This window comes from Marmota monax, unplaced genomic scaffold (genome assembly GCF_021218885.2).
Source record: "Marmota monax isolate L192 unplaced genomic scaffold, Marmota_monax_Labrador192_F-V1.1 WCK01_AAM20220418_F8-fsc00035, whole genome shotgun sequence".
NCBI lineage: Eukaryota > Metazoa > Chordata > Mammalia > Rodentia > Sciuridae > Marmota > Marmota monax.
Window position 1 is genome coordinate 15,304,618 of NW_026691961.1, and position 65,810 is coordinate 15,370,427.

Consider the following 65,810-nt stretch of genomic DNA (forward strand, 5'->3'; position numbering starts at 1 on the left):
CAGTCTGCTCCAGCACACACTGCACTCTTCCAGAAGGTCCAAGGGAATCCCGCCTGACTGCGAAACCTGAAAACATACAGCATCTTCATGCACAGGGAGATGAAAAGCCCCTGCCACGTTGGTTCCCTCTGTTGGGGGAGCCTTCTTACCCACCTGGTGCTCCCTGATGCAGGCCGTAGGTCACTCTCTTGAGTCACAGGGAGGGGCAGTAAGCGAGACAAATGACATTCCTACATTTTTTGCTTGTTGGCATGCTGGGAGTTGCACCCCAGTCACGCGCTTGGCCACTGAGCTCCATGGCTGCCCTTCTTATGTCTATTCTGAGACAGGGTCTTGCTAAATTAAATCGCTGAGGCTGGCCTCGAACTTGAGATCCTTCTCCCTCAGCCTCCCGGGTGCCTGGGATCACAGGCCTGCGCCACCCTGCGCCTTTAGGAAATCGATATTTTAGAGCGAAGCTTAAAGCCTTCTAATCTGCACAGCGCTGGTTTGCGCGGCCGCGGCTGTTGGACCGGGGTGGGCCAGCGGCGCTGGGGACGCTGCGCAGCGGCCCGGGCCTGGCGCCGAGCCCGCGGGGGCCCGGGAAGCGGCGTTCTGGCCGGCGAGCCAGGGCGCCCGGCAGCCCACTTCCAGTTCCCGCCGCGACTCTTCCACCCCGCCCACCTCGCCCGGCCGCCTCTGATTGGCGGAGCCGCCGCCCGCTCGCGCTGCCATTGGCCAGGAGTCAGGCGTGGGCGGGCACAGGAGATGCCCCCCGCCAGCCGCCGCGTCCGGGTCATTCCGCTCGGCGGTTGCGGTCGCAGAGGGGCTGAGCCGGAGGTCCGCGGGGACGCTGCGCCGCTCTAGGTACGTGGCGCCCGAGCGAGAGGCCCGCGCGGGTGGCGGTTGGCGCGGCAGCGGCTTCCCGGGCCCCGCGGAGGTACCAGTCGCGAGACCGGAGCAACGGGCGGTGGCGGCGGGGCCGCTGGGGCAGAAAGGTGTCCGCGGGGGCCCGGCGGGTCCGCACCGCCTGCGAGCCGGACGCGGGGACGCGGGCAGTGGGCAGGAGCGCGGGGCCCGTCCGAGTGCTTTGCGAGTCATCCGCGCATCCCGGCCACCTCGGGCTCGTGTGGTCGCCGCTGGCCGCGCCGGGCCCTCCCGCTGTCGGTACGTGGTTACGGGGTGCGTGGAGGCCGGAGGTGACCGGAGCACCTGGAGCACAGGCCGAGGGGCCGCTGCCGAGCTCCGCCGCCGGGACGCGGGGACGCGGCGAGCCCTGGCGCGCACGTGCGTTTTTGTGGATCACGGAGCGACCCGACTCGGTTCCCGGCGGCCCGGCCAGTCCTGGGAGGCGAGCCCAAGAATGGGTCTGCCCCAGGCCCACGACGGCGCTCCGTCTTCCTTCAGAAAACTCCCAGGCGGCCCAGTGGTGCCGACGTGGAGGGCGCGCCTTCTCACTCCGTAAGACGACACGAGTTGTGGTTTCACTCCCTGCAGGTGTGTGTGTGATCCCAGGTGCTCCGGAGGCGGAGGCAGGAGGATCCCACTGCAGGGCAGCCTCGACAGTAGGGCGAGGCCCCGAGCCATGTAGCACCTCTGTCTCGGAATCTTAAAAATGAACAAAAAGTCTGGGTATGTGGCTCCATGGTGGAAAAAAAAATTTTTTGGTATTGTTAATATCAAGAAAAAGACGATTTTATTAAATGATTTATATACAAATTGTCCTAGCAATTTAATGGACTTATTCTAAATCAGAACTTAATGTGTTAACTCCAAACTTTCGATTATGTTGATATTTCAACAAAATGGACAATTGGTGCATTCAAATAGGTTGGAGCTGGGCATGGCATGATGGCTCACTCCTGTAATTCCAGCGATTTTGGAGGCTGAGGCAGGATTCAAGTTCCCGGGCAGTCTAGGCAACGTGGCAAAAACCTGTCTCAAAAACAGTTTAAAAAACAGGGCAGGCTAGGCGCGATGACTCACCTATAATCCCAAGGGCTCAGGAGACTGAGGCAGGAGGATGGCCGAGTTAAAAGCCAGCCTCAGCAATTTAGTGAGACCCAGTCTCAAAAAAGTTAAAAAGGGCTGGTCATGTACCTCAGTGGTTAAGCACTCCTGAGTTCAATTCCTGGTTGAAAAAAAAGGGTGGGAGTGGGGAGCCTGCAGGCTGGAGATGTGTATTCTGGGGTAAAATGCCCTTGGGTTCAATCCCCAGTGCCCAAGTAAATAACTTGGAAATCATAATCTATAGAGTTTTTATACATAAGCTTATGATTATTATAGCATAATGTAACTATTATATATTATGTAATCTTATGCCATTGTTAAGTTTTTATAAGTGTTCAACATCTGGGACAATGAGACAAAATTGGCTAAGACTATGCTCATGATTTTTGCACATCTACTTGTAGCTGGTAAATGACCTACAACATAAATGTTTGCAAAACCGGTGGTGAAAATATAAAGATAAGTATAAATAACAGGAAAGCTATTGTGAATGAAAGACTAATTAAACTGATCAGCTTTTGTGAAGTATGCCTTTCATCTTAGCTTGTTTATTCCTCAGATCCTTTTAGAAGTGTTGTATCCAAAGTTAATCAAATTAATCTACTTAACCCCGAGTCTCATTTGCAGATAATATTCAGATATAATCCTAAGATTGACTTTTGCCTCAGTGAAATTCATGAGCAGTGCTTAGCTGCAAATGATGTGTGTACTTTAAATTTTTTTTCTTTAAATGTTTTTTAGTTGATGTACCTTTCTTATTATTTTTTAAAATTTATATGTGGTGCTGAGATCGAACTCAGTGCCTCACACATGCCAGGCAAGTGCTCTGCAACTGAGCCACAACCCCAGCCCCTTGTACTTTAAATTCAAGATTGTCCTGCTAGAGTCTTGGTGTAATCTTGAAATTTTTGCTCGGCTTACCTTATTGACACTCTGCTTCATCTCAACCTTCAATTCTACTATATTTTCTTATTAATATTATGAAGTTTGGCATGGAACTATCATGTGATCTTTTTGTCTTTCTGCATGTATTGTAGTTTGTTTCTCTCTTTTTTGGGGGTAGAGGGAGGCAGTGCTGGGGATCAAACCTGGGGCCTTGCATGTGTTAGGCAAGTGCTTTGTCACGAAGTTACATATCCAGCCCTTCAGATGTATATCATTTGATGTAATAAACTTTTAATATAATGGATAGTTAAAATAAAAGAACTTTCTAACTTTAAGTGTGTATTAGATTAGTTCTCACAAGGTTGAATAATATAAAATATTAAGATCCAAATTCTTCAATCTCATTCCCTCTCTCTTCCTCCGTGTGTGTGTGTGTGTGTGTGTGTGTGTGTACTAGGTATTGAACCCAGGGTGCTCTACGTCCCCATCCCCCATTTACTTTTGAAACGGGGTGTCACAACATTGCTCAGCCGGTCTTGAACTTTCAATCACCCTGCCTTAGCCTCTTGAGGCTTTGGGATTACAGGTATGCTGTACTGCATGTTTCAGCCTTGGTTGGACAGATTGTCATCAGGTGATATCTAGAGAGAATGAATTCTTAAGAGTGAGGGGAGATAATTAGAGATAACTTTGATTTTTGAATTTCTGATCAAGCATTTATACTAAATTTAACCATTAATTATATACAGGCACTTTTTTAAGTGTGGCAATTTCTATTAATATATTTATGAGGCTCTACTGTGTATGGTGCTGTTGATGTGAAAAATCTTTTTTTTTTTTTTGAATTTTAATATTTTATTTTTTAGTTTTCGGCGGACACAGCATCTTTGTTTGTATGTGGTGCTGAGGATTGAACCCTGGCCGCATGCATGCCAGGCTTGAGCCACATCCCCAGCCCATGAAAAATCTTATGTGATAAAAATGACAAGTTGCTAAGGCCTGTTCTGGTATTCTTTATTAAGGAGAGGCCCTGGGTTCAATCACCAGTACTCGGGTGGGGTGGGAGGAAGGAAAAAATAAATAACTCTAGGTGGTTTTCTACAGGTTCATTTTTATAAGTAAATATTTATTAAACATCATTTTAATACTTTGTGAGCCTAGTGCTATAGTATACACCTGTAATCCCAGATACTCCTGTATCTGGGATTACAAATTTAGGTCAGCCTCAGCAACTTGGCAAGATTCTGTCTTAAAGCACCTGGGATATAGCTCAGTGGTAAAGCACCCCTGGGTTCAATCCCTAGAATCCACCCCACCCCCAAAATCATTGTGAAATGTTTTTCACTGAGGATATAAAGACACATCTCTGCCCTGAAAGCTTGCGAATAAAAATGCATTTGTAACAGGAAATTTAGATAAGGAAGTAGTCCTCTTGGGGAAGACATTTTTGAAGGGTCTTAAACTTGACCATTAAAGGAGTGTAGCATAGGGGGACGTGTTAATATGTGACAGTTCTGATCAGTTTAGAAGAAAAGGAAGATTTGGTCAGTTCTAGGAAAAATGAAATATTATGTAAGAAATAAAATGCAATCATGATATTGTCTGGTTTTATAAAAAATAATTTACCGTAATAAGTATGGATGCATCTGAAAGTGTGATGAGCTGTAACAGGCATGTGGAGTATAGAAAAGAACTAAATCATCAATTTGTCATTGGATTAGTTCCATAGTTTTGGTGGTAGTTTGGTTATCAGACTCCCACACAAATACTCAAATCTGCAAATGCTCAAGTCCTTTAAATAAACATGGTGAAGTATTTGCATATAACTTACACACATCTTCCTGTATGCTTTAAATCACCTCTAGATGTCTTATCTAATACTATATAAGTGCTATGTAAATAGTTGTTATACTAAGGGACTGTGGCAGAAGAAGGACTGCTTACATTCTGCACATGTGCAATTATTTTCCATCCATGATTGGTTGAAACTATGGATATAGAACCTACAGATATGGAGAACTGGCTGTATTTAGAAGTAGGTAAATTTTTAACTCAAGAAATTTGAATGTGAACATATTTAAATCAGATTTAAAAAATAAGTTGTTAAAATTAATTGAAAGTGATTGCCATTAGGCATTAAGGTTATGCTAGCAAACAAATGCTTTGTTTATTTTTTAGTAGCTGGGTTGAACCCAGTGGCACTGAGCCACATCCCCATCCTTTTTTTGTATTTTATTTGGAGACAGGCTCTCACTGAGTTGCTTAGGTCCTCACTAAGTTGCTGAAGCTGGCCTTGAACTTGCAATCCTCTAGCCTCAGACTCCTGAGATGCTGGGATTACAGACATGTGTGACCATGCCCAGCTTACAAATGCTTCATTTTGTTATGAGCATTTTATACTAATTAATTTAATACTATTACATTGATAAAATTTAGCAGAAAAGGAACAATTCTGCTAGTGCTCAGGTGACACCAATGCTACAATTCTATGGACCACACATAGTGTAGAAAGAAATAGCCTGTGCTCATGAGAATAGGAGTAGGTCATACTCATGAATGTCCCCTGGCACAAGTTGACCCCTAAAAGGAGCTTTGTCATTTTGTTGACTCCCTATTAATGCAGGTCCTGTATCTTAACAATACCTTATGTGGTTAGATTAGTTGGTTTTTTTTTTTTTTTTTTTTAGCTTTTACTTTTAAAAATTAGGAAAAAGGTAGATTATTGCCAGGTGTGGTTAATTTATGGAATTTTCCATTTAAACTTACTGGACCAGGGACAAGAAAGGGACTGTTGTATAGATCCATCTCTCTTGTTAGCATTATATAAAAATTCTAAACAAAATATTAGCAAATCAAAGACATTATGATCAAGTGAGGTTTATACCAGAAATTAACTAGAATTAATATTTTAATATATTAATCAGTATAATACAAATTAGTGAAGAAGTGAAATCTATGGATCCATCTCAGTAGATATGGAAAAGCATCTGATAAAATTGAACCTGCATTTATGATAAATTCTTAGCTAGAAATAGAAGGATAATTCATTAATACAAACCATCTAGAGAAAGACAAGCAAAAAGTGTAGCAGAACAATGAAAACCATATATCTTGTCTATGGTTGGCAATGAGAGAGGGATAATCATATCAGATTGGAGGTTCTAATGCAATATGACAAGAAAAAAATGAATGGGAGGATTGGCAAGAAAACGTCATGGTTTTCGACATATATAATTCATTTGTTTAATAAGTGAATTTAATGTATTTGTTGAAGATGTGATTAATACAAAAAGCCCTGATTACATTTGATCACATTACATGTATATAAAGTTTTAAAGTTAAACAGCAGTGAAAGAAAAAGAACTCAGTGAGGCATGTTAAACTAAAAGTAAAACGAGTCGAAGCCAGGCACTATAGCACACGCTTCTAAACTCAGTAACTCCGGAAACCAAAGTAGGAGGGTCACAAGTTTAAGGCCGGCCTCAGCAACTTAGTGTGATCTTATCTCAAAATAAAAATTATGAAGAGATGTGGCTCAGTGGCAAAGTGCCCCTGGGTTTAATTCCTAGTACTGTATTTTAAGAAAAGTACACTAGAAGACATGAATGCAGTTATCAATAATGTCAAATATAAATGAATTAAACAATCCAGTCAAATAGAAGAAATTGTCATACTGGAGGAAAAAATGGCATCCAACTATATACTGTCTAAAGGAAACCCATTTTAGATTCAGAGTTACAAAAATTGTAAGTAAAGTGACAAAGATGTGTTATCAGCGACCATTAGAAAGCTAGAAAGGCTGTACTAATATTAAAGTAGATTTTAAAAAGTATTTCTAGTGACATAAAGAGGGACCTTTTATAATAAGAATGTTCTTCAGGAAAGTGTCATGATAATGTATGCACCTAATAAGAGCACCACAATATATATAAAGCAGCTGTTGGTGGAATTTAAGGGAGAAATACACAATTTAACATTTTTGTAGTGGAATGGAAATCTAAATCTATCAGCAAGAAAAGAGAAGAATTGAACAACACTGAACCAACTAGAATCAAGTGACATCTTTTGAGCACTCAACGCCTTTAACAGTAAAATACACATTCTTTTCAAGAATACACAGAATTTTCTCCATTATAGCCATGCTAGGCCATGAAACCAAGAAATTTGAAAAGAATACAGTGAAAAAAATAAAGTGCATTATTTGACCACAATGGAATGGATTTATAAAATAGTGCCAAAAGGAATTTGAGAAATTGACAAATGTGTAGAAATTTACAGACTTAAATCCCTAGGGGAATTAGAGAATACTATGAGATGAATGAGGATGAAGACACAAAAGACTCAGGGGTGCAATGTGACAATCCTTAGGAAATTTACAGTGACAAATGCCTACATTACAAAAGAAGAAAAATCTCAAATTAAGACCTATTTTTAACCTATAATTCAGAAATAGGAGAGAAAACATCCTTGACTCAGCAGCACAAAGAAAAAAAATCAAAGATTAGAACAAAACAATAAAATAGAAAATAGGAAAAATAAAGGAAACTTAAAGCTGTGTTTGAGAAAGATCAACAAAATAAACCTTTAGCTATACTGATCAAGAAATCATTAGGGAGAGTAGATTTAAATTACTAAAATGAAAAAATGAGAAGACGTTGCTACTGATTTTCTAGTTCTTAGAATTGTTGACAAAGGAATAATACAAGGGGCTGGGGTTGTGGCTCAGGTAGAGCGTTCGCCTAGCACGGACAAGGCCCTGGGTTCGATCCTCAGCACCACATAAAAATAAATTAATTAATTAAAGATATTGTATCCACTTTTTGAAGGGCAAGAAACTGGCAAAAAAGAAACAATCGAGGAATGAGAAAAACCTTGGCAACTTTTTTTTTTTTTTTTTTTTTTGAACTTTTCAATATTTATTTTTTAGTATTTGGCGGACACAACATCTTTGTTTGTATGTGGTGCTGAGGATCGAACCCGGGCCGCACGCATGCCAGGCGAGCGCGCTACCGCTTGAGCCACATCCCAGCCCCCCTTGGCAACTTTTGACAGCTTGTTCCAAATAAAAAAATAAAATAACTCTTTATCAAGTCCACTTTACCAAAACAGCAGCATTGTTATTACTCCCAGGAACTGTATTGTATCCTAGTGACTACCTGATATTACCCCCACAATTAAAGTTGAAGGAATTCTGAACAGTTTATAAAAAAAAAAAAAAAAAGATATTGTATCCAACTACAACTAAAAAATAAATATATATAAAAAAGGAATAATACGAAATGATGCAGTTATATGCCAGGCCATTAGATTAGTGAAACAGACAAATCCTAAAAATACACAAGCTACCCAAACTGACTGCAAAAGAACATGTGAGCCAGGCATGATGGCATTGCTTGTAGTTCCAGCTATTTGAGGCTGAGGTAGGAGTATCACAAGTTTTGAGGCCAGCCTGGGCAACACAGTCATGCCCTGTCTTAAAAATGACTGTGGATATGGCTCAGTGGTAGAGCATGCTGGGTTTAATCCCCAGTAAACTACCCCCAGACACACAAGGATGATAAAGAAAATATGAATTGAGCAGGCCTATAGAAAGTGATGAGATTGGATTAAGACACAAAAGCCCAAATCAGTTAGGCTTAATTGATGAGTGCTACCATAAATTTAGAGATTCTGGTTCTTCACAAATTCAAAAGAGTAGGTATGGAACTACCATATAACCTGGTTATCCCACTCTTGGTATCTTAGATAAAGAACTAAAATCTGCATTTTATAGTGATACATGTATGGATACCAATATTTTTAGCAGCACAATTCAATAGCCAGGTTATGGAACCAGCCTGTGTGCTTCTCAACCAACAAATGGATAAAGTAAATATGATACACACAAGCGGAAGTTTTACTCAGCCTTAAAGAAGAGTGAAATTATCATTTGCTGATACATGGGTAGAACTGGAGAATATCATGCTAAATAATAAACCAGACTCAGGAAGTCAGGGTGAATGTTTTTTTCTCATTTGCAGAAGCTCAAGAGAGAAAATCAGGAATAAACAAAAAGTGGGTATCATGAAAAATAGCAGAGAAGACCAACAGAGTAATGGAAGGGGGGAATCACGAGGGAAGGAGGAGGAAGGGCATGGGGAAGTACTGGGGAATGCAATCTAGCAAATGATGCTGTGTTCACGTACAGATGTCACACACAGACACACACACGCACATGTATGTATAACATGTACTGGTTAATAATAACAGGGAGATCAGTGGAGTAAGCGGATCAGGGAGAGGGAGTCGGGGGGTGGGTAAAGGGAAGGTACAGGGAAAGCAGATTGAGCCAATTATGTGCATGAATGAATATGACATGAATCCCACTCTTATGTATAATCATAATGCATGAAAATAAGTATTTAAAAATTAAGGACTACTTGCCATCCCATCAAGTTTATCCCAAGAATGCAAGGTTAGTTTCACATTCAAGAATCTCCTAATGTAATGAACCATGAAGCCACAAAACATTTTTTAAATACCAGATCTTGTATGTCTTCATGATGATAAACACTCAAAAGTAAGAAAGGTAAGTTGTAGGTCAAGAAAATCAGTGTACAAAAATCTATCATTATTGCATATATTAGTAGCATTCTACTTATAGTAATCCAACAATGATTTTGTTTTTATTTCTGGTTGTCAATGGATCCTTATTTATATGTGGTGCTGAGAATCGAACCCAGTGTTGAGCTGGCTTTGAACTCTCCATCCTCCTGCTTCAGCCTCCTGAGCTGCTGTGATTACAGGTGCACGCCACTGCCCTCAGCTAAAATTTTTAAAAAATGAATGACACACCATGTTTAAGATCAGCAGACTAGAGAGTATTAAGATAACTATATTCCCTTATGTGCTGAACATTAACTCCTTATCAGATACGTGGTTTTGAATATTTTTTCCCATTTCATAGCTTGTCACATCACTCTGTTGGTTGTTTGCTTTGTTGAAGCATTTTGATTGATGTCATGCCTTTGTCTATTTGTGGTTTTGTTGCCTGTGTTTGGGATCGTATAAAAAAATCATTGCTCAGACTAATGCCATGGAGTCCTCCTCCACTTTTTTCTAGTAGTTTTACAGCTTGAGGTCTTAACATTTAAGGTTTCTTGTTTTTTTCCTCCCCATCCCTCTCTGTACTGGATTGACATCAGAGGCTCTTTACCACTGAGCTATGGTTGCTCCTTTCTGGGTTTTTTTTTTTTTTTAATTTTTTAATATTTATTTTTTAGTTTTCGGCGGACACAACATCTTTGTTTGTATGTGGTGCTGAGGATCGAACCCTGGCCGCACGCATGGCAGGCAAGCGCTCTACAGCTTGAGCCACATCCCCAGCCCCTCCTTTCTGGTTTTTGAGATAAGGTCTCCATGACTTTCCCACGCCAACCTTGAACTTGTGATTCTCCTGCTTTCGCCTCACAAGTAGCAGGGATTACAGGGATGTGCCATCACACTTGACAGTTGATGTATGTGTATGGTAAACTGATAAATTGATGTATGTGTGTGGTATGAGAAGATAGCATAATTCTGTTTGTGGATTGTCTATTTTTACCAATGCTTAGTGAAGAGATTGCACTTTGTCCATTGTGTGTTATTGCCTACTTGTCAAATTTGTTGTTTACTGTCCATGTGTGGATTTATTTGGGGGTTTTCTATTCCATTTCATTGGTCTGTTTGTCTGTTCTTTACTGCAGTGCCATACTGTTGATTACTATGGCTTTGTTGTATGTTTTGGAATTAGTGTGATGCCTTTGGCTTTGTTTTTGTTTAGGATGCCTTTGAGTATTTAGGATTTTTAAAAAGACTTCTGTGAAAAAATGTCATTGGAAGTTTTGAAAGGCCGCATTGATTCAGGAGATCACTTTGGACAATAATTTTAACATTTATTATTCCAAAAATTTATAAGGAACTGAAAAAACTCAGTTGAGAGAACAGAAAACCCAAATAACCTGAATAAAAAATGACTAAGGGACTTGAATAGACATCTTTTCAAAGAAGACATATAAATAACAGTAGGTCTATGAAAAGCCCTCAACATCACTAGTCATGAGGGTAAGAAAGGAAAATCACAATGGGATATCACCCATACCTTTTATTTTGGGTATTATCAAAATGATAAAGGATGAACTTGGGCAGGGTATTTACAACATGGAACCCTGAACAGCACTGATAGGACTGTAAATTGGTTTAGCCATCATAGAAAGAAATACGAAATTTCCTCAAAAAAATCAAAAGTAGAACTACTACTATATTAACCCTATAATTCCACTAATTGCTATACATCCAAAGGATGTGAAATCCTGATGTGAAAAAGAAATAACTATACTTTTGTGTTCATTGCAGCATAACAATAGACAAGATGTGGAATCAGCGTAAGTGTCCATCAGTAGATGAGTGGATAAAGGAAGCCTGAGCCAGCAGTGGTGGTGCATGCTGTACTTCAGCTACTCAGGAGGCTGGGGCAGGAAGGTCACAAGTTTGAGGCCAGTGCTGGCAATCTATTTAGACCCTGTTTCAGAAAATAAAAAGGGCTGGAAATACAGCTCTGTGGTAGAGAACCATTAGGTTCAGTGCTAAGTTACTAGTAAGAAAATAGAGAAAGAAAGAAAATTTGGGGGATGTGTTAGTGTATATATTTATTACACAGAACATATCAACATAAATTTAATGCAATATAAATATACATATGAATACATATACCACTGTCTTAAAAAAACAGAAGGAAATCTTATTATTTGTGACAACATGGATGAGCCAATAGGACCTTGTGTTAAGTGAAATACGCTATATGTATACAAATACTGTACGATCTAGCTTACATATGGACTCTAAAAATGTTTAACTCAAAAGCAAAGAGAAGGTTAAGAGGGGTTGTGGGAGAGGACAAAGTGGATGATGTGGGTGAGAAGATATATCATTAAACTTAGGAGGAATAAGTTCAAAGGCTAGGTACAGTGCCAAGCATCTGTAGTCCCAGTGTCTCTTTGGAGGCTAAGGCAGGAATTTACTTAGTTTGAGACTAGTCTGGGAAACAGCTCGACACTGTCTCAAAGAGAGAGAATGGGAATTTCAAGATCTATTTTATAACACGATGTTACAAGTTAAAAACAATGCATTCTTGGGTCAAAAAATAAACAAAGGCAATTAATGATAAAATTCACAAATAGCGAAATTTTTTTGTATGTGTTTGTGTATGTGTGTATTTGTGTATGTGTATATGTTGCTGGGGACCGAACCCAGGGCCTTGTGCACACAAGGCAAACACTCTACCAACTGAGCTATATCCCCAGCCCACAAATAGCAAAATGTTAATTGAAATAAAAATATAATACTCCTAAATTGTTTTACAAATTTAACATAGTTCTTTGTTCTTTATCTTCCAATGTTACTGAGGATTGAATCCTGGGACTCAAACATGCTAAGCAAACTCTCTATAACTGAGCCACATCCTCAACCCTTTTTATTTTCTTTTTGAGAAATTGCTGAGTTTGGCCTTTAATATTGCATCTGCCTACTCACCCTCCCAAGTAGCTGGGATTGCAGATGCGCACCTGACCTCAGTACAATTCTTACCAAAATCTTACCTGTCTGTGGGCCCAGTGGTGTATGCCCGTAATCCCAGCAGCTCGGGAGGCTGAGACAGGAGAATTGGAAGTTCAAAGCCAGCCTCAGCAGTGGCAAGGTACAAAGCAACTCAGTGAGACCCTGTCTCTAAATACAAAATAGAGTTTGGGAATATGGCTCAGTGGTTGAATGCCCATAAGTTCAATCCCCAGTACCTCCACTCTAAAAAATCCTACCTATCTTTGCAGAAAATGATAATCTGGTCCCAATTTTTTTATGGGAACATAAAACAATTCTAAAAAGAATAAAACGTTAAGAGAACACACAGAGATCTTGAATTCAAAACTTAGCACACAGCTGCAGAAACCAAGACTGTCCAGTAAGTATAAGGACAATCCAGAAACAAACTTGCACATTTATGGACAATTTGTTTTTGTGCAAGAGTATCCAAACAGTTCAATTGGGGAAGGAATGCCCTTTCCAAATTGTGCTGAAACAACTTGCTGTTCACATTGCAAAAGAATGAATGTGGACCACTACCTCACACCATATACAAAAATTAACCCAAAATGCATAACAGATCTATACATAAGAGCTAAAAGTATAGGCTGGGCGTGGTGGCACCTGCATGTAGTCCGAGCAGCTCGGGAAGCTGAGACAGGAGGAACAAGAGTTCAAAGCCAGCCTCAGCAATGGTGAGGCGCTAAGCAACTCAGTTAGACCCTGTCTCTAAATAAAATATAAAATAGGGCTGGGGATGTGGCTCAGTGGTTGAATGCCCCTGAGTTCAATTCTGGTTCCAAAAATAAAAAGTAGAAGGTATAAAAAAAATGGGCAAATTATCACGATCTTGGATTAAACAGTGATTTTTTTTTAGATATGACACCAAAAAAAGTACAACCAACATGAAAAAAGATGAACTTGTATCAAAGTTTAGAAGTTTAGCCTGTGCTGCTGGTGGGAGGTGGTGGAACTCTTAGGAGGCGGGGTTTAGGGGAAGGAATTTAGGTCATTTGGATGTGCCCTTGAAAAGGACATTGGGACCTTAGCCTGTTCCTGTCTGTGTCTTTGCTTCCTGGATGCCATGAGGTGAGCACTTTGCTCCACCAAAGTTCCCCCTGCCATCATGTTCTGCCTTGGTACCAGCCCAAAACAATGGCACCAAACAGCCATGAAACTGTGAGCCAAAATAAAACCTTTCCTCCTTTTAAGTTGTTTATATGAGGTATTGGGCCACAAAGACAGAAAGCTAATAACATCAGTAGCCATCAGAGAAATGCGGATCATAATGACATCGAGGCCCCACACCGATTGCACTAGGATGGCTATATGAGAAAGATAAATCTTGGTGAAGAAATGTTAAAACTGGAACTTTCAATCACTCCTAGGATAAATGCAGATTGATCGAAATGCTTGGAAAAAGGGGAGGGGCATGGGGGCAGGAATGATGGTGGAGTGAGATGAGCTTATTACTCTAGGTGCGTGTATGACTGCACATGCGGTGCGGTTCTACACTGTGTACAACCAGAGGAATGAAAAGTTGTGCTCCATTTGTGTACGTCTGCTCTCATGTATAACTAACTAGAACAAATTTAAAAATGCTTTGAAAAACATTCTGGCTATTCTCAAAAGGCTAAATATTGAGGCACCATACTAGGTGAATGGGTTAATAAGTTGTCTCAGGATTGGGTTTGCTGTAAAAGCCTGTTGGGCTGGGTCTCACATTGATTCCCTGTCTCTTGCCACTTAATAACCTGCAGCACCTTGGGATTCCAACAGCTACAAGGACTCTTGACCTTGTATCATAACTGTGAGCCAAAATAAACCTGATTATAGTTTGTGCAGTCTGTGGTATTTTGTTATTATCAGCAGAAAATGTAACAAAGAGAATATATAAATTATGAAGTATAATAACATTAAAATCTTTGAACCAAAAATGTAGAATACTACCAATCACTTGAATTTGCCTTCTTGTTCTCCATACCATGCTTCCTATACCTCTTTGCCATATTGCATTGATTTTTTTTATAAAGAGTAATTTTATTATAAATGTCACACATAACATTGTTTAATTGTATTTATGAGTTGAATATAGTTTTCTAATAATTTTTTTTCATAAATATTTCCAAAATTTATCCATGTGGTTTTATATAGTAATAATTGATTCATTTTCATGGCATTGTACTGATCCATTGGATTAATATACCAAAGTTTGTTTATCTGATTGTATCTAAAGTTTGTTTGCATAATGTGCAGTTTTTGTTGTTGTTGTTGTTATTGTTATTGCTGCTGTTGAACTGTTTTTTGTTGTTGTTGTTTTGTTTTGATTTTTGCCCCTTATAGTAATGGGGATTGAACCTAGGGGCATTCTGCCCCTGAGCTGTCCCCCCATCCCTTTTTATTTTTTGAGACAGGGTCTTGCTAAGTTGCCCAGGCTGACCTCCAACACATGATTCTCCTGCCTCAGCTTCCTGAGTTGCTGGGATTACAGGTGAGCAACACCACACACAACTGAACATTTTTGTGTTAAGGTACATAAGTATAAGCTTTTGTTGTGTGGGTTTGTTGGGCATCAATAAGGTATACAATGCTCAACTTTTTAAGATAGCCAAATTGTTTTCTGAATTAGTTTTTTTCCAGTTCACACCGTAAAAAAACAATGTGTAAGAATTACCACTGATCCATACCCTCTTGAGCTTCAGTACTAACCATATTGGGTTTTACCAGTTAATCTATTTGGATATAGAATTATATCGGTCTTAATTTGCCTTTCCCTAGTTCATGGCATGTCTCATTTATTTTTTGTCTATATGTTTGTATTTCTATAAAACTTCCTGCTATGTCTTGTTCATTTTATCTTGAGTTGTCTTATCTCATTTATTATTTGATTGGTTAGCAAACAGATTAACCCAGTCCTAGCACATGCTAGAAAAGCTCTGGACTGCATCCCCAGCCCTTTTTATTTTATTTTGAGACAGGGTCTTACTGAGTTGCCAAGTCTGGCCTCAAACTTTTGATCCTCCTGTTTCAGCCTACTATGTTGCTGGGATTACAGGCACGCACCACCACACCACCTCACCCCACCCCAGGACTCACACATTAGGCAAGTACTTTACCACTGAGCAACCCCCCACTCCCAGCTCTCTCATTTATTTTTAAACAATACTTAATGAACAGGAATTACAGGTATCTCTGTGCATTTTTGGTTTCTCTTTGCTCTTCCTAACTTCAGTATTGTCAAATTTATTCTCTCTCTCTCTTCCTCTCAATGCTTGTTTTTCTTACCACATGATGACCTGTGAAGTATTCAGGCTTGCTGTTGGTACAGAAGCACTTACTGATCTGGTTTATCTGAGGTTATGTTGCTATATATCATGGCTGTGCAATGACAAAAATATATATTAATGCAGAATGTCTGCTAACTTATAGTTAGGCCAAAGTTCACAAACAACGTGAAATAACTAATCATTAATGTGTTTATACTTGATAGTTGATCAAATTTAGGGCATTGAGGAGAGAGGTAAGTCACTTGGAAAATTTTGTGCATGAGATTGCTTACAGAAGATAAGCAAAACTGCCAGTAAAAGCATAGGGAATGTAAATATTGGTAACTGTTGCATAACATTTAGTAAAATTCAGCTTATTTCTGGAAGAATAAAAATCAACTAGTTGGTCTAATTTTGCGCATCACCAGAATTTCTGATTCTTTTCAGCCAGCTTAAATCCTTTGCTGTCACATAAGCCACATTTTCGGAGATCTTTGGAATCAGGATACTCTTCATGTGGTACTTGGTGTAAAAGATAAATTTCCTATAATTTTTCTTCAAGTTTAAGAGGTTTGTCTTAATCATCTAAGAATTCATTTTAGCATGTAGAAAGAGGAAGGGATCTAGTTTCATTTTTCCCCTTAGGTGTGTAATTGTTTTGCTGTATTCTGTTTGTTTTTGTTTTGATATTGGGAATTGAATCCAGGGATGCTTTAGCCCTGAGCTACATCCCAGCCCTTCTTTGAGACAGTATCTCACTAAATAGCTGAGGACCTTGCTAAATTAATGTAGTCCAGAAGACGCCTACCACAATCATAACAAGTTTCTCTCCTTGTAAGCAAGATTGTTAAACCAAAAACAAAACAAAGAATATCAACAGGATTTTTGCAGAGAACTCATTGTGGATTGAAGCTTCCTCTTTTTTGTAAAAGCTTTCCCTTTCTATTTTCCTTGGTAGAAATTTGTGAAACCTCTGTCCAATGTAAGAATATGGAACAAAGAGTCGCTGTTATGTAACCAACCCCTAAGTATAAATGTCAAAGAATTTCCATACTCTGGGTCCATAGATTTTTTTGGCAGCAGCCCCATTGGAACACTGCAGCATAATTAAGCCTGCTTCTTGAAAGTTCCTTGGGTATCCAGCTGCTGGGTTTCTGTTCTCTCTCCAGGTAAACTGGGCTGACTAGGCTGCACGAAATAACCACACAAGAGACACAGATACCTTTTTCTTTGGGGTCACTATGACGGCTCCTCTGACCTTAAGGGTCCACAGAAAGAGAGAGCAAGAGCACACACTGACCCCTTTTATTGAGGAGAAGCTATTTAAATGAGGCAAGGGGTCAGATTTCAGGGGGCTGAGTCTATCTTCATGATGTCCACTGTCAGCAGTTGACTGACACCTGGGTAGGCCACACCCAAGGGCAGAGTAAGAGAAGGGGACACACACAAGGCACTTCCATGGAAGATTCTATCCTAAACAGGGCAAGGGGTTATATTACAGACGAACAGGTGAGCCTAGCTTCACCCATGGGGCTGTAGCAAGACACACCCATGCACCCTCGAACCCAAGAAGGGTGGGGAAAGCTCTACCACATTTCTGTGACTGAGCGCCTAAGCACCCAGCCGGGGAGTATGACTCAGTCACATGTAAGGTTGGTCTCCCACATCCAGCCCTATCTGTCCTGCATCAGAATGACTGAGGCTGGCTGCAAATTTGTGGTCCTCCCACTTTAGCCTTCTGAGTTGCTGGGATTACAGATGTGTGCCACTGATTCAGCTTCACCATTCATTTAAAATTTTAAAAACATAAAGTAATATTAATTAATTTTGTTTTATCTGCTGAATATTAATATTACCCATCCTTTTACCTTTTAACGTTTTTATCAGTTTGCTTTTTTAGCTGTCTTTTGTAAACAATACGAATACTTTAACCTCATGTTTTTTAGTAGAATTTAACCCATTTACATTTATTAGAAATGACAAAATCTTCATCTCTGATTTTTATGCCTTCTGAGTTTTATTCACTGTTATTTTTTTGTTTTACTTTTTTCAATTGTTTTTGTTAATTTCTCTATTACTTAATACAATAGTGCCATTTATGTGTTTATTCATTCATTTATTTGTTTATAAAGGCATAGACAACAATTTATTTAAGAAAGTAGGTCTATATTCAAGGGAGAATGAGGGAAGTCCCAGGATATGCCTTTAGGGTAAAGCAAGGAGTAGATATTCAAGAGAGAATGTTTGCTCTCTCCAAAGGGGGAGAGAGCAACTCTGTGGTGTGTGGCCTCAGTGTTATAGAGATAGTTGTTGGGGTCGCTGTGACGACCCCAACACTAGAGGTGGATGCAGGGTGGAGCTACACAATATCATGCCAGTTTTCCCTGGACTTGAGCTTTGTCCTGTGTTACAAGGGTGTGGGTAAGGGCATGTGGATCAGGGGGTGGGCAATTGTTCCCAGGTACTTTTGCATCTCAGTGGTTCATGGGTTTTTCCTTTGAGACTCAGTATCTTTTTCTTTATTCTCAAATTCCTATCCCATTCGTACCTCTCAGACATTTATCCCTTTATCTTAAGGATTGTTGAGGGGTGAAGATTTATTTACTATGGGAACTTGAGACTGGCATGGGACAATGACCCTGCTTAGTGTAAAATGTTTCATTTTGACTTATCTAAAGGAGGTAGACATTGCTCTCAGCTGTGTGGATGGATTGTAATTCTTGGGTTGCCATCCACTTAATGTAGAATTTGTAATCTGGAAGATATAAACCCTGTCTCTAAGTAAGAATAAAAAGGGTTGTAGCTCAGTGATAGAGTGCCTGTGGGTTCAATCCCCAATGTGAGGCAGGGGGAGATTTCCTAAAAGCATTCTTTGAGAGCATTTCGCTAATGATTGGGGTCAAGAGTGAAACAGTATCATCTGACTGTATCCTTATCTGAAGTAAAGAAAGCTACCTTTTCCTTACTTTCAACCTTATCCTTTTTTTGCATCTTTGTTCATTTAATTTAGAATTTTCTGCCCCAGATTTTACCTTACTTTTATATTACATACACATTCAAGAATAGCTTTGGATATATTTAATTCTGCTGTAGAGCCAAGTCTACAATTATTTTGATATGTGTTTTAAGTCGCTTCAGAGCAAACTATCAGATTTTCTTTTTCTTAAATGTTGTACATAATAAGAAAGTACACAAATTCTCATTGTGTTTGATAATTTTCACAAACTGAACACATTCATAAAACCTGCACCTATATCAACAAACAAATTTTCCCAAATTTTCACTTTGATTTTTTTTTTTTTTTTTTTTTAACACAGCACGGTAATTGTTCTTGATCTTTGTTAAGATGAAATTGGGCAGTGCACACTGGTCTAACTTATTTAAACTCTAGGCTTTTGCAACTCATACTATTGTATATAACGAAAGAGCAGTTATTGTTGATTATACTTCACTGTGCAACTATCCTATACATCAGTGTTCCAGTGTGCTACTGATTGGCATGTGGATTCTTTCTATTAATGGGGTGTTATAATGTTGCCAAAGAAAACTCATACTTGTTTTTTGGACTGTAAATAAATATTGAAATCATTTTTTTGTTTTCATTGACAGGTGAAAATGTAATTAATTAAATCTGTAGAGATAGTCTTTTAACACTATTTTAATATTGTAAATAAACTTAGTGGAGAAATGCATTTGAATATGATATCTTAAATTCTAGGATATGAAAGATGGCAAGTCCAGATAGAAGTGAACGGAAAATATTAAAAGCCAAAAAAACAATGCCTACAAGTTGCCGGAAGCAAGTAGAGATCTTGAATAAGTCTAAGAATGTTGAAGCTCTGAGAACAGCAGAAATTGAGAGTAATGTTCCGAGTGGTAGTCAGAATTTAAGTACTGGGGTTTTAACTAGCAAGTGTAAACATTCTGAAAATGTTGATTCCTCACTCAATTCTAACAAAAATTCAGTGTTCTCACAGAAAAGTATAGTGGTTCCTAAGAATTTAGTAAAACCAGTAGAAGAAATTGTTGATTCAAAAACAAGACTGGAACATAATGATGAACAAGTTGTGTGTCATTACCAAAAGCCAAGAAGAACATTAGATTCTCCCAGCAGATTGTTTATACAAAGGGCAGAAGATTCCCAGAACACTTCTGAAACTCATCTTGAATACCAGACAAAAGTAGAAGGATCTTTTTTTGAACTGGAAGAGAATTATAATCTAAAACCTATTTGCTGCCCGCCCGACGTATTGAGTGATGTAGTTCAAAATACCTTGAATGATAAGAGAATCGATAAGATGGTTTCCAATTTAGAAGCAAACTCCAATTCAGAGTCACTTTATAAGAGGCAAAATGACATCTTAAGTCCAAACTCACATTTTCTGCCTGTTGAGAAAACATCTTGCATGGTAAATTTAGTTAATTCCTCCAGCTGTATTGCTGACATTTTGAAAACAGAAGAATCCAGTAGAACCTGTCATTCCAGCATTTCATATTGTGAAAGTACAGACTCAAAGTGGCAGTCATTACTCGACACTGATGGTAATAACAGTAAGTGTATATTTTTGCCTCTTTTATAGAAATTAATTTTTCTTTGGGGATTTTAAAACCTCAAATATACAAATAGGTGAGTTTGTATAGACTATATTTAAAGAAAAAGTGAATGATGACTATAATTATTTCAGAGTAACTTGTTTATGAACTCTTTTTTGGTGGGGAGGAGGAAGAGTATTGTGAAAAGAGACTATTTCAACAAATCTAGCTTTGCTGTTGCTAATTGGCTTTATTTCCAGTTCTTGAATTAGGCAGCAGTCAGGACCAAAAATGTTTCAAGAAGCTCTTTCCCACTACACAACAGGTTGTATTTATAGCCAAAGAAAAGGCAGCAACATACAGAAAAGGAAGTGAGGTACAAGAGTCAGCCTGATCTGATTGGTTATAGCTCATTTCCAGTTTTGATCAGGTGGCCACTTCTGCTTTCCAGACAGGTACTTTTTACATGAGTAGGTTGCAGAGTATTCAACACATCAAGTTAGGTTGTAATTCACTGCACATCCAAAAATGTTCAGGCCATCTTTTAACTACACAAGTGGCTTTAGACCAAAGTTGATTCATTTTAACTGTATATAAAGGAAGTTATTTTTGCTGGGTATGTTCTGCTGGGCGAGTTGGCTCAAGCCTGTAATCCCAGCGGTTTGGGAGACTGAGACAGGAGGATTGCAAGTTCAAAGCCAGCCTCAGCAATAGCGAGGCACTAAGCAACTCAATGAGATACTGTTTCTAAACAACATATAAAATAGGGCTGGGGATATGGCTCAGTGGTCAAGTGCCCGTGAGTTCAATCCCTGGTACCAAAAAAAAAAGGAAGTTACTCCTGACAAGGCAGGAATCACTTTCCTGTGAGAGCAAACAATCTGAAAACGTGGCTTATGGCAGTTGTTTGGTTCATTTCAATCATGTCTCTTGTTATTTTGAAGTTTTGTTTATTAGAAAGAGTGGATTTTCAAAATTGTTGATGAACTCATTTCCTTCCATGGACTTGGCCTGTGAATTACATGGTAGGTAAAAGATGATAGATAATGTTATATACACACATACATATATATGCTTGTATCTGTGTGTGGAGAGAGGAGAGAAACACCAAATAGTTAACAAATGAAGTCCTAGGTTGTAAAACTATTCAAACAGCAAAAGTAAACTTGAATATTTATGTTGGTTATTGAAATATAAGAAAATACTTATAGAATTTCGAGATTTTTTTTCTAGTCTCAGAGTAATAATTTAAAGGATGAATTTAAAATTGTTTAAAAATGATAGGTTCGCCTGTTAAAAAATATATAGCATTAAGTAATTGTAAAAGTAATGTAGGATCATTGAATTAGCTAAGCAAAGGATTAAATGATGTAGTTTGACTGGTTTTTGTTGGTATATGTGTATTACATAAGTCTGGAGTGGGAGTGTATCTGAGATCAGAACCATACTTTATCAAAATAGTCTTTTTTTTTTTTAAACAAGTTTGTGGGAACATTTTTATGCATCAAATTTTCTTAAAAATTTTGTTACATTTTAGTTTTTCCATTTGCTTAGAGTGTCCCCAAATTAGGGATTCCCATTTTCTTCTCAAGAAAGAATATTTTTATTTCTAATCTTTCCATCTCCCCAAGGCCATAATCAAAAGAAGAGGACGCTTTCAGAAAACAAAGAAAATGTTAAACGCATGAAAACTTCAGAGCCAATTAATGAAAACATTTGTGTAGCTCTGGAAAAGCAAACAGCACTACTGGAACAGGTAAAATATTGGGGTTTAAATATTTGCCTCAAAAACATTTTTTGATTAGTTAAAAAAAACATTAAATAAACACATTTTTAAAAATATTCAATGTTAACTAACTTCTCTCCACAGTGACATGGTACAGATGATTTTCACTTGATGCAAAGCTGGTGCATGAAAATCAAATGAGCAGACAGATAAATTATGTCCCTTACCAAAATATTTCTAGGTTCTTGAAAGTGGGGGAATTGTGTAGATAGTCTAGTTGTAGGAAAAAATTCTTTTTTAGTCAACCTTACAGTCAGATATGTGTGAGTCTGACATTGAACAATCTTGAACTCTGCGAAACAACGGGAGCTTTTCTGCTGGTTATGGGTTCCTTGGTGGCAGGTGGCTGTTTGTAGACTTCATCATGATTGTTCAGTTGAGATCAGACTGTCCAGAGTCCATTGCAGAGTTCTTCTGAATTCAGGTTCACTTACTGAGACTTCCACAGCAACGTGGATGTGCTGCTCTCATTTCTGCCCCACTCATCTCATTGTTTTGTGGCCTCCACACGTCTTCTCAGCTCTGAAATGAGGTTCATTGAGCTCCGATTCTGTGGCTGTAATGAGATCCTGTTTTGATGATCTGGCTTTGCTTTTTCACTATCACTGGCATCTTATCACTATCAGAAAGTATGTGGTAGAGCAGATGTTTCAGCCATAGTGAGCCAGAATTTTCCACACCACGTGATCGGTGTGTTTCGGGGGGGGGGGGGAATATATATTATATATTTTATCTCAATAAGCACTACTGCATTCTAAAACGGACCATCACAATTATATCGCTATATGTCCTAGGACCATGTATTACCTATTAAAGGAAAACTTTTTTAAAAGATTGATGCAGATCCAGCTTCAAAGGTAAGTTAGCAGTTTTCCTCTTTCTATCTCCTATTTTCTTCCAAGAAGATCAAAGTAGACACTAATTTTAAAAAGTATGCAATAGCTGGGCAAGGTGGTCCACTCCTAAAATCCCAGCTATTGGGAGTCTGATGCAGGAGGATCACAAGTTTGAGGCCAATGTAGACAACTTAGCAAGACCATGGATATACCTTAGTATCAAAGCACTTCTGGGCTCAAGCACCAGGAACACCAAAAGAAAAAAAAAGGTGATTGTTCTTTTGCTGGCAGAGAAGGGCAATCAAACCTAAGGACCATGTTATCAGGAAGAAGACTGGGGCTTCCCAGTGATGGGTGGCTGCATTCAGAAACAGTGGGAATGGACAAAATGTATCCTAGACTTTGGACATTTTAATTTCACTGGCATAGAGTTGTCAGTACCCTTGTCTACTTCACAAAACGGTTCTTCTCAGTGAGTTGAAGGCATCTGGTTTCTTTACATTCTCCAGAGAAAACTTGGATTTAGCAGTCCTCTTTTCCTAGGTCAAAACAGCTAGCTTTCCCCTCGTGTTATTCCTGTCCAGACATTTCTCTCTCTAAACCTGTCTCTATGTTTATCTTGTTTGAATCTCATAGATATAAAGCCTTCCCATCCTGACATTCTTTTTCCCTGTTGAGAGTCCTAGAGCTGTTGTCTCCTGAGATCTAGGAAGGATCTGGACCTAGCTGACTCTGTTAGGTTAGAGACTTGGAAGGTTTTTCCTCCAGAGTCTAACTGCACTCTTTAAAAAAGTGAGGGCAGATTGTAAATTTACATTTTCTACAAACTTGTGGCCAATGTGGTTGCCACTGCAGGTAGACCTTCCACCAGATTCCATAATGGTGCATACATTACCATTGGTACAACACATTTAATAGGCATTTTATGGAATCCATTGTGCCTTCCATCTGTATAATAAACATCACAAAGTGAGGACAAAAGTTCACTCTAAAAAGAATTACCCCTTAGTGGGCAAGTCATCAAGTTTAAGGGTCTCCCTCAGATAGAGGTTTTTTGAGCTCATTAATAGTTGAAGATCATTGTTTTCGCTTATGTAGCCAGGATGAATCATTGGTGGTGCCTGTTAATTGTACAACTTTCTAAGCCTCTTTCCAGGAGATTCTATTTGGATCCAGGATGAGGCCAAGTAGTTGTGATTTAAATATATATTCCACTTGATTCTTCCTTTCCAAGGAAGTTTTTCAGAAACACATGTTCAAAGCATTTAGATATGTTTCTCTTAAGATTTATCTGAGCATGACCTTCACATATTACCCCAGCCAATGAACTGGCAAGCACATAGTAACCCACACTGTCAGTAAAAATAGTATGTGTTTCTGAGAATTTTTTTTACAATTATATTTTGAGTGATATGTGTGTGGATAGACATATATATATACATACATATGTATGTGTACGTGTGTGTGTGTGTGTGTTTTTAGTAAGCACTACGGAAAAGACCAAGCAGACATAGACAATGTTGAATATTGAAAATAAAAACGAAAAATCTTGGAAATAATCAAATAACATTATAGACTAAAACTAATCATCAGGTGAATAGCAATATAAAAGAATTCAACCTGTGAACTATGCATTTCAGTTGAGCACCATGTAGCAAGATATTGGGGGCAAGATATAATTATCGCTAATAAACACCTTAAATGTATCGTGACTGGTGTCTTTATTAAGAGAGTCTACCTACTTTGTAATGAAATTTGTTTACAGGAGAATATACACTGAAAAACTGCAGTGTTTGTGAATGTATTGTGCAGATCAGTGGCCATTGAGATTAATTATGCGTCCTGAAAATAGGCCAATCTATTTTTTTTTATTGAAAGTGCAGATTATATAAAGTGCATTAATCTTTCATGTAATAGCTACTACAAAGTGTTAGAATAGCATTCATTTTTCCAGATAGTGTGAGTCATTGCATATTTGTCCCTGGCTTTTTTCCATTTTATCATAACAAAGCTATCCCCTAAAATACTATGGAAATAATGGTGAATTTTTTGCATATTTATTCTCTCATTTCAATATGGAACTACTTCACATGTTATCTTATTTTGTTCCTATAAAATCCTTTAAGTATCCCTTATTCAGCAAACATTTTTCTATGTCCTCTATCCATTTTGGACAGAGAAAACGAAGCCCAGAGGTGTTGTGACTTGTCAAAGACCATATGGCTTGTTAATCATAGGGTCAAGTTTCAAACTTGGGCAATTTGTTCTGTATCTACTGTAGACCACCCAACCATTTTCATCAGGCTCTGGTTTTCAGATAAGTAGAGCTGCTTTTTATGGACTACGAACTTGTAAGTTTGATAATTAAAAATCTAAATGGAGCCGGGTGCTGAGGCACAAGATCTTGAGTTCAGAGCCAGCCTCAGCAAAATCGAGGCGCCAAGAAACTCTTTGAGACCCTGTCTTAGGACTGGGGATGTGGCTTCATGGTCGAGTGCCCCTGAGTTCAATTCTTGGTCCCCCCAACCTCCGAAAAAGTGTTTGTGTGTGTGTGTGTGTGTGTAATATAGCTCTGTAATTGTTTCTACAATGGATATTATAGAATAATAATCAACTGGAACTACAAGAAGCTAAAATTAGCAATTTGAGAATAAATTTAATTTCTAACACCTTTATATATTGTATATGGTATTTTTTTATTCTAATTAGTTATACATGACAGTAGAGTGCTGGATATGTTCTATTGAGATTAATATTCAAGTTTTATATAACTTATTGCTACAGTAATATAAATGGAAACATTAAAAAGTTAATCTAGAAAAAGAGCAAAGCTATTTTTAAAAAGTAAAAAAGTTATTTGAAATTTGAAATCTGAGATGTTTTTGTTTTTATTTTAAAATTCTAGGTCAGACATTTGATTCGTCATGAGATATGTAGTATAAATCACAAACTATTTGATAAAAAACTGAAAGAATTGAACGAACGCATTGGGAAGATGCAGTGCAGGAATAAGCATGAAGCAACAGCTGATGAACTCTTCGTAAGTTTTATTTCATTTGAGTCCTTTTAAAACAGTGAAATTTGGTGCTCTTATGTGTTAGAAAAGGCAAACAGTGAAGGAAGAAGACCCAAATTTGATTCCTGGCCACAAGCCTATTTAGGACTATGGCATACAAAAGATGAAAGAACTTATACTTTTCAGCAGTATTGGCCTTGGAGAAGTACTCAGAGCATCAACATCCTGGGTTGCTTTATGGCTTAGTTCTTGGGCACTGTTTCTTTTCATTTTAAGTATGTTCTGTGTTAGAGTTAAACAGCCTATTTCATCCTCTTGGAATCCCCCCGCCCCAGGGTCACTTGCTGATTGGTGTTTTTATCAGCATCAGTTTTATAGTGGACCAGTGAAAAGACTGATTGTTGGGAGTCTCCCTGGCTCCAAAGACTAACTTCCTCATCCCCCCCAGAAGAGCCACCCAGTGGTGAGCCCTGCTGACTCACATGATCCTTACCCACCAATCAGAAGTCACCCCGTGCCAACTGTCAAACCATTAAACCGTTAAAACTGTCATAACTGTCAAACCACCCCCTGCTCTATAAATATGCAGAGCTGTTCCTCAGTAATCCGGCACTTGTTCTGAACCTGGGAGGGGGAATGCCTCACTGCTCGAGGGCCCCTCTCTCAAGGCTGGCCGTCCTCATCCACTCTTTTGAGCGCTGCTACTCGCACAACAGCGGCTCTTCAATAGGTGAGTTCCCCAACCTCAGATGGGCTATGCGGGGGCTTTGACTGTGAACGTCCAGCAAAACTCTGACGCCCAATCTGGAACCCAGTCTGGAACCCAGTCGCAATTCTCAGAGATCTGTTTAACTTCTGCAAGCACTCGAAAAAGTGGAAGGAGATCCCCTATGTTGAGGCTTCTTCTCTTCTTCGTTCTCACCCCGACCTATCCGGTAGATGAACCCCCTTCCCTACCGACTCCCCCGTCGGTTCTGTCCAGCCCCTCAGGTGCTCCCCCTGACTAGGCCGACACCTTTAGTCCCCCCAGACTAGGTCCCGCTCCCTAGTCCTACAAACCAGTGCCCCCTTAAGAGAGGTTGCTGGACCTGAGGGCATTCTCTGGGTAGTGACCTCACACAGCCCGAGCGAAGGTTGGGCTCATTCACCACAGATCCTACCACTTACATAAGAGAGTTTCAATGGGTCCTCCAGGCTTATAGCCTCACTCACCATGAGATATATATGTTATTGGCTAATAGTCTCCTTCCTGAGGAACGTACCAGAGTCTGGGAACTTGCCAGAGCCCATGCGGATGAAACTCACCAAGTTAATTCCAATCACCCTCTGGGGCCACTTGCTGCCCCAGATCAAACTCCCGACTGGGATTATGATACACAAGCTGGCATACAGAGTAGGGACCGATTCTCTGCATTTATTATTGCTGGGCTCAAAACAGCGGCATGTAAAGCCATCAGTTTCCAAAAATTACAAGAGATTATTCAAAAGCGAGAGGAGACCCATTGGAATTTCTGCTTTGGCTTACAAAAGCCCTTCAGCAGTATACTAACCTAGATCCCGAAACCCCAGATGGCCATCATGTCATTATGACATATCTCCTCTCGCAGAGCTACCCTGACAGCCGGGCCAACTAAAAAAGCTCAAACAGGGCGCTGCCACCCCCAAGACTGAGCTCTTGGCGGTAGCCTTTCAGGCTTCTCACAAGGCTGAACACAGTGATTTCAGATGCTCACCCAGGCCCTGAAGGGTGCTTCCTCGGGTTGCCGCCCCTCACAGCAGGTCAAACCCCACCCCACCCCCGCGCACCTGCTTCAAGTGTGGCAATGAGGGACGTTGGGCCAGGGCATGCCCCGCACCAGGCATTCCCGCGTACCCCATGCCCTAAATCAACAACATGGTCATTGGGGCTCTGAGTATCCTAGATCCCGTAGGAGGCCTATGGCCAGGGAACCCTCTGACCTTCTGGGCATGTCAATCAATTGACGGAACCTTGGGTCATAGCCCCCAACCGTAATGATCAATAGACAGGAACCCTGGGTGTGGATTCAGGTGGATGGATGCAAGTTTGACTTTCTCCTTGACACCGGGGCTCGGACCAATTCCATGATACCAGGGGATAACTAAATAAGAACTTCTTATTTGATTATATGCCTAAGTCTCAGAAGACTACTTTGAATGATTTTTCTATATATTATCTTAGCTCTTTGGTTTGGTATTTACTTATTTTTCTTTCTTCCAGGCAAAAATAACAAGACTTCAAAGACGTATTAGAACAGTATTATTATCTCAAAGGAAAGCTTTGGAACCAAACACATTATCTAATAATTTAGCCTGTCAGGTTGGTATAAACACACAGGAGTTTTAATAACCTAGATGACTCCTATAAGTATTTGGACTGTAAGAAATGAATTTATTTCCTAACTTGGACATAGATTAATTTATACTTAGAATGTTCTTATGAATTGTCACTTGCATTTCTTTAGTTTGAAAAGGGTCCATATATACAGCAAAGTTGAAAGAATTTTACAGTGAGTATTCATATACTGAACACCTAGATTTTGCTAACTTAGTCTTGTCATATATATTCATCCCCAGTAAGCCAGGTATATTTGATACTTTCAGAATGCCAATATATTTTGTATCAAAATAAACTTTGAAACATACATTTCAAAATATTACATATAAAATGATTAAGTACAATTTAGTGGCTGTTTTTGTGTGTATTTATTTGGGGAGCAGATACTAGGAATTGAGTCCAAAGGAGGCTTTACACTGAGCCACATCCCAGCTCTTTCAGTTTTTATTTAGAGGCAGAGTTCATTAAGTTGCTTAGTGCTTAATGAACTAAGTGCTGAGGCTAGCCTCAGCCTCCCAACATGTTTGTACCACCGTGCCCAGCTAGCTGTTTATATTTTATATACAACTTATAATTTGTGCATGTACCCTGAATTATTTTTTTTTTATAATGTATGTTAGTATTTGGCTTCATTTCTGATATGGTTAATCTGCTTTTTTTCTTGACGAGTCTAGAGCTTTTGGAGTTTTACTCTTTCATTTTTCTCATTGATTTCTGTTCTTCATTCTTTCTTTACATACATTAGATTTCTGCCCTTTTTTTGTGTGGGCATGTGTGGTACTGGGAGTTGAACCCAGGGGTGCTCTACCATTGAGCTACATCCCCAGACATTTTTTTATATTTTTATTTTGAGTTAAGATCTCACTAAGTTTCTGAGACTAGCCTTGAACTTTCTGTCCTCCTACGTTCAGCCTCCTGAGTGGCGAGGATGGTAAGTGTGCACCACTGCAGCCTGCTTAGGGGATTGTTTTTTTATATATAAGGTCAGGGTGTAGCTGAATAGTCTACAGTTGTCGTGGGGAACCAAAGTTGTACGCAGTGGACTTTGATGTTTTTTTAAAGTTGGACCCAGCACATGTATTCATTTACTTATGTGGTGCTGAGGATCAAACTCAGTACCTCACACGTGCTAGGCAAGCAATCTACCACTGAGCCAAAACCCCAGCCCCCTGGACTTGGATTTTTATTAGGTTGACAAGATTTCTGAGCAAGTGTTGAAGGAAAGTTTTGTGTATTTCTTCTTGCTTCTATTAAAGTACAACATGAAAGAAACAATTGTAAGGAGAAAGTGCTGCACACTGGAAAATTTTCAACCTATCCAGATCGCAACAGATCCTAAAATTAGGAAGTTTATTGGCAAAAAAGCATGCTCTGAAGAAAAAACCAAGGACATGGTTGGACAACCTTTTGCTTTTCCCAGAGGAGCAAAACGTGACAGTGTTCAGCCAAACCAAGGGCTCTTTGAAGAGATGTGCCATGTAACTTTTCAGCCAAACCAAGGGTTCTTTGAAGAGATGTGGCATGTAACTTTTCAGTAGGCAGTTCCCTTTTAGGTTTAGTGAGTAGGTCCTGCTCTCCTCTCTTAAGCTGTATTTCAGTTAACAGTGTTTTTTTCCCAGAGATTTTGTGTGCTGTTTGCGTTGCCTTCATTCCTGTGGCTCCCCTGGGTGTCTGTTCATTTCGTACGGGTTCCCAGTGCTGTTGGATGGAAGTTCAGGAGATGTTGGCCCATGGACCCTGTCAGGCAGTGCCCTGGGCGTGCTGTTGCCTGGGCGGGGAGCAGGGGTGATGTTGGTGTGTGAGTAGTGCAGGCCCTATTACTGTCCCTCGTGTGGAGTGCTGACCATCCAGACATTGAAGTGGATTGGGCCACCTTTTCCTGATTTGTAATGTTGTTTAAAACTACTCTTTACATAAAGTCTGTTCATTTAATAACAATAATATTGCAGAATTGTGCTTTAGTGTATCTGCATTTTTTGTGTGCATACTGTACCAGAGAATGGTTCCTGAGTTAGACAATCAGTTGATCCTTTCCTATTGGGTAATATGCAGACATATGATAAATGCTGCAAGTTCTCAAGCCAGAACGCAGACTAAATGTTTCAACTCCAAGTTTTAAACATATTCACCACTTGGAAAAGTGAGTTTGCAATCTGATTTATTTCTGGTCTTTATTAGAAATATGGCAGTAGTAAAAATTTATTTTTTTTAGTTTCTAAAACTTCAGCTGGTAGAAATAAAATGTTGTCTACAGTACCTAAGTATTTAATATCCCTCCTTGTCATCCAACCTAGGAAGTTGAATGCTGTATGGTAACATTATCCTTATTTCCTTGAAGTTTTGTTTTTTTTTCCCTCAACGTTTTTAAAAGTTTATTTTGGCAGAAAAATCACAATCGTGGTCATCAGTTGTTGAAATACAGATTATCTAATACGTTTTGCCATGTGAGAATATTTTGAAAATAGTTTTAAGTGAAATTTTGACTGACATAAATTTTATCCACTCCTCAACTGTTTTTTCCTCACCCATTTAACAGATCACAAATTCAGAGACCATGAATTTTGGTAGGAATCAAGAATCAATTAATAATCCAAACGAAAGAGTAACTTCAGTGAACTCTGAATCTTCTAACCCCTTCAAGAAAGCAAATGAAAACATTAATTTGTCACCAGATTGTGTTGAGTTTGTTTCTGAAAGGTAGGTGTTTCTACAAAAATGAGCAAACTTTCTTGTCTAAACAAATACTTTGTAAAAATATACCCTTTTCTCAATTAAGCATAAAATAACTTGTAACTTCATACATGAAGACTTTGTCCATTATGAAAGAACAGGATTGGTCTCGACTTAGAATTGGTTTGGCTCTTCTGTGTCTTTTATTCTTCCAAATGAATTTTAAGACTGTTTTTTCTAGTTCCTTGAAGGATGCCATTGGTATTGTGATCGGGATTACACTGAATCGGGGTGTTGATTGTATAACGTGAGCATTTTAACAATCCTGCCTATTCATGAACATGGGACGCCTTTTCATGTTTGTGTCTTCTTCAGTCCCTTTCTTCAGTGTTCTATAGAGATCTGTCACCTCCTCGGGTAGATTTCATTCCCAGGTGTTTTTATTTTTTTGAGGCTATTGTAAATAGTATTTTTTTCTTGATTTCTTTCTCGCACTTTTGTGTATGGAAAAGCTTTTGATACTTGTATGTTGGTTTCGTAACCTGATATTTTGCTGAATTTGTTTATTAGCTCTAGAAGTCTTGCTTTTTGGATCTTCTCTGTAATTTTTATTTGAAATATTAAATTTTAAATCTTTGAAGAACACCACTTTTTCCAACTAATTGCTATTCATATTTAAGGTTGCTATAAAACAAAGGAGAATGGCTGGGGTTGTGGCTCAGTGGTAGAGCGCTTGCCTAGTATGTGTGAGGCACTGGTGTTTGAGTCTCAGCACCATATGTAAATAAATAAAGTCCATTGACAAGATAAAAAAAAATATTAAACAAAGGAGAAAAACAAATACCATTACTGACAGCACTAATTCACTTCTAGGGCATCAGAAAACAACAATTATATAAACTCCTGGCTTGGGCCGGGGTCGTGGCTCAGTGGTAAAGCGCTTGCCTAGCACGAGCGAGGCCCTGGGTTCAATCCTCAGCACCACATAAAAATAAATGAATAAAATAAAGGTACTGTGTCCAACTACAACTACAAAATAACTATTTAAAAAAATAAAATAAAATGTCCTGGCTTTCTCTAGCATCAGGATAATAATGAGGAACCATGCATTTCTTTTTTCACTTTCTTTTTAAAGAATTCCTTTATTTCTTAAATCCTTTAAGAAATAAGTTATGTGTGTGCAAAGTGTATGAACTGATATGTAGAAAAACTATGATGGAGGCTTCACACTCCAACAACTTTGAAAAGCTGTATTTAGAATCATTTTTTTTTTTTTCCCAGTAAGGAAAGAAAAAAAAATTTTAAATCATCCTGGTTTCTGAAAGCCAGGAGGTTTTAAAATTGTTGATTTCTGATGCCCTAGAATTGAATCAGAGGTGTTAGTAATGATATTTGTTTTTATGGTATCTTTTAGATTTAGAAGTTTGAGCACTTTTCATTTTATAATGTGAAGAAAATTGAAAAGACAGTAACAACTGACCTGTAGAAGCTTGTAGAACAGAAGGCTTATGACTGTAATATCTATTTGATAAAGAAGAATCTTGCTTAAAAATAGGACAAGAAGGGCTTTATGTACAGTCCTTTCCAAAAATGAAGATAAAACATGAAGGATTACAGTACCCAAGAACAGACCACTTAACAAATGCTGATTAAACAAAATGTCAATACTGCCCAAAATGTCTTAGATTGAATTTCATATGAATAAGTGTTTACAGAGACACAAAGGGGGAAAACAAGTTACTGGCTAATAGTAGTCTAGAGAAATGGGCATGTGTTTCATCCTACTTATTCTTTGTTGAAATTCATCTCATCTTAATAATAAATTTATGTCTTTTCTAGTCAAAGCCAGAGCAGAGTTTTTGCTCCAAAATACTCAGCTAGTAAATGGCATAATCAGAACTTAGATCCAGCCATTGTCTCCAGAATTCATCATTCTTTTTTTTTTTTTAAAGAGAGAGAGAGAGAGAGAATTTTTAATATTTATTTTTTAGTTTTCGTTGGACACAACATCTTTGTGTATGGTGCTGAGGATCGAACCCGGGCCGCATGCATGCCAGGCGAGTGTGCTACCGCTTGAGCCACATCCCCAGCCCCAAGAACTCAGCATTCTTAACTGCTCTATCATTACCTGAATTATTAATTTTATATGCAAAAATTTTCTCCAGATAAAATCTAAGCAGAAATCATGAATAGACTTCACTTTTCAGAAGGCTCAGGAGATCACAAGTTTGAGTCCAGCCTTGACAACTTAGTGAGACCCTGTCTCCAAATAAAATCAATAGGGCCAGGGATGTTCCTAGGGTAGCGAACTTGCCTAGCCTGTATGAGGTCCTGTGTTGATTCTCAGCATCGGGAAAATCATTTCACACATTTGCACTACGATGACAATCATCAGTTTATCCAATTTCCTTCCAATATGGTCTATGAAAAAAGAGATGTTGTTAGTAGGAGTGAGTAGAGCAGTTTCATAAAAGTTGCATATCATTAAGTGAATTAAAGTGAGATACCAAAAGTCCTTTCATTTTCAGATTTATGGATGGATTTCTTAGGATAAGCATTAATAGCTTTATAGATTCAACTGTCATAACTATATAGGCAGCCACCTCCTCTGTTTCATTGTTTCTGCCTGCTTTTCACAGTTACATATGTGGAATCAGACTTGGGCAACTTTTGTGTGTTGTTGCTTTTGCCTACATTGTTTTGTGAGACCCACCCGCTGTTGCCTGGCAGCAGTAGTTTGCTCGTTCTCGTGGATGTCTTATGTACGTTATATCATATGCCACAATCAACCCATTCTGTCCATGGGCACTGGAATTGCTTTCAGGTGGGGAAATTATAAGCAGTGGTGCTACAAACATTATTTTGCATGTCTTTTCATGAATACACATATATACACACATCGGACATATTCATGGAGGCTAGGGGATACATGTATTTCTAGATTAAATAGATATTACAACCAAAGCAGTTGCATCAAGTTGTACTCCCACAGCAGGTGTGTGCGATTTTTGTTACCACATGTTCTTGCCAACACTTGGTATTATCTGTCTCTGATTTTAGATATCCTACTGAATGGTATCATAATAAGGTTTTAGTTTGTTTTTCCTTCTAAGAATGAAGCCAAGTACACAGTCTCATATTTGTTAGCCACTTGTATGTCCCTCATGAAGTGTAAGACCTGGGATTGAACCTAGGGCTTTTTGCATGCTAGGCAAGCTCTCTACCACTGAGCTACATCCCCACCCCTTTTTATTTTGAGACAGGGCTTTACTAAGTTGTTCAGGCTGGCCTTGAACTTCTAATCTTCCTGCCTTAGCCTCAGTAGTTGGGATTGTAAGTATGTACCACCATACCTGGCTTCCCTCCATTTTCTTAATACTGGTAATCATAGTTATTTGAATGCCTTTGTTTTATAACTTCCGTATTTGGATCACCTGTGTATCTGTTTCTATTCTTTTTCTGTCAATTTCCAGTCATTTAGTCTGTCTGTTGGCATATTGATAATCCCTGAAAAATTGTTAAGGCTCTAAATAATATTATTTTGGTGTACACACATTCATCCTTTCTTCTGCTTGTCAGATAAACTGGTCTAATCCCCTCATCTGTTGAAGAGTAGTGTGACTTGAGGCTTGTTGTGATCTGAGTATGTCTCTTCCTCTTTCTCATTCTCCATGGTTCCTGAGACTTGGCCTTTTTTTTTTTTAAACCATTTTTTTTAAGAGAGAGAGAGAAGCTTTTAATATTTAATTTTCAGTATTCGGTGGACACAACATCTTTATTTTTATGTGGTGCTGAGGATCAAACCAGCGCCCCACGCATGCCAGGCGAGCGCGTTACTGCTTGAGCCACCTCCCCAGCCGGAGACTTGGTCTTTCACAGATTCCCCCTGAAAGCTTGGCGGTTCACCGCGACTCCCTGACCTTCATGGGTGTCAGTGTTGATACTTAGCTCCTACATACAGCGTCTTTCTGCCTTTAGTTTCTCATACACCTAAATAGCATTATAGTTGAAGTACTATATTACCAAGTAAAGAAAACTTTACTGAAGAATTTTGAGATGGATAAGGGATTTTGACTATAGTGTAATGAATCTCTGAGAAGATCTACTTGAAATTTAGATAAGAATGTTAATTTTCTTTCTTACAAATAATAGTAAACACTAGAATCCCTCATTGATAAATTAGACATAAAATTGTTAAGTCCACATTTTAAAATGTGCATAAAAACAGTTCATTTCACAGAATGAAAATAAATATGTAGAAAGTTCTGCTTCTGCCCATGAAACATTATGGTAAAAGCTCAGTTCCTGTACCTGTTAAATACCTTGAAAAGCAGTCTAAAAACGGGGAGTCTGTGGGGACACACTGTCCAGTAGGGACCTCAGGGCAACAGTGAGGAACCCTACACAGGCCTACTGCCTGGAGGCTCTTTCCAGGGGGAAGAGCAGAGAGGGGAGTCACACAGAGCTGGGTGGTCCTGCTGAGGTCCACCAGAGACGGAGAGTTGGTAGAATTTGTGGCTTAGAACAGCCAAGAGAAGAAAGTGCGAAGACAGCGCTCTGAAGGTCCATGAAGGACATTTCTTGAATCATTGCCTAAAAATGGATCCATGTACATAAGACGGAAGCAACCTGAGGCCAAAGAGAGAACCACTGGAAAGAAGACCAAACAATTTCTGAAAGTCCAATATTTTGATTTCCCACTAAGATGAATAGACTTAAGAAGCCATTGGTAAAGTCCAGAGATGGCTATGTCTCAGTGGGGCTAAGTTAGTCCTAGACTAAAGACTGCAAAGGACCTCACACTAAAAAGCTAAAAGCAAGTTTCAAAAGATTCACCATAATCCCCCAAAGTTTAATTGCCTGCCAGAAGAAAATCCAGTGCTGAGGAATGAAACAACATCCCCCGCTCAATAGCACACAGCTACTAAAAACATGGCCAGGAATGCAAAGCTGCAGAAGTGGGACCCATTAACAAGCAGGAACATGAGTGACCGACCTGAGCCACTGCACATGGTGGATTGAGCAGACAGACAGCGCCACAGCAGAGCCCTCAGTTTGCTCTCCACACTCGACAGTGTAGAGGGGAACGTGAAGATGTGAGAAATGGACGAAAGACACAGAACCCAGCCGAACTCTCAGAAATGAAAAAGACAGTGAGTCAAAAAGTAGACTGGATAGAATTAACATCAGAGTAGTTAATTATTGTTTCTAAAAATCAATGAAATAGGAATGGAAACTGTAGCTCAGTGGTAGAGCACTCATCTGGCACATGTGAGGCCTTAGGTTTGTTCCCCAGCACCACATAAATATAAATGAAATAAAGGTATTGTGTCCAACTACACCAAAAAATAAATATTAAAAATAAAATGTTTATATCCAGCAAAAATAGAAGCATAGGGGAAAAACAGACATTTTTAAACTAAAAAAGTTGGGAGAATAGATCATCAGCAGCCCTGGACTAATGGAAATTTTAAAGGAAAGTTCTTCAGGCAGTAGGAAAATAGTACTGGAGAGAAATTTAAATCTATGTAAAGTAATGTAAACTTCCAGAAATAGTAAATATGGGTAAGTAAAAGTATCTTTCTGTTTCTATATATGTATTTCTCTCAAGTATTTCTTTATACAGACAATTAACAATGGGGATTTAGAATATCATCAAAGAATGTGATATACTTGGTAAACCAAAATATGTATAAAACCTAACTTAAGACTACAAAGTGGGCTGGGGATGTTGCCTACTGGTAGAGTGCTTGCCTACCATGTGCAAGAGAGGCCCAGAGACTATAAAATATTGCTGAAAATTTTTAAGGAGATGTAAACAACTGGTGGGATATACTACATTTTTTGAATCATTATTAAGAGAATCCATTATAAAGATGATACTCCCACCCACCACAAGTTGTTCTGTACATTGAATGCAATCCAAAACTCCCAGGAACCTTTATTCTATAAAGTAACAAACTGGTTAAAAACATACATGAAAATGCAAAAACCCAGATGAGTAACAGTGTTATTAAAAAAAAAGTTGGAAGACTCAACTACCTGAGTTCCTGACCTGCTGTAAAGCTGCAGTATTTAGACAGCGGTATTGGTCTAGGCTAAGTTTGTAAATCAACAGACAGACTGAAGAACACATACAGATGTCATCCGTTGGTTTAGTGGAAAGGTGTCAAGAGAATAGGGAAAAGATTTTATTTTCCACAGATATGTCTGGATAACGAGGGGGGACAGAATAAACCTCAACTCTTCACACCATATATAAAAATTAACTTAAAATGAATTCTAGACCTAAACACAAATGTTAAAAATACAAGACATGTACAAGAGAATGGTATAATTCTGCTGGAAAATTCCTTTAGCATTTAATTAACTTAATGCAATTTGCCTCAAGGTTTTCTTAAGAAAATTCTGATGTAAAATGTGGAACTCATAAAATTGGAGTGAAAAGGGCAGAAAAAGATGTTCTGGCTGAGATATTCTCTAACCATAAACATCAGTCACTATCCTTGCCTGAGTTTAGAACATTTTTTGGTAAATTATGGCTTAATATAGAGTTGTTGCTGTTATTTTTAAAATAATATTATTTATTATAGTCCTGCATCTTCAAAAGTCTGAAGTGTCTTTATGAGTCTTAATGGGGTTCGTTTAGTTGTGTGTTTTCATTTTTAAGAAAGTACCTACATGTCTAGAGTGATAATTACATATTCATGTAGAGACTATCTTTATGTAGTCTACTTATATATATATATATATATTTGGAGTCATTTTGAAAAGATCTCAAAAGTTTATTTGTTCAACCCAAGGGCACTTAACCACTGAGCCACATCCCCAAACCTTTTTTATTTAGAGGCAGGGTCTCACTGAGCTGCTAGACCCATAAAACTTATTATAGGTCTATTGTATTGAAGTTCTATGTCCTTTTGTTTATATAAATGAATTGGAAATCTTGGGTTCCTTAAGTATTTCATTTTTATCTCCTCCATCCAATGGTTGGTCACTTAAAACATGTTATGAAATAATAACTTAAAGGAATTCTAACCACTAATTGCATGCTTAAGCCTGGTAATGCATGTTTAGTTTATTTTTAATTTTTTTATCATTTTAGTAACAATGATGATGTTATGTTGATTTCTGTGGAAAGTCCTAATTTGACAACTCCAGTTACATCAAATCCAACAGGTATCTTAACATGATTAGAATATGATCTATCAAATTAGAAAGCTTAAAATAGATATTTGTTTAAAATAAAGAACTGAATAATACCTTTTTCTAAAATAAAAAATGTGTCTACTCTGGAAATGTTTTGATTTCTGTGATTAATAATAAATAAATACATGATTCTTTAATTTAATTGATGTTTCTTTTTAATCTTGTATTTTATCAATTTCTATCCTTTTGTTTCTTTACTGTGTTTATCTAATTATTTTCAAGTTTAAAAATTACATATAATTTTTTAAATCATTTGCCTTGACCTTCTGTTGGTGCTGGTGGTTTCTTGCCTTTTTACCTATTAAGTTGTCTTACACTTTATTTTACATTTAAAGTTTGTCAGCTTTGTTTTTTAACTTTTTTGTTTTTTAACACTTTTTTATTAGTTTAAATTTCTCTAAACATAGCCATATTTTTCAGCCCATAAGTTCTTATCCAAAATTCCTGTTTTTACTTTATTAGACTAGTGAATCTTAATTTAAAAAAACTTTGCCTCCATTTATGAAGCTACTTAATTGTGTCCACAGTTTGTAAATCAAAGAGCTACAAAAGATGCTAAGTATTATAATTGAGTCTTCCAACTGGTTCCAGGAAGAATGCCTTTCAGCCATCTGGGCAATCTATTTTAACAATATCATGAATTTAAAAACAGTTGCAGCTGAGTGTGGTGGCACACACCTGTAATCCCAGCTCCTTGGTAGGCTGAGACAGGAAGATGGCAAGTTCCAGGCCAGCCTGGACAAAATTAAAAATCTGTAAAGATTTTTAGGGTCTGGGGTGTAGCGAGCTCTCGCATAACTTGTGTATGAGGTTCTGGGTTCGATCCCCAGTGTTAAACAATAAATAGTTACATAGTCAAGTGTAGGGTTTCAAATGCTGAAATAATTTTCAGAGCTACTATTATGTTGTAGAGTTACAGAAAGAAAAGATTCTTTTAACACCCAATTAACTTTTTTAACTAGATTATCAGTTTTGGGAATAGGTAAAGTCAATACTTACTTTTTATGATTACTTAATTAAAAGTTAATCCGTCTCCCCATTATTATTGTTTCATAATTCACATATTACAAAGATACATGTGTAATAGTTTAAAAATATAATAATTTTCTTTCAGATATTAGAAAAACAGCATCAAGAAATTTCAACAATTCACCTAATGCTACACCAGAAGTCAGGGTAGGTAATAATCATTGTCTTAGATTATTCACTTAAATTATAATTTGTTCTAGGATCTTCAGTGTTGCTCTGTGTTGGATACCTTAGTGTTTGTCATTGATTCTTGTGCAAAGTTGATGGGAATGTGGTAGTATATCCCATGTACCCTCCCCCTACACCACCTCCACGTGTGTGTGTGTGTGTGTGTGTGTGTGTGTATGAGAGAGAGAGAGAAAGAAAGACAGACACACAAATCAATATCCAAGTAGTTCTTATAGTCAGGTTCCAGGCCAGCTTGTACTTTGTATTAGTGTCTAACTAACTAGCCTAACCAGGTTCCAGTACAGCTCACACACTGAATAACAGACGGCTAGTGATAAACATATTTCCTGACCATACCCATTTACCCATTTACCAGTGCATGTGGATTCTTAATCATATTCTCAGAAACCATGCAGTATTTTATAAGGGCTTCTCTTTTATTGTGTATTTAAGTTAAACCATAAGAAACTCAGAGAATGTTCAGTTTCTTGCTTCTAGATGATAATTTAGGTCTTTGGGTACACCTCATCGTAGGTGTACCCAACATGCCCAGACCTTTCCATCTCCTGCACTGCCAAAAGGTGGGGAAACATTAGTTTAAAATTTTGTTTGATCTTTTAAAAATGATTCTCTGCTTTTAAAGCAAAACCTTACTTATTTTTTTTAACAATGACTTTTCAGAGTGTAAAGAAGAAACTTGATTTTGTTATTGATTTGACCAAAGAAGCCCTGTCCAACTTCAACACAGGTAAAGGTTTTTTGTTTTTCTTAAGAAAGTGGGAAGCATAACTCAAAATGTCCTTTTGAAACTTATGAAGTTTGTTTTAGTGTGTTAATGTACATATATTTGTAGTTTTATACAGTTTATCACATGTGTAGATTTGTATAATTGTCACCATCAGACTTCCTCATGGTCCTTTTTATAGTCACACCTGCCTCTTGCCCATAGTCCCTAACCCTGGCAACCACTTCATGACTGTAATTGTCTTTTCACAAATGTTATGAAAATATGGTAGAATCTATGTCCTTCTGAGACTGACTTCGACTTAGCACAGTTCCCTCTTGAGTGCTGCTCATGTTGTTGTATATCGGTAGTGTGTTCCTTCTGTGGCCAAGTAGTAGCCCATGACATGGGTGTATCACAGCTTGTTCATCCATCCACCCTTTGAAAGACATCTGCGTTGTTGGCGGCCATTATGGATCTCTTCTCCTCATGGCACATACCTTTTCCCTGACCCTGACAGCAGGGGTTGGAAAGACATAACACAACAGGAAATGAATGTGGAAACTTAGGGAGAGTGACAGCAGTGCCCTTTTTCTCCAGCTTAAGCAAAAAAAAGTGAATCTGGGCTGGGAATTATTATTTATTTTAGTAAGCATGAGTCACAAGCCCAGGAAGTTCCAAGGAAGATAAACATCAAGAAAACCATACCACTGAGCCCGGGGACACAGGCCTGTAATCCCAGCCGCTCAAGGCTGAGACAGGAGATTAAGCATTCAAAGCCAGCCTCAGCAAAATGAGGTGCCAAGCAACACAGTGAGACCCTGTCTCTAAATAAAATCAAATGGCATCATTAAAAGACCAGGGAAAATCACTGTCCACTTGAAATTCTGTATCTAGCATGTATCTTTCAAAAATTGAAGGAAACTTAAGTTTGTGTGTGTGTTCATTTATAGATCGACACAGTACATTATTTTATTTATTTATATGTGGTGCTGAGGATCGAACCCAGTGCCTCACACGTGCCAGGCGAGCCCTCTACCACTGAGCCCCAGCCCCAGCTCAAGTTGACTAAAATATGTGGCCAGCAGATTTTCACTATCAGAAATAAAATTCTCCAAGTAAAAAGAAAATTATATGAGATGGAAAGTGGAGCTATGCTAAGAAATGTAACACCATTTTGTGGAGTTCTATCATATATGCCGAGGTTAATATATGATAACCACAGCGCAAAAGACTGCTAGAGGCGTGCGGGGTGCTGGGTGAAGGCCGAGCACTATGTGAGTGGAACCGAGTTACTTAAAGATGGATTATGATTTAAGATACATATGGTAATGCCTAGAGTAGCAGAGCAAATAACCCAACAGTGGAGATCGAGTTCTAAAGTAAGAGAAGCCACAAAAAAGCATACAAAGAATAAACAAGATTAATAAAGAAGAGAAGGCAGAATGGTAGATTTAAAGCTCTGTTGATAATAAATGGTCTACACACTCTATGAAAAAGCAAATGCTGTCAGACTAAATAACAAATGACTCATCTATTGTAGTCATGAGAGTTGCAGTTTGTATATAAACAGATATGTTAGAGGTAAGAGGGTCGAGGGTGAGCCATGGGAGAGCATGGAAGGGCTAGTCCTAAGAATGCTGGGGTGGTGGTGCTGTTATGGGCAAGTAGGTAAGGGCTGCTACCAGTGAGGAGGAAGGCTGCTGATCATTGTAAGTATGCACACCCCTTGCCTGAGGAACAAAAGCATAAATAGGAAATGAACAATAATGATTATAGAGATTTCAACAGTCCTCAGTAATCAATATGTAGAAAGAAAGTAAGGCTTTAGAGAAACCTAAACTGTCAACATTTCTACAATATTTAACCCAATCCAGAAATACACATTCTCTGTGTGTGCAGGGGTACTGGGTAGCCGAAACCCAGGGCCTCACACATGCTAGGTAAGTACTCCTCAATCACAGAGCTACTTTCCTGGCCTTTTACAAATTTGTTACTTTATTTTGAGACAGGATCTTGCTGTGTTTCCCAGGTTGGTCTAGAATATATGATCAAACACTCATTCTTTTAAGTGTATCTAACATGCATTAAGAGATCAGATTCTGAATCATAAATGAGAAGTAAATAAGTAATCTATAATGGAAATGTAGCTGGAAAATTCCTGAATATTTGGAAACTAAACAGACTTCAAATCTATGAGTAAAAGAAGAAACCTTAAAGGAATGTTATAAATGTTATAAATGTTAAAAGAGAGCATATTGGAATGTATGCAATACAGGTAAACAGTGCTGACAGGGGAAATTATTAGGATTAAATGTTCATATTAGAAAACATAAAAGGTCTAAAATGATGAACAATCTAAATACTTTTACCATAGATGCTGTGGGTAAGCAAGTATACTAAGAAGTAGTCAGGCAGTTTCTTGACCAACTATACTCTTATCATAACTCTGTTAATCCATTCTTTCACATATTTGCCAAGAGAAACAAAAACCTACATCCACACAAGTTATCACAGGAGCTTTATTCATATAGCCCAGAGCTAGAATCAGCCCAAATCCATCGACAGATGAATGCACAAATAAGAGTTCACATCCATACAACTGAACACTCAACCAAAAACAAACAAAATATTGATATATTATTAGTGTATAAGTTTCAGAAAAACCAGGCTGGGTTAAAAGAATCCTATGTGCTATGTGAAATGCTAGAAAAGGCAACCTTAGTTTTTTTCTTGTTTAGTTGGTGGTGGAGATTGAACCCAGAGCCTCACAGATGCTAGGCAAGTGCTCTATCACTGAGCTTCATCCCTAGCCCCAGCCCTTTTTATTTTATTTAGAGACATGATCTCAATTAGTCTGGCCTTGAACTTGCTCCTGATCTTCCTGCCTCAGCCTCATGAATAGCTGGTGTTATAGCTGTACACCCCCATGACTGGCCCTAAACCTGATGTTCAGTGACACAAACCAGTGGTTTCTTGGGAACAGGTGTGGGAGGAGGATTGAGAAGGGATGCTAGGGGCTGGGCTGTAGCTTGGTTGGTAGAGTGCTTGCCTAGCATGCACAAGGCCCTGGGTTCCGTCCCTAAAACCGCAACAAAAAGGCGGGCGGAGGGTTACTGAGGAACCTTTGGGTGTTTGAGTGATACAGTATTGTGTCTTGATTTTGGTGATGGTTTATTAAGTGCATACATTTGTCAAAACTTGAGAAATATGCTTAAAAAGGATAGATTTTACTGTTTGTAAAACTATATTTCTCAATCGGTCATTTCAATATAAAATAGAAACTTTAAAAATAATTCTTTTTTTTTTAAAGGAGAGAGAATTTTTTGATTTTTTTTTTTTGTTGTTGTTGTTGTTGTTTTTGTTTTTGGCAGACACAACATCTTTGTTTGTGTGTGGTGCTGAGGATCAAACCCGGGCCGCACACATGCCAGGCGAGCACGCTTGAGCCACATCCCCAGCCCTAAAAATGATTCTTACAGTGTAAGTAATAATGTGGGTGGGGATGTGGCTCAATCGGTAACGTGCTTGCCTGGCATGCGTTCGGCCCGGGTTGAATCCTCAGCACCACATACAAAGATGTTGTGTCCACCGAAAACTAAAAAATAAATATTAAAAAAAAAAAAATGTGGGTGGATGTGCATATCCACACAGGTACCTAATGCAGTAGAGGATCCGGCAGTCAAACAGTTGAAAGCAGAGGCCAGTTTTCCCCTCGCACTTTAATGGGTTTCTAGTCCTGAAGATCCCATTAGTTTTTCATGATAAGAATGAAAGCTGGAGAGTGTAAGACATCCATACTGGTCTCACTTAGGACATCAGCGGGATTGGGATAAAAGTCCTTTTTGTTTTTTATCTCACAAAGTTGAGAGTCTGTTTTAATTTGCTAAGGACTTCTTGACTTATTTTCCTGAAGGAAGTGATATCATGCATGGTAAATTGTGTCTCTTAGAATCTTGTCTTCTTGTTAAGTTGTTTCCTTCGAAATTTAAAGGCGGTTGTTTCACCTCTTACCTGTTGACTGATCTGCAGATTATGTTCTCACAAACCTAGTTCTGTTTGATTAAGTCAGTGTAAAGTCTGTACAGACTCACTTAGCATTCAGACCAGAAAGCCATTACCTATTCCTAAAAGGTTTTTAACACCAGTAAAAAGAAGGGATTAATAAATGAACTTTGAAATGTAGTGCAGAGTTTTATTCTTTAAATTAAAGAAAATAGTGATTTCATTTGGAGGATTCATTAAGTATATTACACAATTATACCACGGACACAACAGACCTAAGTGGTTAGAACTCTTAGACACGCAGCCCTAATGCTCCAGTGTGGGCCCCTTTTCTTCCACTCCCCCAGGTGTTCTTTTTCACTCTCACACCCACCACACCCTTCCCTCCACCCCATCTCCTCAGTCCCCTCCCGCCCTCTTCCCGCCCTCTTCTTCCTCTCCTCCCCCTTTCTCCATTCCACAGTTTATAACTGATTTCTTTCAGTTCAACACAGACCTCATTGGTAGAGGTTCCTCTAATCCCAGCCTCGGAGATCTTTTAATTTGGATCCCCAGGCCTGGTGGGTCTTACATACTCAGTGTTCACAAAGAGCTCTAGGTTTGCGGACATCCTTGTCCAACATCATCCCTCACAGCCATCCCTCTCCCCTGTGGAAATGTACCTGCCTCCAGGCACATAGCGGGTGTCCCTCAGGAGGGACATTTTGAAGCTGGGAGTGATGGTGAGCTCCGTTTTTCTGGATGGTGGGAGGAGCATTTGAGCCCCCAAGTCCAGATTCAGCCTGAGCTTCACACATAGCAAGACTCGGTGTCAAAAAGAAATAGTGGAAATATTTGTCAACGGAAAATTATATTGGTACTTTTGAATCCTGAACTTATATCAGAAGTCTCTTCATATTTCACAGTTTTATAATTTTAATTCATATTTACCACCTAAAATGTAAACTGCTTAAAAGCCACGGAATTGATTATTGCAGGTAAATTTTTTTTTTTCTTGTAATTCTGGGGATCAAACCCAGGTCCTCACACATGTGAGGCAAGCTCTCTCCTTCTGATCTACTCGCCCAGTTATAAACTTCACTTGGTGTAGGGGGGCAGTATTGCTGGGGCTTGAACCCAGGGCCTCACATATATCAGGCAGATTTTCTACCAACCAACCTAAATATTTCTTCTTTTAAACCTTGTGTTGTTCACAGAAATTCCAGCACCTACCCAGGAGTCACGTTGGAAAGCTGCTTTAAATTCAAAAGAAATAATCCCAGTGGCAGAAAATACAGCTGAGGTACTAATATAAAATGCTCTGTCAGGGACTTTCCTTCCAAATTGAGTGGGAAGTATCTGTTTTACTCTTGAAGAAACATGTGGCTCACATTTCAACTTAGATAACATTTCAGTGGGCTTTTAAAATGTGCTATCATGAGTCTACTTATTTACTTAATTAAAATAATTCAGTTAAATTTTACAGAAACTATAGATATTAAAATCCTTTTTTCATCTAACAAATTAAGAAAGAATTGTTTTGTCATAGCCATTGTTGAAAAGGGTTGAGGCTAATTGGTTTTCTCATACTAATACTTTCATGTAAATCAGTTCAGTGTTTGGAAACAAGATGTGATATTTATCCAGAATGTTTGAGACCTATCCCATTCTGGATCAGTGATATTCCAGAATGTAGACATCTTAACTGCAAAAGAGCCTCATGCTTAAAAAGACTGGATTTAGCCTCACATATTCTTGAAATATCCTGTTTGTTATTTCGATAAAAGGAGTGAAGAATGGGAAATATATATTTGAACAGCTGCAGTAGACCACTTTAAAATAGTCAGTTCCCAGCCAACTGGCTTGCTAAACTTTTTTACAAATATGCTTTTAGGATTTTGATTCCTTTGAGCACCTGCCACCTCTCCCAGAACCACCACCACTACTCCCTGAACTGGTGGACAAAATCCAGGACACACTCCCTCCCCAGAAGCCAGAGCTCAAAGTGAAGCGTGTGCTGAGACCCATGGGCATCGCCCTGACTTGGAACATCAGCGAGGTCAACCCTAGGTGTGCTCCTGTGGAGAGCTACCACCTCTTCCTGTGCCATGAGAACTCAACTACCAAATTGATTTGGAAGAAAATTGGAGGAATCAAAGCTTTTCCACTCCCAATGGCCTGTACTCTATCTCAGTTATTGACTTCCGACAAGTATTATTTTACTATCCAGTCGAAAGACATTTTTGGGCGATATGGACCATTTTCTGACATAAAATCTGTCCCTGGGTTTTCTACAAATCTTACCTAAAAGAAAAATCTTCAAAAACTTTGTTGTATAGTACATATTTTCCCCCATATTTGAGCTGGTTTACAATGTTACCCTTAACACTATTTGCCATTTTACGTGGCCATTTCAGATTGTGAATCCTTTTGTATGGGGACAGTTCTCTCTTATGTATTTGTAAGTGGCTTATAGCTTCACTAATTTTCTATTTGCATTCAGTGTGTTCTTTGTATGTGTTCTCAAACATACACTATGGTGGACCCATTTTGCTAAGGTGTGTTATGAACAATTCCTTTGGAGACTGGAGCTGCTGCTTTTATCAGAAGCTCTATAGCACAAGTGATCACCATTTCCTCTATTGACAATCAAGTCTGATGACTTGCTTGGGTCATTTTAGGTACAGAAAAAATTGGCCCTTTATTGAGGCCAGATCATCTTTGGGGCATATCCCCGCTAAGGTTTCATAAAAAATAAATGTCTTTCCATTCTGTTTAAATTCTAAGGGCTATGAATTTGTGCCCCTTGTATTTTATTTTATTTTATTTTATTGACTATGTTAGTCTTTTGGAGAAATAGTCTGGAGGTTTTCCCTAAGTGTATTTGTATACTTATATACATAAAATGTGTTAAACATTGTGTGCTGTGTACACAAAATCATATAACATCTCTTATAAAAAAACATTGTCTAACCACACTGGTTCAGTTGTGGAGTTGTCCACTGCAGACTAAGGCTTTAATTTGCTGATTCCCCAAATGCTGCCCTTACTACTCAGAGGACATAACACCAAAGCCCTAATGTCTAGGTCTCCTTGTGCTTGTCCCCAAGGGCATACAAGCACCCCTGAGATGGACCGAGAGAACAGACTTGAGAAGTGGAATTCAGGCTCAAGGGAGACCGACCTTGTGGACAGCTAATAACCGGGATGTCGGGAAAACAGGAAAGAGAGGCATTCTTTCCTGGCAAATAGTCAAAAGTTCCAAAAGTAAATAACTGAACAGGGCAGGAGGCTGAGCAGGAGAATCACAGGTTTCAGGCCAGCCTGGGGAACTTAGCAAGGCCCCATCTCAAAAATGGAGGGCCTGTGGGTTCCATTGCTAGTACTTTGTATAAAAAACACAAACAGGTTATGGTTTCCTTGGCATTTTGTGGATGATGCCCATCTTCAGTAATATCCTGTTGTGTTTTTCAGTTGCCTGTGTCTTAACAAAACATTACAGTAGAAAGAGCCACATTCTGAAGTGCGTCTCACTGGACGAGCTGCTCGCTGAGAGGTCCGTTTAGAACTCAGCAGCAAAGGATGTCCTGCAGCACAGAACAAGGAGCTCGCCCCACGTGAATCTGTCACCCTCAGGTCGATGGAAACTAGATGTTCGCTGGTAAGTGAAGCCCAAAGACTTGACGTCCTATCAAGATTCTGGCGCCCTTCGCCAACGTGAAACTGCATGCCCCTGCAGCAGGCCATCTGGAAAGTGGGGTGTGCAGGCTCCAGCAGAGAGCGTCAGGCGTCAGGACCAGCAGGGAGGCTGATGTGGAAGCAGACATCTGAATGTGAGTGGCTCAGACAGCGTTGGTATTTCTTGCCTTTTGCAGAGGCAGGGACAAAATTCTCAGCTGTCAGTGACACCAGAAGATAGCCAGCCCAAGGGCAAGGAAGTCCTGCCGGCCAGCACAGTCACCCCACAAGGTGCCACCTGGGCTTGCAGATTAGTGGGAAGCTTTATGCCTCCATCAAGTTACAGGAGGAAACATAAGCCAGCATCAGATGTGACTCACCTGGCTCGTGGAATCCCCAGGAGTCCCAGAGATCTGGGCTTGGGAACCGGGCAGGCATAATTCACAACGACCTTGGCATTCTGCCTCACAATGAAGCAATACTTTAATAATGCATTTTAATACATTTAATAAAATAATGCTTTTAAGAAAATAATGCTCTTAATAAAATACTTTTAATAAATTTTAAAGATGGGGAAGTAGGCCCAAGGAGCTTATAAGACTTTCCCAAGGTCACCAAGACCCAAAGAATAAGTGGGGCTGGAATTCAAATCTAGTTCTTGGTTCTGGGGTACATGTTCTTCCCGTGGGGACTAGGTGGATACAGCAGAGTGTACACTGTCCCCGCTGCCTTGGGTCTCCGTGGAAAGCCCTGGCTCACAAGGTGAACTAGGGAAGCAAACCTTTCATTTGTCCTCAGTTAAAGGTGGGTGACTGAAACATCTTTTGCTGCCTGCAGCTCCTGTAGCAGACTTTAGCCACAGGAGGAATAGGCACAGCGTGGGCAGCTCCGTGCTCGGCCATGTGTCTGATGGGAGTGGTGTCAGGGCCGGATTGAGAGCCGCTCTCTAGGCCATACCTTTGGGTATACCTGGCAGGTGAGGCATGGAGGAGGGAGCACAGCCATGGGAGAAATGAGAAGCACTTTATTACTCACAGGTCCACAAGAGAAGAGGCTGAGCACAAGGGCCAGTGAGAAATCCAGACTGCAGGGTGCTCAGCCAGTGCTTGGGAGTAAGAGCAAAGGACCTTTGGGCCTAACGTATCTAACGCGGTCCAGTACATTTACCTAAGTAGGTCCCTTGAGGGCCTCTGATTGGTGGCTCCTTTGCTTTCTTGCTCCCCGTCACTGGTTGAGCACCCTGTAGACTCTGCATTTCACACTGGCCCCATAGTCACCCCTCTTGTCTTGTGGACCTGTAAGTAAGTAATAAAGTGCTTCTAATTTCTCCTGTGGCTGTGCTGCACCTGTGCCTCACCTGTGGGGACTAGATGGACACAACAGAGTGTCCCTCTGCCCAGTCAGGTCTCTCCTAGAGACCAAGTCTCATGGAAGGAATCCTAGCAGGTCAGACAAGAGCTGTAGGATGCCTGGGAGAGGGACGCTTGGTCACGGTTTGGACACTACCGGTCAGCTCTTGGTTGCTATGACAAAATGCCTTAAAACTTTAAAAAAGGAAAGATTGACTTTGTCTCCTAGTTTTGAGGGTTTTTGTCCATGGTCCTTCTCCACTGTTTTGGGCCTGTGACAAGACGTCATTATGGTGGAAGCACATGGCAGAGGACACTGCTCACCGCATGGGCCCCACTGTCCCCCTTCCTGTCACCCTCAGTGACCTCACTTCCTTCATTAGGGCACATCTCCTAAAGGTTCCACCACTTCCCAGTAGCGCATGGGTTGGGGACCAGGCCTTCAGTAGTTGGGCCTTCAGGGACATTCCAGATCTAAACCAGTCCAGACAGTCAGGCACCGGGCTGTCCCTAAGACGAAGCCATTTCCTGTGAAGGGCACAGCAAAAATCTACAGGCACCTCTGTGGGCCGCTGAGGCCTGGGCTGGGGTTTAGCCACTCTCCTTTGAGGGAGACCTCAAGACCAAATTAGAGAAAATTGCAACAGTGAGATAATGTGAAATACCCAGGACAAGCAAGTCCTTATTGGTAAGTGATGAAAACCAGTAATGACAATAAAAGCAAGCATAGAAAACAGTGACTAAGGATTAGAAGTACCTTGTTTCCTAACTGCTAATTCACTGCGACAAGGTGGTCACCAGATGTGTCACTCAGATATCCATGGAAATAAAAAATATCCTTTAAAACTATGTTAACAAATTCCCAGTAGAAAAGTATAAACAAGGCACAAATCAAAAATTTCTTTTTACCACCCACTCTCTCTCCTTGCAGAGGAGGTAATCACTGTTAGCGGATTAATGTATTTCCTTCAAGACTCTTACAATGCATGTGTCTATAGGGTCCTGACAAATGGCCCTCAAAGCTGCGCCACCCACATTCCACTAACAGTATGGAGTACACCCTCCCCAACACTGGTCTTTAATTGTAAGGTGATCCAGAAATTCCGGATCTTCTCAAGACTTGTGTTTTGTTTTTTTTTTTAATTTATTTATTTAATTGCATAATAATTGTACATATATGGGATTCAGCATAATCTGACGCATGCATATAATGTGCAATAATCAAATCAGGATAATTAACAATTTATCATTTCTTTATGATGGGAACCTTGGCAATCCTCCCTTCTAATTCTTTATAAAATGCATAGTAAGTTGTGAAGAATCGTCGTCCTACTGGCTACAGAGTAATCTGGTGTTCTGTCCAAGCCCTCTCCTCCCTGCTCCCTTCCTCAACTCTAGTGACTACTCTTCTACTTGGCACTTCTGTGACGTCAACTTTTTTGGCTTGCACATAGGAGTGACCAAATGGGATATTAATCCCCTGAACTAATGTCCTGCTGTTGATAAGTTGGGACTCACAGGTTCGGGGGGCGGGGGTGTCAGTTTGGATTGAGAGAGCTGGTTTTCAGTCTTCCTCGTATCATTTAATATGTATCCATAAGTAGGTGGCTTTACCTTTCTTTTTAGTACAGGGGATCTAAGCCAGGGGCAATTTACCACTGAGCCACATCCCCAGCCCTTTTTATATTTTAGTTTGAGACAAGGTCTTGCTGACTTGCTGGTACTGGTGGCTTTACCTTTCTGAATGTGTCTCCTCAACTAAAATGAGAGAATTTATGTAGTCAGATCTCTAAAGTCAGCAAGCCATCTCTCAAGAAAAGGAGGACAGTAAAACCCCATCCCCACCTCTGTTAAGGGGATGGTGAAAGCAAGCCTGGTGCAGTTTTCCAGATAAATATTATCTTGAAAGACACTGGCTTGCTCACGTGTGCTGGGAATGAGGGCAAATTGGTGCTGTCTGCAGAAAGCTGCTCTCTTGCTCACATAGCAGGACTGCTGCTCACACAGGGAACAAAGCAAACTGCTCCTGTAGCCTAGCTTATAAAACCCCACCCCTGTGGTCACTCGTGTGGAGTTGAGGACACTGTACAGGATGAGTAACACTTGTCCAGCTGCACACCACTCAACAGGGTGCCATCAGGGATGGAAGCACTATTTCTGGCATTCACCATGACAGCAAAGGTGCTATTTGTCCGACCTGTCACCACTGGACTTTCTGGAGTGGCATCATGAGGGATGCTGGTGCTATCCGGACCTTCCCATATTTTTCAATAAATCCTAACTCACATGCCATCTCCAGGGGTTTTCTTTGGCTTCTCAACAAACTAGCCCACTGTCCAAGCACAATTGGATTGTGGACACAACTTTCAACCCTCAAAAATTACAAATCATAAAAATTATATCAGAATTGGAAGACTCAGAATGTGATTTGGAAACTGAGGTTCTTAGGGTCTGCTTCACAATTCATTGATTTCAGTCTAATAGGATGGATCCTGCGAGTGTCTGTTTATGGAGGTTGCTGGAGTGTGCAGCATGGAGACTCATGTGAGCCACACTATTTGTATTTTTTGTATTTATTACCCTTTTTGATGGCTCATTTTTGTCTTTGCCTTCCTTCTGCTGGAATTCTGCTTATCTGAGCAATTGGTTGTTTCTCTGTTCTTTTAGTGACTCCTCAAATGTCAACATATATTACATTAAAACTTTTCATTATGGAAATTTCCAAACATACAAAAGCGGAAGGAGTGATACAGTAAAATTCATGTTATCTGTCAAATAAGAATCAAATCTAGCCTCAGGTAAGAAGAGAACCTATTAAAAAGTACTCACTATAACAGGGAGAGGCCACGACCACAAGGTCTGCAAGGCCCTCAGAATAAGGGCTGGAATGGTTTTCTCTTACAGGGAGAAGTAAAGCAAGTCTAGAAATAACTGGGCCTGGGAGTGAGGTGATTCAGCACTTCACAAAAAAGGTTTCCACTCATGGCTTTTTCCGAGGTGTTGGCAGGGGAGGGACCCCATAGTCCACTGCTTGGTTAAAGACCCAATTCTCACTGAAATTCTCTGGGAGAGAGGCCAGACTACAGCATGCCAAGTCCTGTCAGCCGGCAGTTTGTCTGGACTGGCCAGTGGACACACTTCACTTATCATTTGTGGGATGGAAATCTGGGTAATTGGAGGGTCTGCGTCTGGCCTTGTCACAGGTCACCAAATTGATCTCAGTCTCCCCTAAGGGACACAAGAAGGGTTTTTCTGCAGCCAGCAATATCAAAAGAGCATTTCCAGAAAGTTCAAGAGACTTGAGGTATGGGAGGGGTGGGTGGCAGGAACCATTATGGAAATCAGAGTTGCCAACTAAGCCCAATCTAGATTACAGCCTCTTAAAACACCAAGAGTTTGTGGCAGAGCCTGGGGGAAAGGTGGCGGGAGCCTGGTGTCAGGAAGCCAGAGGTGGGCACTGGTCCTTGGCCAGTTCCTGGTGCCAGACCCCTTCTGGGAGTGGCTGAAGGACACTGGTGCCAGAGCCAAGCAATCCGACATGCCTGCGGGTGCCCTGGGAGTAGTGTGGTCTCTGTGACGTCCTCTGGGGCCCTCAGTCCCAGCCCCGTGTCCGTCCCCTCCCAGGCCTCTAACCTCTAGAAGGTCGCTGTGGTCCTGCTCCCCTCTGCTGTGCTCTGGGGTCCTCACCATTTCAGCTTCTGGGGACTCTCCCTCTTGGGTGCATCTCCCTCCTCCTTCCCCTGCCAGTTCCTTGGGCACAGTTGCCATCTTTCCTGCATGGATTCCTGGCTCCTTCCCTCACCCACCTCCACTTCTGGTCTGCGTGATGCCATGTGGCTCCTTTTGGGCAGAACAGACACTTCCTTGTAAAGTTTTTAGCAATAATGTCCGTGGCCTTCGTGGCATTAAAAGAGCATCTCATAATGATCTCATAATGGAAACGAGGCCATTAAAGGGCCAGGACTTGGGCACCTTCTGAGCTGCAGCCTGGGAATGTGGGCTTTTGCACTGGCCAGGGGAATGTGACCTTTTGAACCCAGACAAGTCTGCCAAGGCCATGACCTTATGGTGAACTGTGCAGCTGGCTCTGACTGCTCCTAGAGAGTCCTGGCAATCCGTCAGGTTCAGCCTCTGTCAAGATAACTTACTGCGCCTGTTCCATTCCTGTCCATGCAGTTTGTGGAATTTTGTCTTCTCCTTCTCCTGCCCTTCAAAAGCCCTGTCCAGTCTGACCTGCTGGGCAGCAGTTATTGAGACCTCACTGCATCTCTATTTTCTGAATCGCAATTTCTAAGACCAAAATAAAACTTCTGAGCTTGAGTTAATGAACCCCAGGTAAAGCTCAATGTTGACAGCACCCCTCCCCGTTAACAGATCCCAGCTCATCTCACCCTGCATGAAACTCAGCTCAAAGTGCATCAAAGACTTAGGCACTAGACCAGAGAGACCCTGCGCCTAATAGAAGGAAAAGTAGGCCCAAATCTTCACCATGTCGGCTTAGGACCTGACTTCCTAACAAGACTCCTCAAGCACAAGAACGAAAATCAAGAATCAATAAATGGGATGGATTCAAACTAAAAACTTCTTCTCAGCAAAGGAAATAACAAAGAGAGATTCTACAGAATCCGAAAAAAATCTTTGCCAAATGCACCTCAGATACAACACTAATCTCCAGGATATATGAAGAACTCAAAAAACTTTAACACACACTCACACACACAAAAACACACACACACACACAAAAAAAAAACCAAATAATAAATGGGCTAAAGAACTGAACAGACACTTCACAGAAATAAAGTTGATCAACAAACATGAAAAAATGTTCATCATCTTTAGCAGTTAGAGAAATGCAAATCAAAACTACTCTAAGATTTCATCTCACTCCAGTCAGAATGGCAAGTATCAAGAATACAAGCAACAATAAGTGTTGGCGAGGATGTCGGGGAAATGGTACATTTAATACATTGCTGGTGGGACTGCAAATTGGTGCAGCCACTCTGAAAAGCAGTGTGGAAACTCTTCAGAAAACTTAGAATGGAAATACCATTTGACCCAGCTCTCCCACTCCTCAGTCTATACTCAAAGGATTTAAAATAAACATACTACAGTGACATAGTCACATCAGTGTTTACAGCAGCTCAATTCACAGTAGTTAAACTATAGAACCAACCTAGATGCCCTTCAACAGAAGAATGGATAAAGAAAATGTGGTACATATACACAATAGAATATTACTCAGCCTTAAAGAAGAATGAAATTATGGCATTTGCAGGTAAATGCATGGAACTAGGAAATATGCTAAGTGAAATAAACCAGTCCCAAAAAACTAAAGGCCAAATGTTTTCTCTGATAATTGGATGCTGAACCATAATGAAGTGGAGTAGTGAAAAATGAAGGCACTTTGGATTGTGCAGCAGGGAGGGTGGGGCTGTGGAGATGGGAAGGACAATAGAATGGACAGACATTATCATGCTATATCCATGCATGACCACACTACTGGTGTGACTCCACTTGTATACACAGTGTCAAAATGCATTCTATTGTCATGTAGAATTCATTAGAACAAAATTTAAAAAGAAAATTCCAGAACATGACCTCTTAAGAAATCCTATACTGAACATCAGAATAGCTGTTGACTTTTAAAGCAATTGAGCTTAATAATAAACCCATATAAATACAGTAAAAAAAAAAAAAATTCCAGCTCATGCCAACCTCCTTTCATCTAAACTTCAGATAACTTCTTGAGCCCCCACTAGCTACACAATTATTGTGCTGCAGACCTGTGACATATAGTTTTATTCATAATATTTTAATATTGACATTTTTTCCAGCATTGACCAAAGTTTTTCGATATTTCTGTCATCTTTCCAAACAAGAAAAGGATAGCATGCCTTGACTTCAGTTTCCCTAGCCTAGATACATGGCCATATAGAGTTTTAGACCCTCTTTCAAAAAACAAACAAAAACAGATAATTATGACTGTTTCCAGTGAGTATCTGTTTGATTTCCTGGCATTTTACCCAGTATCTGTCCTCACCATTTTTTCTTCTATTCCTCACTTTTCTTCTTTTGATTAGGGGATACCAGTATTTTATTCTCCCATAAGCCGTGTGTCTCAGACACCTTTACCACCCTGCTCTGGGTTGTGCTCAGCTGGGTATAACATGGCATATGGTAAATATTCCCACTAGAATTCTGGAGACACCATTTGTCGTCTGGCCTCAATTTATTAAAAAAAGGTGTGTTGGGAGTTTTTTTTTTTTCACGTAAGTTATCTAATTTTTCCTACTTATAGCTTTTAATATCATCTCTTTAGTTAATCAGGGTGATGTAGTAAGAACCATGTAGCACCAATGACAAAGTAGTTTTGCCAAAATGTTCCATCTGGCTGGGTGTGGGGTTGCATGCCACGATTCCAGCCACTCGGGAGACGGGAGCTGGAGGATCACAAGGTCAAAGTCAGCAACATTTACTTATTTATTTATTTATTGGGTGATTCTCCTTAATGCTTTAAAATATTAGAAGAAATATATTGTATTAGATTGAGGACTACAGTATTGAATAATTAGGGAACCCCTATAGATTCAATATGAAAAACAATCTGTCAGATCAAGATGACATTAGAACTATTTGTGGTTTTCTGTGTTGAGCTTTTTGAGGTGGTGAGATTCCTTATTGAGTCTTCCTGGTTTGGTTTCATCAGGATCTGGGACCTTCAGAGGATGCCCAGGGCTTTCTGCTTCCCTCTAGTTTCCGTGGGTGTGGAGGTAGTGATCACACTAGCACATGTTGGGAAAATTCTCTATTGTGCTCAGACACCTACTAGATTTCTGGTGGATCCCAGGAGCTAATCCCTGACCCTGCAGCCAGGTCTCTCCCGGTGAGGTGTACAGTCTCTTGTGCTTTTCTGAAGGGAAGTTCCATGTACCCGAGATGTCAAATCTGGTTTGGTCCCTGTGTGCAGGGAGTCGTCCTCAGCAGTTTTGTGAGACCCTCAACAACTTAGTGAGAGTCTTTGTCTCAAAATGAAAGAAATATAAATAAAAAGGACAGGGGCTATAGCTCAGTGGTTAAGTTCTGTCCTCAGTACCCCTCACTCCTGATTACACCTGATCCTGGTAGGCCTTTAGACAACTACAGGGGGCTGGGGAGGTGCTCAAGTGGGAGCACACTCTCCTGGCATGTGCGGGGCACTGGGTTCCATCCTCAGCACCACATACAAATGAAATAAAGATGTTGTGTCCACAAGATAACTAAAAAATAAATATTAAAAATTCTCTCTCTCTCTCTCTCTAAAAAAAATAAACGTGACTACAGGTTTACAGGTGACATGGGGGCTAGAGGGGCACTCTGCACAACAGCTCAGGGACTCAGTCAAATCCAGAGTGTGTGGAATTCTATATAATAAATTACTCAGTTTCTCAACAAATAAAAAGGGAAGGGACTTTTGTAAACATTTTTAAACACCATAAGAGACTTATATACTAAAAGCATAAAGCAAAAAGGATTTTGTTTAGATCTTGATTCCAACAACCTGATAAGACTTCTGTGAGACAGTTGGGGAAATCTGAACATTGAATAGGTATTTGTTTTGTGTTTAAGGAATCATGGTTTAGATTTTAAGAACTCATTATTGGGGGCTGGGGATGTGGCTCAAGCGGTAGCGTGCTCGCCTGGTGTTCCTGCGGCCCGGGTTCGATCCTCAGCACCACATACAAACAAAGATGTTGTGTCCGCCAAAAACTAAAATAAATAAATAAATATTAAAAAAAAAAAAAAAACTCATTATTGATCTTTTTAGGTATGTGCTACAGTTTGGATCCGGAATGTTCCCCAAAGGCTCATATATTAAAGGCTTAGCCCCAGACTTGGTGCTATTGAGAGACAGTGGAAACTCTTAGGAGATGGGGTCTAGTGGGACATCTTAGGTGATTGGAAGCATGCCCTTGAAGGGAATTGTGGGACCCCGATCTCTCCCTCTCCCAGTTTGCTTCTCAGCCACCTTGAGGAGAGTGGCTTTTGATGCCATGTACCCTTGCCATGATACACTGCTCACTACGGGCTAAAAAGCAACAGGGCCAATCAAACTTGGCCTGAAAACTCCAAAAGTATAAGTCAAAATGAAACTTTCTTCCTTTTAAGTTGATTGTCTGTGGTATTTAGAAAACTAACTAGCGTAGTATAATGGTATTTTGGATATGTTTGTTAAACTTACATATATATCTATATCTATCTATCTATCTATATTATCTCCTCCCTTAGGATAAAAGGAGATGACTGTACTGTAGATGACTGTACTATTACTGGATAAAATATCATATCTAAAAATTATTTTAAAATACACTGGGATGAAAAGAGAATCAGTAAGAGAGGCATGTTGAAATCACCTGTATCATTGTACTATGGTCTATTTGAGTCCTTTTGTTGAGGAGGGTCTGTCTTATGTAATTAGATACACCAACATTTGGGGCATAAATATTTACATTTGTTATGTCTTTTGTTGGATTATTCCCTTTACTCTTATGAAGTGATCTTCTTTGCCTCTTCTGATTAACTTTGGCATGAAGTCTACTTTGTTAGTAGAAGTCCACTCCTGGTTGTTTGTAAATACATTTTGTCCATCTCTTTTAATTGGAGAATTGAGATAATTTGGCTTCAGTGTTACTGTAGAGTGATGTTTATTAATTCCTGCCATTTTGATTTACTTGTAAAGTTTGATTTGGTCCCTTTCTCATTGTTTAGCTGCTCTTCAAATGAGATTTGTTCATCTGTGTGCTTTGGGATTTGTTTTATTTCTTCTGTGGATTTCTAAGGATTTTCTGTAGTATCAGCTTAGTAGTCTTTAATTCTTTCAGTTTCTGTTTATCTTGGAAGGTTTTATTTCTTCTTTGATTCTGAAGGATAGCTTTGCTGGAATAGCAGCAGTCTTGGTTGACAGTTATTTGAAGCCTTCCTGGATTTTAGTGTTTGTGTAGAGAAATCAGAAGTAATTCTAATTTGCTGCCTAAATGTGACCTGATATTTTTCTCTTGAGTCTCTTAGAACCCTATTTTTGTTCTGTACATTAGGCATTTAAACTATAATACGACATGGAGAGGCTCTTTCCCTACCTTGTCTATTTGGGGTTCTGAATGCTTCCTATATCTGGACGTCCATCTCACTCCAAGTTTTGAAAAATTTTCTTTATTTCCTTGAAGAGACCATCCATGTGATTAGCCTACATCTCAACTCTCTTTGATTCCAATGATTCTTTTTTTTGGAGGGCGAGGGGGGTACTGGGGATTGAACTCAGGGCCACTCAACCACTGAGCCCCATCCCAGCCCTATGTTGTATTGTATTTAGAGACAGGTCTCACTGAGTTGCTTAGGGCCTCGCTGTTGCTGAGGCTGGCTTTGAACTTGTGATCCTCCTGCCTCAGCCTCCTGAACCACTGGGATTACAGTCGTGCACCACCGCACCCGGCTCCAGTGATTCTTTTTTTTTTTTTTAATATTTACTTTTTTGTAGTTGTACACAATAACTTTTATTTATTTTTATGTGGTGCTGAGGATTGAACCCAGGGCCTGGCACATGTGAGGCGAGGGTTCTACCGCTGAACCATAACTCCAGCCCCTCCAGTGATCCTTAAACTTGGTCTCTCTGTGTTTTCCCAGAATTCTTGTATCTTCTGGTCGTGGTTACTTAGTTTCTTTTCTTTAATGCTGTCTGAATGTTCAAGGCCAGCCACTGTGTTTTGCTCTGAGATTCTGTCTTCACAATCATCTACTCTCTTAGAGAGACTTTGAACTGACTTTTTAAAAAAACTTTTCTTTTTCTAATACACACACACACACAGTTGCAGATGGACACAATACCTTATTTTATTTGTTTTTATTTTATGTGGTGCCGGGGATCAAGCCCAGTGCCTCACACATGCTAGGCGAGCATCTACCACTGAGCCCCAACATCCTGGCCCCTCAACTGACGTTTTATTTGATGTTCTTGTGTCTTTCTTTTCCGAGATTTCTGTTTGGTTCTCATCAGTCTCTTTCTCCTTATTGAATTTCTCATTCATATCCTTAATCATTCAGTTTTACGGTGTTCTCTTGGAATTTATTAATCATTTTATAATTATTCTTTTGAATTCTTTATCTGGTATTTTACCACTTCAATCTCTTTGGAGCACTGGTGGTGACTCGTGGACTTTAGGAGGTGTCACGTCACCTTGCGTTTCCGTTTCTGTGTTCCTGCATTGGGTCTTCTGCCTCTGCCGGGATGCATCTCTCTTACTCAGATGCGTGGCCTTTGGGGCACAGGTGTCCCTTGCCATTTGTGCTTTGATATCAGGTGGTCCTGGTTCAGATGGGAGGTGTCACCGAAAAGCTCATGTGTGGGACGATCCTGAGAGGTGTGGCCTAGCCTGCACTGACCCACTGATGGGGTCAACTAGGGGCAACGGGAGCAGGCCAGCTGTGCCTCGAGGGCTTCACTTTCCACCTGAAGCGGAGCCGGTCCCTCTTTCTTGTTGCCACGCACTGAGCTGCTTTCCTGACTCTGTCCTTCTGCCCAGATGTTCTACCTCAACTGGGGCCAGAGCAATGGACTTGGTGGCCTTGGACTGTGACCTCTGAAGCCATGAGCCCCAGATGAATTTTTCCTCCTCTAAAATTGTTCTTATCAGCTCTTTTGTTCACAAAAATGAAAAAAAACACAGGTTTTTTGTGAATTTTTCAACAAATTTAAAAAAAATTTTTTTGTACCAGGGATTAAACTCGGTCACTCAGCCACCGAACCACATCCTCAGCCTGCATCACCCCTAAAACCCTGGTTTTCATTTTATTTAGAGGCCGGGTCTCACTGAGTTGCTTAGCACCTCACTTTTGCTGAGGCTGACTTTGAACTCACGATCCTCCTGCCTCAGCCTCCCAAGCCTCTGGGATTACAGGCAAGCACCACTGCACCTGGCTCCAATGGGTTTTGTAGTGTAGTTTCTTTGCTAGTTCTTTGGTGATGGTTCGTGTATTTTGATACAGTTTATATTGTGTCAGAGCTTGGACCTGTAGGTCTCAAAGAGGAGGATCCTTCCTGTAGATCTGGGAATTGTGTTGTACACAGCAGAGGGTGTGGGGTGCACATTCTGTGACTGTTCTCCATTTACCAGCTCTGAATATTCTAAAGGGGTATGGGCTCAATCTCAATCTAGATTGAGATTCCTCTCGGGTGAGGTGCCCACATCTGTTAGTCCTCTCCGGTTTTGCTGTAGGAATGGATGTCCACAAGTGGAAATGCAGGCCCTCCGTAGCCGTTCCTACTTGGGATCTCGTTGGTAGTTAGTTTGGGGTGCACTGTCTCTTGACTGGGTTTAGCTCAGCAGCGGTCCCTACCCTGAGATGCGCTACTCTCACTGTTTGAGTTGTAAGGCACAGAACACCTGGAAATAGAGCCTTCCTCTAATCCACCATCTTGAGTTCCCTGGGGATCTTTAAAACACCAACATGTCTTGGACCGACTTTTAAAAATACCTCTGCAGCTTCAGGCATTCATGATTCACTTCTTCCTCTTGCCATTTTTACAAAAACTCTCAGCTTTAGAAATAATTCGGGAATATATTTTGGCTATATTTTGATTTATGTAATAGATGTAGAGATCTGAATGAAGTCAGCTTCTTACATAGTCCATTTGGGATGATGAGTGATGAAGGATTCTTGACTTCTGACCTGGCCTTTGCTAGAATCGACCACAAAACCAACTGTTAACCTAAAGCATATTGTACCAAGGAGGGTCCTTTGATTGCAAGCAAGTGTGTTGGGGAATGTTTTCTAGGAAATCAATGGCTAATTCCCAGAAAGAAAAGAAAATCTGAGCAGAGTCTCTTTGGAATGCTTTCCTCCAAAGACACCAGATAATCTGTGGGGACTTACCTAAAGTTGAAATTCTCTGTTGATGGACTTTCCCTCTTGTCTGTCCTTGATTAGCAACTTGCTGTGGGATGGGATAATGTGATTGACATTCCCACCAGGATTGTGTGAAATGTGGGAGTTCCCTCTAAGAAATGCTGGGTCCTGCTACCCAAGAGTGGGGAAGGAGATGCCAAGCAGCTAGGAACTCTCCCACTAAGCTCATCCCCAGCCATTTGTATTCTTTCTTTCTTTTGGGGGGTGGGTACCAGGGATTGAACTCGGGGGTACTCAACTACTGAGCCACATCCTCAGCCCAATTTTGTATTTTATTGGAGACAGGGTCTTACTGAGTTGCTTAGCGCCTCACTGTTGCTGAGGCTGGCTTTGAAGTCATGATCCTCCTGTCTCAGCCTCCCAAGCCACCGGGATTACAGCTGTGCACCACCATGCCCAGCTTTTATTCTTTACTTTGAGACAGCATTTTGCCAAATTGCCCAGGCTGGCTTCAAACTTGTGATCCTCCTTTTTCAGCCTCTGTAGTCGTTGGGACTACAGGCATGCACCACTGTGTATGACATATTCTGTCTATTAAGTGATATATCACTGCAAATACCCAGGAAAGCTTAACCGTATCCTCTGTCCTTCTCTGGGAAACTGGATATCAGTTCAGGAGCTGAGACCTTGAACTTGTGCCTTTAAGTCGCCTCTAAGTAGGACCTATGCTGACTGTGTTCTTGGCTGCCACCTGGTGGTGGTGATGATGGGGCCACTTCTATACCTGATTCTGAAGGAGGGAAGAGATGTTGCTTAGACAGGGACTGGAAATGGGACAGTGGAAGGGAACACTATTCTAAAAATGTGCATGATTTCTGGCCAATCAGAAGAGGCTTTCTCTGGGACCTCTCACCATTTATCTGTATCCTCTTCCTCCCCTGAAAGATATGTCCATGACCTAGACTATGAAGGTGCCCTTATTTGGACAAAGGGTCTTCACGGGTGTAATTAAGTTAGGGGTCTCAGGATCATCCTGGATTATCCAGATGGGCCCTAAAGCCAATGACAGGTGCCTAAGAGACACACAGAGAAGACCCAGGAGATGGACAACAAGGGCCCGGACTCCCTGTTCCATGGAGGTGGGCCTCCTGGGCACGGCTGGACTCTTCACCCTGCAGGTGTTCACCCTTCCAATAAGGAGGGTGCAGAATTCCATCAGTCCCCCCAAGGGCCTTCCCTCCATGAGATGTGCTAGCATCAGGACTCGGGCTGAGCCTGACCTGTGGCTGACAGAAGGAGGCAGTCGGAGCAGCGGCTTTCCATTCTACCCCTTCCACAAATCCAGGACGACGGAGCAAAAGAATTAAACTTGAAAAGAAAGAGCCCTAAAAAGCATACAGATCCATTCAGTCAGTCCTACCTTTGCCCTTATAAGACTGTTGGAGATAAGGCACCTACAATATGGACCCTTTAGGTGGTAGAGCCATATTGGGGTGAAGGGCCCCAACCACAGGGCCCCAGACATCAAAAAAAAATTTAGAAAAAGTCAAAAGAGATGGTGATCACAGGAATCCCAGCAGATGGGTGAAGATCTCCACAGAGAAGCTATGTGGATGGCACTGGTCCACAAGCAGAACCCTTCCATGTAGACAATGAAACCATGACCCAGACACCAGCATAGAACATCTTTCTCAAGTCTTTGAGAGGAACAGTCTCCTATACTTTCAAAATTAGGGCTGGGGATTGTGGGAGGGATGACCATTTGTCAATGACAGTGATTACAGTAAGTTGAATGGATAAGGCTGATATTGAGGGGTTTATCTATAGATGCTCTTACTGATCCACTGGGGCAAAAGCAGCCATGGAAATTCTTTAACGGAGGTACATGACGTCTTATCTATGAAGATGGTCTTTCTACATATACTAGATTTGTTTTTTTCTCCTGCACTGGCATATGGAACCCAGGGCCTGACATATGCTAGGAAAGTACTCTACCACTGAACTACATTCCCAACCCTTTGTATTGTTTGAGACAGGGTCTTGCTAAGTTGCTGACACTGGCCTTGAACTTGAGATTCTCCTGCCTCAGCCTCCTGAGTCGCTGGGATTACAGATATGCATCATAGCACCCAGCTTAAAACTGTTCATAACTCCCCACGGTCTCCCTGGATTAGGCTCCAGGGAGTATCATCAGTGCACGTTTTACTCACTTTTTCACTGCTGTGACCAGAAGACCTGACAACAACAATTTTAGAGGTAGAGAAGCTATTAGGGGCCCAAGGTTTCAGTCCAGAGATGGCTGACTCCATGGCTCTGAGCCCCAGGTGAGGAGGAACAGCCCCAGGTGAGGCGGAACAGCCCCAGGTGAGGAGGAACAGCCCCAGGTGAGGCGGAACAGCCCCTGGTGAGGAGGAACAGCCCCAGGTGCAGGAAAACAGCTCAGAACCTGGCGCTGGGGAGCAAAGAGAGAGCTCCTCACCAGGAACAAAATATACATCCAAAGACACACCCCAGTGACCCTCCTCCCCCAGCCACACCCTACCTGCCTACAGTGACCCCCCAGTTAATCCCCAACAGGGCATCAAGGCACCGATTAGGTTAAGTCTCTCATGACCCAAAGACTGTGCCTCTCAACTCTCATGTGTCTCACACATCAGCTTTCGGGGGACACCACATATGTAAACCGTAACAATGCAAATGGCCAAGCTGAGAAGGATCCAAGCAAATGACACATGGTTTGTGGTGCAGAGTTTTAATTCCCATACAAGAAAGCATGGGGCTTGAGCGCGAAGGAGCAGTTCCTATGAGTGATCTGTGGGGCTGGGGTGAGTGATGGCAAGGGGACTCAGGTCCAGCACAGACGTTCTGTAACAGTAGCAAATGATCAATTCAAGCCTAGCCTACAATAAGCAGGGAGACAGGCACATTTTTCTGGCCAAACTAAATTGAAAATTTAATTGAAAACAGAAATACACATAATTGAAAAAGAAATGTACACATCTCAAGTCAAGATCAGGGAACAATGAAGCCAGATTTAAAGATAAGTAGTTAGTGTAGTTAGGTAACTCAGGTCTAATATCAAGTAAGATAAGGAAAATGGAGACCATTATCACGAATGGAGCCCAGGAAACCAGAACAGCACCAGGGGAAATTGAAATGTTAATGTCCCCAAGGCCCCAGGCCCATCCTAAGGAACTGTTAATGAAGTAGCTCCCAGCAAACAGGGAGGTGCTAATCAAACCACCCCAGGCCCTTCCTGCCCAGACTACTCCTCCAGTCCCCCTCTGTCCCACCTTCCGGCCTTCCCACCTGCATTCTATCACTGCAGGACAGAGGGAAACCAAGGGCCGGGATGTGGGAGGACTAAAAGAAGACCTCAGATACAAAAAAGGCAAGACCTCTCCTTTATCCTTTTGGGTTCCCTTCTTCTCTGGGAGGAAGTCTTTTCTGCTATCCATTTTTTTTAAGTATTTATTTTTAGGTGTAGATGGACACAACATAATGCCTTTATTTTTATGTGGTGCTGAGGATTGAACCTGGGTCCCATCGGTGCTAGGTGAGCGCTCTGCGGCTGAGCCACCATCCCAGCCCTCTGCTGTCCTTTAATGAAGCTTCCACTCTCCACTCGCCTGGACGTGCTTCTCTGGTGGTATACTTCAGCTTTCAGGGAAGCAAGGACTCGTCACCAGTCCACAGCGGCAACAACAAGACCCAAATGTGGAGGGGGTTGGCGCATTTAACCTGAACTCAACGTCACCAAATTTTATCCAGTCCTGAACTAACAAGCTGGAGAAGTGGCCACCAGGTGGCAGTGGTGCCTCTTGTAATTTCTGCAGTTGAACTTAAACATGCTCTTGTCCTTTTCAATGTTAGAAGAAGAGATTTGCACAAAACTGCTAAATAAGATATTGTGCAAATGTGCCAAGTCTTTTAGCTACTATCAGAACATAATGTGACCTTCCTTCCCAGGCTTCCATGTTGGTCTCCGCTGCGTTAGGTTCTTGATTCACCAAAGTCTTCACTAGAATTGCCTTACAGGTCAGACTTGAAGTCCCAAGCTCTTCCATGACTGATCCCAGAGCCTCGGTTCTACCTAAAATGAAAGTCCTTGCTAGTGGATCTTATCAGCAGGCACATCGTTCCCTTCTTCATGCATCCTTTCATCAGATCCCCAAATTGGAATTGAATGACAGATTAAAACCAATAAAACCAATTTGTTTGAACATCCATCACAAGTGGGAAAAACCTCAAATCTCACCAAGAGCGTAGAAGCCATTAGCTTCAGTTGTCCTGGATGAACCTGGGAAGTTTCCTCGGGATCGGTTAGGGTGTGCCCCTCCCCCAAATACTCAGCACTCAGGTAGGACCCACTTTGCAGCCCCCCTCTCCTCACGGGAAATAAAAACAGGATGAAAGTTTCCAGAAGGTGGCGGCAAGATGCAGACTTAGATTAAGAGAAAGAACCTTCAGAGTTGTCAAACGGCCAGAAGTTAAACAGGAAAGGGATTCACAGGAAGCACAGAGAGTGACCCACAGAATCTCTGCTAGAGCAGGGTCAGGATGGACAGGGGCACCAAAGGCGGCCCAGGAGGAGCGTGGACAGGATGCAGCTGCTGAGGGTCTAACTGCCAGCGGAGCCGGCCCCTGAGGTCCTTCTAGTCACTGGGGGCCTGGCTCCAGTCACTGCTAGACTTGGCCCTAGGGGATGGCTCCCGGGGAGGGAGGTGGATTCTCCAAAGGGAAGGCGGCCTGGTGGCCAGGGGCCGAAGGTGACCTACACAGGAAATGAAGGACAGGATGGGCGTGACCTTTGGAAGTCCCTGAACTGAGAGGTGACTGTCTCAGCTGGACGTGATCCTTT

General features: G+C 40.5%; 1 protein-coding gene across 16 annotated transcripts; it reads left to right on the forward strand.

Annotated features, from left to right (window-relative positions):
* Window positions 1-713: 713 nt before the first annotated feature.
* On the forward strand, window positions 714-48,300 carry Atf7ip2 (activating transcription factor 7 interacting protein 2). 16 transcript variants are annotated; one of them, XM_058579837.1, is made up of 14 exons: window positions 753-846; window positions 14,883-14,959; window positions 15,500-16,304; window positions 19,453-20,285; window positions 21,212-21,292; window positions 21,899-22,023; window positions 25,795-25,929; window positions 28,145-28,243; window positions 30,798-30,958; window positions 38,037-38,110; window positions 39,255-39,316; window positions 40,019-40,085; window positions 45,263-45,348; window positions 45,940-46,963. In XM_058579837.1, exons 4-14 carry the CDS (start codon window positions 19,463-19,465, stop codon window positions 46,351-46,353), a joined length of 2,127 nt encoding a protein of 708 aa, XP_058435820.1. In that variant the 5' UTR covers window positions 753-846; window positions 14,883-14,959; window positions 15,500-16,304; window positions 19,453-19,462; the 3' UTR covers window positions 46,354-46,963. The 16 variants fall into 16 exon arrangements, 15 of the variants coding, with proteins under 15 accessions (XP_058435852.1, XP_058435820.1, XP_046301310.1 ...); XR_009226913.1 differs by lacking the exons at window positions 45,263-45,348; window positions 45,940-46,963 and adding exons at window positions 47,520-47,706; window positions 47,921-48,299 and having other exon boundaries at window positions 15,500-20,285; XM_046445354.2 differs by lacking the exon at window positions 45,940-46,963 and adding an exon at window positions 47,520-48,299 and having other exon boundaries at window positions 15,500-20,285.
* The last annotated feature ends 17,510 nt before the right edge of the window (window positions 48,301-65,810 follow it).

Coding starts and splice junctions, on each gene's coding strand:
- Atf7ip2 (XM_058579820.1), top strand. CDS start 19,463: ATGGCAAGTCCAGATAGAAGTGAACGGAAAATATTAAAAGCCAAAAAA. Junction 20,286..21,211: donor CGACACTGATGGTAATAACA/GTAAGTGTATAT, acceptor GTTATTTTGAAG/TTTTGTTTATTAGAAAGAGT. Junction 40,086..45,262: donor CCTGTCCAACTTCAACACAG/GTAAAGGTTTTT, acceptor TGTTGTTCACAG/AAATTCCAGCACCTACCCAG.